Source organism: Cryptomeria japonica, chromosome 9 (assembly GCF_030272615.1).
Source record: "Cryptomeria japonica chromosome 9, Sugi_1.0, whole genome shotgun sequence".
Classification (NCBI taxonomy): Eukaryota; Viridiplantae; Streptophyta; class Pinopsida; order Cupressales; family Cupressaceae; genus Cryptomeria; species Cryptomeria japonica.
The window spans coordinates 67,068,777-67,140,865 of record NC_081413.1 but is presented as its reverse complement, the minus strand read 5'-3'; positions in this window follow the sequence as shown (position 1 = coordinate 67,140,865).

Genomic DNA, 72,089 nt, shown 5'->3' with positions numbered 1-72,089 from the left:
CTCTTTTTTCATTTGTGTGAGTCGAGCTAATAGTGAGTGCTCATCATCAACGCTCTTGAACTGTTTCTCAAAAGTAGTTTTCATTGTTTTCCAATCAGTTATAGATCTTGCTTGAAGATGACTAAACCAATCTACTGCTCCCTCAGTAAGAGTTTGACCAAAAAGACTAATAGCTACACCCTCATGTTGTACTGCCAGTATCACAATAGCTACATTAAAAGAATTCAAGTGTTCTTCAACCAAGAATTTTCCATCCCCATTGAACTTAGGTAAAACATCTGTTGCCCCTTTTCGAAGTGGATTATGGTCTTCGAGGGCAAGAGGTTTGACTGTGGCACCCCATGGTTGGGCCATAATGAAAATAGGGTAAATAGTTATAAAGGGAGGGGCTTGAACTCCAGTAAGCATTAGTGCTTGCTAGTGGCTAGAAGAGGAAGGTCTGCTTTTAGTGTTGCTCTTGGGAGTGAAATTTTTGGCAAATGATAACCTTTGCAATTCTTCAAAATAATTATCAATTACTCCCTCTCTCCTTTGTGATCTAGTATAAGGACAAGAATCTAGTGTTGTTGTCTCTAGGGTTTCTAAGGTCTTTGAACAACTCTTTCGACCTTTAGCAATATTCTTGAGTTATAAAAATTTGTCTTAGACAAAGCAAACCTGTTGATACTGTTGGTTATGAGTTCAATTCTAACATGCTCATAGCATGCTCATCTATTGAATGTTCTATGTCTCCCCAATAGCGTCGCCAAAAATCTATTAGTGAATGGATTTTTTCCTTTCTTCACATTAATTAAGTTCAAACTCTGTCGCCTTCTTTTAAAGACAAAAGTTCAACTAAACAGTTGGGTAAGTGTAACATATACTACTTCCCTCTGAATTTTTGATAGGCACAACTCCCTCCATTAGTTATTCAGGGAATAATCTAATTAAATTTAATTGGTATGCTTTTCACCTGAAAGCACGTAAGGCTACCTACTTCATTCTTAGATGAGAGGCCAATGATTTATACATATTTCAGAGAAAATCATTCTTCAAAATACTTCAATATTAGAAATGGAAGTCATCAAAACAAAGTTTAGAACACTAGTTTAACAGTTCATAAAAAAGATAAGAGAAAATAAAATCTCTTTTCAAGCACATATCTTTTAAAATATCACAGGAAGGAGTCCCAGAATAATAATAACATTCTGCATTGGAAAGGCGATCACTATTGTTTGATTCGATCAATATATGCAAAGATATATTCACTAGACAGATTCAAAACTCAAAGGTTTTCCTTATTCAAAAGAACAAAATGATCTTTTATATATATATATATATATATATATATATATATATATATATCTTATGTGACAAAGACACAATAATACATGTATAAATCCTTTCAATTCTAGATTGTTAAAGTCTGATGACTTCCTTCAAGAAAATAGAACTTCTAAAACCAAAAAAACTAAGTAAAAGCTAACCAAAATTCTAACCAAAATCCAACCCTTTTTCCATCTATCTTAATATAATTTATAGTCTTTAGAATAGGGGAGGTCTCCCTGAAAAATCAACCTCCTCTGAATTAGTTACGAAAACGAGTAGAGTATATTTGGGATAGATGTCTCGAAGTCATTTGCACAATCATAAAAAATACACAAAATAAAAACACGGCATTAATAACATGTTATGCTCCTCTTATATTGTCATCTTCTCTGCTTTCTTGGGTGTCATGGGTAGTTGCAAGTTCTTGGATTATAGATTGGTTCGGATTCTTCATAGCATTGATTTTTGCCTTTGCGGCTTCTTTGTTCCATCTGTGCTTCACCATTTTCTCGACATGCTTCAGTAACTGATTGTTACCAATAAATGTCATGGACTCGATCCGGGCAACTTGTGTTATATCTTCAGGGGTGAAATTGCCTTTAGCTTTAATTTTCTCCATGTATAGCCTAAAAGCCTTTATCACATCCTACATGTTCAGCCCACAAATTCCCAACCCCTAGTCATGGTCTAGATTAATCACTTTGTTGTCATTAAGTAAACTGCTTTTGAGGTCCTGAAGTTCATAAACAGAAGTCTTGGCATCGGAAATCATAGACTTGAAGGTGAGTACCTGCCACATTATGGTCTTTTTCAAAATGAAGAGTTGACATTCATCAATTACCAACTTGATTGAATGCTCTGTCAGGAATCTGGTGGCTCTGTACTCTTCTATTTTGGTGAGTGTAGGAAAGACATTTTCCCATTTATGTTTGTCTTTGTCCCATGGTGAAATCTGGTTTTGAATTTCTGCAATGAGGCTCTACATGTCATTGCTTAACTTTCGGGAGCTTGTGATATACTTTTCTCCATCTTTAATTACTCCTTCAATCCATCTCTCCACAGCCTCTACAATGCTTTTAGCTCAATGAACCTAACTCATTATCTTTTTATTCTCTGGTGAAGTAGAATCAAAGCTCTCTGTAGCATGGGATATGGGAAGTGCTCCAAAGCAACCGATGTTGTCAATGAATTGAGTGAGAATGTTTATATGATGCTTTATCTCTCTCTTCTCCTGCCCATCATTTTCTGACCTGGTGAGAATTTTCTTAGCCGATACCTAGAAGAAATGATTATTTGAATCCCTACTCATGTTCCCAAGCTCCACCTTGGTGATCTCAAAATCCTCTGCACTGACTTCCTTATCTTCATCTTTGGGTTTGTAAGAGGCAATCTCAGCAATCCACTTTCCAGTTCCTTCATCATTATCTAGTCAGGTAGTTGTTTTGAACTTCTTTGGCTTGGGGCCCTTCTCTATGTACTTAATTACCATGTCCTAAATTGGATGGTCACAGGAATGAAACTCCATTTTTTTCTTACTGAAGTGGTTAGCCACTTAGGAGTTGCACTCGAACTAGTTGTTCCTCCAATCACTTTAGAGGGTGTTGTCATGGGTAAGGTAATCACATGGGAATCCATGTTGTTGACAATGTCACCATCAAGATCTTCAACTTCAAATATCTTAGCATCAAATATTTTAGCCTTCACCCATGTATCTTTGGTTTGGTCCATTCTTTTCTGCGTAGCACTTCGTGACCTGGTATGTCGAGGAGCAGAGAATTCCAAAGCCGGATTAGGCTTGTACCTAACATGAGATGGCTTTTTATCCTTACTTGCATGAATAGGCATAAAAGTGTGATTAGAAAAACACTTTGGTGAATGCAGAGTAACCTTACTATTTCTCATAGAGTTAGACTTGGCGCCTAATCTCACTACTCTCTTCCTATCAACCCATTATGCGGTTCTCTCCAAAACCCTTTTTGTTTTTAGCTATATATCATCCTCTTCTTCCACATCCTAGTTGATGTAGGACACTTTGGTTTCAGCTTGGTCTAAGTATCCGGGTTTAAACAGCTCCAGATAATTTTCTTCAAGCCCATTTATGTCAAGCTTCACTTGTAGTGAAATTACTTTCTCCAACACCATTCCTATGTTTGCCCTCTTGAACACCTCGAGCTCATCACTGCAATCTTCCCAAAAGTCCTCTAGCTATGGAATTGGGAGGTACGGCATCAGACCAAGACTTCGTGAGAAACCTTTATTGTCAAAGCCTTTTTTTTCATGGTATAGTGGAAAATTGAAGTTCTTCAAATCCGGTCCAATGCTCAAAGCATTAGACATTGAACTACAGGATAAAATACCCAACTGAATAGGAAAATGATGCTCCCATTTATCCCTAGGTTGATCCCTCGTAATCATAGTAGCCAATTGCCTACAAATCTCTACCAAAACAAAACAATCTGAACAAAAATGAGGAAGCTTGAAGGGCTCTTCCTCAAAACTGCCTACTCTTATGTAGCAAAAGCGAGGGAACTGGATAAAAAAACTACCAAATCTCTTCACTAATGCCTGTGCATCCTCAAATATCCTCTTGCTTTTCATGTTCTTTAATTCATAACACAAATCTCCTAGGAAGGTGTTATGTACCCTCCTAAAGTCTTACAAGGTGTTATGCTTTTGTAACATAGGGTAAAAATCATATACAAAGACCTCTCCCTCAGTGAGTTGTCTAGGTATTCCCACTATCTCCTTGACACATGCCAAGCAATATATCAGATATGAGGACATGAAGAAATTTTGCTTAAACTGTTGTGAGGCCTCACCTCGACTCAGTCTGTCATTCAATGGATTTTATATTTAGACTATTATGGATACTTTATTTTGATGCATTTTGAGACTTAGAACTTATATGATTTAAGGATTTGGATAACATTGCTATGATTTGATGATTTACTTATATGCTTTATGAGATAGAACACTACATGATTGTTAGATAGGATGATATTGCAATGATGGATGTCGTTATTGAATTTGCAGGACTTTACTCTGAATATTGAACTATGATGTATGATTAAGTTTATGTGAATTGGGATGAAATTGCTTATGAGAATTTGCTTGATAAAAGATGTATTTAATCTATGCAGATGAAAATTTTATGCAAGTGATGATGTGTATTGTTATATTATTGAATTATATTATATATGGATATTTGGAAGTACTAATGTGTTAATTAAGATGCGCAGGAAATTTACCATGTGACCATGGAAAAATTACGGAGAACCAAACCTAGACTTATGTATGTTCGTAAGCTAGGGTTTGTCTATTTGGAGAGACAACACCCCGTTTGTGTTGTATTTTATTCATAACAGTATATGCTGCGTGAGTGTTAAGTGTTATTTAAATTTAATGTGTAAAAACCACAAGAGACAATTTCATGTTTTATTTTGTAAAAGTGTTTTAATTGTGTCACTTGACACATGTGTGGATTTAAATTTAAATGTTTTATTTTTGTCTCTTGGTGGGAAAGTGTTTAACTATAGTTTTTCTTAAATAATATAATGTGTTGTCATAAATACTTTGGGAACATAATCTTTGGAGTGGTCAACATATGTTTGACCCGAAAATAAACTTCAGAGGGGTTTAAAATGGGTTAAATGAACAGCTAGGGGTAGTTTAATAGGGTTTCCTAAAGCCCATAAGGTATACCTAGGGGTTAGGGGTAATTTTAGGGCAAGTTTCTACTTTTTAATGATCTTTTTAATGCTTTAAAAATTGGGTTTTTTTGAGTTGTGCGAAAATTGAAAATTGGAAGTTTTAATCTAGTTGAGATTTTTTCCTTTTGGAAGGAGAGTCTTTTTGCTGTCTGCTTTACTTTCCTTTTTGTTTTTTTTTAGAAACTTGTGAGAACTCAGAGAAGGAGCTTCTTAAGCAAGATTTTTGAGAATTGGAGGGTAATCACCCACTCTCCATTTTTGGAGACAAGAGAAACTTTGAAAAGAAAATAATAGTTTGGAATAGAAAAATTGACTAAGGGTAGAAGAAAGAAGATTCGTGGATTGGGCAACTCTTCCTCAAATTTCAAAACTACCATTGGGCAGATTAAGGTTGGTTTGATCATTCTTTAAAATGGTTATTTTCTTGCATGTGTTTGAGTGTATGATTTGGTGAAAGAAATCTGTGTTTTTTTTTTGTATGTCTTGTTTTAGAATTTCTTTTGAAAATCTTGCATTATGCTTTGTTGTGTTTTGGGAGTTTTCTCAAGACCTCTTACTCTTGGGAGAGAAGAGGATCTTGTGGGTGGTAGCAATGACAATCCTCGAGTGAGAGACTCTCGTTTGAGAGCGATCACAAGGGATCTTTGTGTGACCCTTGCTGCATGGCCTATTTGTGCAAATGGGGGTCATAAGGAGGGATATAAGGCTAGAATGCCTTTGGGGGGCATAAGGAATAAGGGGTTGAGATTTTTGATATATTTATTATACCATGAGGTGGCTACTTGTTTTTCCATACTTGCAGTTCTCCTCAGGGTATTGGTCCACTACCACCCTTGAAAAAAATGTCATCACCAAAGTGTGGTGCTGTGAAGCCAAGTTGGGAGTGTGTCTGAAAATCTGTATGTATTTTTGCTTTCTATGTGTTTGCTTGTTTGTTACCCGTCTAAGAAATTGGTTCTCCAAGCTCGGGGGTGGCTACCAGTTAGCCTAGGCTGGGAGGTGAGCACTCCGTGGTCATATTGTGTTTTATTATGTAGGAAAAGTCAGGAGAAGAGAATAGGAATAGTGATAAGATGAAGAAGATTATTGTTGAAGATACTTAGATCCATTTGCAGTTCTTTGTTTAAATTTGTTAGTAGAAATTTACCTCATTCGTTGAATGAGAGGCAAGTTGTAATTTTGAGATAGGACATATGATTTAATATTGTAGTTAAATAAAGAAACATCTTGTAATATTTGCAGAATATTGAAAGAGTTATAAAAAGCCAGATATGTTTCTATTTCTATTTTGAAAAGAAAAGGGATTACTTTGATTTGCATGCAAAAGCTTCTTTTGTAGTATAAAAAAAAAATAATCAGTTTTATTTAAATCTGAGTTCTTCTTTTTAGCTGAGAATCTATCTCCATTTTAATTGCAGAAAATCATGATTTGTATTTGTTGTTAACATGTAAATAAATTAGTTGTTTTATTAATTGAGAAATCAATGAATGAATAGAAAAGTATATTGTGTTTCTAAATAGGATTTCCTAAATTGTATTTCTACATTGTATTTCAAAATAGTGTTGATAAATAGCTTAGCAATAGATTTACTTCATTCTTTTTATCAACAATTAAAATAAATAAAAAAATAGAGCCTAAGCTTATATACCATATATATATATATAAATATATTTATATATTTTCACACTTTTAATTTTTATATTTATAAATTTATATAAATATAAATATAAATATATATATATATTTATATAAAATATATTTAAAAAAAAAATAATTTAAAAAAAAAAAAGGGCTTTTGGTTTGCACGCGGACCCACTGTGTGTGCACACAGTGTGGGCCGCGCAGCTTCCACTATGCGAACACACAGTGTGGGCTGCTTCGGCTCCCACTGTGTGGACACACAGTGTCGGCCGCGGCCGCCACTGTGTGGACACACAGTGGTGAGAGCCGCCAGCGGCTCCCACTATGTGGACACATAGTGGTGCCGCCCCGCCACTGTGCGTTCGCGGCCGCCACTGTGTGGACACACAGTGGTGAGAGCCGCCAGCGGCTCCCACTATGTGGACACATAGTGGTGCCGCCCCGCCACTGTGCGTTCACACAATGGTGCCTTCGGCCCCGTCACCCTTCAACAAAACCTGCATCAAAAAAAAATCGTGGCCGCCGCCATGGGGGTTCGGCCCTGTGGAAATTAAGTGGTAAATAAAATATAAATAGAGATTAAACCCTAGCCCGGGTAGGGCTAGGGTAAATGAAATAAAAATAATATGATAGTTTAGAGTTATTTAATATACATATAAAATAAATAAATCCCTAATTAGGGTTGGAAGGCATATCGACTATTATCTTGGAAAGATATTTTTAAATGGATTAATATATATATATATATATATATAATCTGGTTATAAATTGGAGTAAGTATTTAATAGAGATTTAAATATTTAAATACCTCCGTATGATTACTAATAGGAAGTAAAAGAAAGAGAAATATATAATTTTAAGAATGAAGCCTAGTCTTATAATTTTAAATGGATTTAATGTGATAAATACTTAATTATGCCCTAGTTAATTTTATTAGAGCATTAAAATTTTAAAATGAATGTTTAGACTATATGGTCTTATTGGAGATCGAATTAATCTTCCTCTCCTATTTCTTTAACGTGATTGATTTAATAAAATTTAAAGACTAGGTATCTCGTGGAGATAAAATTAGACCAGTTGGATTTTTGCAGATAAAATTAAACAATAATTGATGCTTGGATTGTTTCAGAATTAGCTCGAACATAGATATGGCAAATACTTTAACGCTTGTCGTGTGAGCGAATTTGTTAATTATTTAGTAAATTTTAAAAAAAAATCTTTCCGTTTTTGCCCTAAATTTTGGGCATGACAATTGTTTGACCATACTCAGCTACTCCCTCATGGAATCAGCAATCAACTCTGCCCAATCAAGGTATTGCTTTCCTTCTAATACCAGTTGTGCATAGCAATAAATCGAGTCATCGAAACTATAGGCCTCTGCCAAGCCTCTGACTCGGTGAAATAGTAACATGACATCATGAATGTGGGAAAGCATATGGTACTTGTTGGCATTCTTGGGAAACCTCGAGCCACCCCTTTGGGGAACCTTCAACCAATATTTCACTACATTATTCCGGTACCTGGTTCTATCTGCGTTGAACTCAGTAATTGATTGGGCAAGAGAAAAGTTTGAAAACTGGTAATCAAGTAGTTTGAAAATGAAGGAAATAACTTCGCAGTTAATGGCAAGGAGGGTTTCACCATTATCTCTTTTGATGGTTTCGAAAATTGGATCATACCTAGCAATACATTCTCTAACCAGTTCTGGGCAAGGGATAGCTGGGGGGAAGGTTGCTACTTCTATGAGACCTCTACTTAGAATTTCCACACCAAAGGAATCATCAATTCCCTTGAACACCCTTTCCTTTAAAACTTCAATATTTTCCCCTTTTAAGTCTGTATTACTAGCTATGGGCTCTATACATGGAAGACTATAAATGTTCCCGAAAAGGTGCAATATGGACTTCATAATTCATAAATGACAAGCCTTATTTTCTCAGCAAATCTTATTATGAGAGAGGGAAAGCAGGTAAAAATCACTAGAGAGGACAAGAAACAAACTCACCTTCATAGTTGAGAGCAATCAGAGGAATACCAACAAACAAACCTTTTATCTAGGAAAAGTAACTCCGCAGCAATGAGGAGCAAATTTTCAGAGAATTAATCCCTTCATACCTTATAGAAAAAGAAATGATACGTACTTATTATGTGCATAAATTCCAATCGTCAGTTTAAATGTGTTGAAATTTTGGATTGGACATCACACGCACACATTGAATGCATGGTGGCATTTTTGGAGTAACCGCCAGTTCCTGAAATGATTACTTGCCTTGAAAACTCAAACAATTGATGCCACTCGAGATATGGTTCAATCTTCATCATACTTGGCAATAAGTGCACCATCATGTCTTTTTGCTCATGGGACCCACTTGATTTGAACACGCATGAACAATCTGAATTGACTTCATCAGAGTTCAAGTAGTTCAAGGCGTACACCGCGCCAAGAAAATTCTCTTCTGAAAGGATTAACTATGTTAAGTGTTGTTGACCCTTTGAACCACGTTGAACATGTTGAACACCCTTGAACCGTTTGAACTAGGCTCAAAGAGTTCATTGCCTGGAGAGAGATGATATAACACACCACCGAACACGGCCATTACAAGAAACATTGCAAAACACTCTGAGTAAATGTTAGTATGAAAACCTCCTAGACACCTAAGAACCTATGGAACCTAAATGAACATTATGAACCTGCTTCAAAAATGTTCAATGAGTTCATGGTGTTCAAACTGATCATTAAAACTTGACGTTTCAGATCTAAAGACAATGTAGAAACGGATTAAGGATTGAACCGAGGAATTCCAAGAAAGATGAGGACTTCAAATAGGATTTTATAGGGTGATTTATTCATGTTATGGAGGATAAATGACGAGGTAACAAGGTGCATAATAATTATTTATTTTATTAATTATTATGTGCAAACCTAGGTTTCCCTTTTTAGGGTTTCTTGACCTATTAAAGGTTGAGTTCTTTCTTTTCATTGTAAGAAGGAGGATTATTACATTACACATTTTGTGAATATTGAGCTCTCTTTTTGAGCATATTTTCTGTGTATTTCTTTCTTCTGTGATTTGCTTCCTTGCTTATCCTTGTAATAGGTTTTTTAGCTTACAGAGATCATTTGGGCTCCTATGGTGTTATATTTTCTCAACTCCAATATGGTATCAGAGCCTACATCTGCTGCTGCTTGTTCCTGATTTTTTAGAAGAATTTTTGGAGGAGGGTTTCAAGCTATTTCAGAGCTTTTTTATTGGATTTGGGGTAGATCTTTTGTTTCTGATCATTTTGGGCTCAAACAGACCTCATCATTGAGCTTAGAATGCCCCAAAACCCCCATTTCCATATAAAATTTGTCAAATTTTGACAAATTTGGGTTTTGAAATTTTTTTTTTGGTTTTGCCTTTTTTTTTGCATGAATTTCAAGAAATTTGTCAAAAAAATCATTAAAAAAAAAAATTTAGAACAGATTGGGTAGAAAACAACCTCACCTTTGGCTTCCAAAGGGCATTTCCAGTCATTTTCATATATAATTTGACCTATTTCGGTGACAATTGCATCTAGGCCATGACTTTTTCATTGGTATGCTTTACGAGGCACAAAAATCTATATGACTATACCTGCAAATGCATCAAAAATTTTTCATCAAAAAAAAAAAAAAAATTGCTTGTTTTAATTTTTTTTTTACCCTTTTTATGCCCTAAAAGATAGGTTTTTTTTTTTTCTCTTTTGGCCATAACTTGGTCATACAGAGGCGCTTTTTCAAAAACTATATATCGTTGGAAAGCTCTTTGCAAGCTCTCTTCAGATATGGAGGTTTGATATTTCAATTTTTCTTTTTTGATGGTGTTTTTTTTTCTATCAAAGCCAAAAGTTCCTTTTTGAACTACGAGAGACATAACTTGAGGATCCGAACTCCATTTTTTGAAAACTTTATATAGTTTGAAAGCTTGTTCTGTGTACTTTCTAGCCATATGGGTTTTCTTTCCAGATTCTGCTCCAGAAATATTTTATTCAGTTTTTTTCTTTTCAGCACTCTGGTAGATATCTTGGTTGTTTCAAGTCCTAGGATCTCTTCTCTGAGTATGATGTCTCAGTTTTTGTTGTGAGTATGATGTCTCAGTTTTTGATGTTCTTTTTGTTTCCATTCTTCTTATCATTGTAGCATTGTATTTATGCAAACACATTGAGATAAAGTGCCATCATGCATTGTTTACTTGAGATCTTGCACATCTTGTACCTTATTGTACATGCACTTCTTATAAAGTGCCATGGGAGGGTTAATGTTTTCCTTGTTTGCCATCTACTATTCTCTAGTGAGTGTTCCTTCCACAACATTCGCCTCATGATGTGTATCAAGTGAGTGTTCCTTCCATGACACTATGTACTTTCTTAACACCTTTGATGTTCCTGGTTCTTCATTGTGCAGTTCTTGTTGGTCGTTATTTTTAGTTTACCTGTCCCTCTCCATTTTTAGCATTATGGGGAGGTTTGTCTTGTTGGTTCTAATGCTTCCTTGGTTCGATTGATCAGCTCTTCAGGCTTTGGTTTCTCATGCCATCTGTATCTTCGAGTTCAGTTGTTTGCCTTTATTTGCGATCTGATTCAAGTAGTATCATTTGAGGGCACTCATTCAGATTACATTCTTCTCTACCTAGTCATTTTCTATTTCAATGGAGGTTCTTCAGATCAGTAGTTAATCTTCGATAGTGTTTGCAGTTGTTTCCTGCTTCAGTGGTGTTCTTCTTTCTTTTTTGTGTCTTTTTGGAGTAGAGTTTTTTCCCATGTGGTTTTCTCTATTTCTCTGGTTCATAGAGATTTAGTTGTGATTGGGTACCTCATCAGGCCTTATTGTCGAGACCCAAATTTGCCTTCATCATGTAGTTGCATTTTTTTGCTTCATGCATTTAGTTTTTTAGCTACTCCCTAAGTTCATCTTAAGGGGGGTGTTAGAGTTATCTTATATTAGCTAGTAATTATTTATTTAATTATTAATCTATTAAACTCTAAGCTTAAGTTAAACTTAGGCATTTAATAAATATTGTAGGTATTTATCCCTTTAGGGTTTCTTTAGGGTTGCATATCTTTAGGGTTTCTATTATCCTTTTATAAGGATTGTAGTACTTGTTCATGAAAATTGATTCCCTTTCTGAATGATAATTTTTTTCTTCAGAGCATTTATGCTTTTTTGCTCCATGTGTCTCCATTCTTCTCTTGTGACAGGTATTTGCATGTAGGTGTTCTTGGGATCTCTGAAGTTGTATTTCCTCAACTTCTTCATGTCTCAGGTGTGGCCATCCCAGGCCTATCCTGGGCCCAATCCCGTGCCACTTGGTAGGTTGTGGATTCAAATTCTACTGAACGGGGGCCTATTTATAAAGTGGGGGCCTGTTCCATTTTTTTGCCTATTGGATTTAATAACAGCCCCCATTTTTGAAACGGGCCCCCTGTTATTTAAATAACGGGCCCCCTGTTATTTAAATAACGGGCCCCCATTTCTAAATAACCGTTACTGTAAAAAAAAAGACAGATTGCATCAATTTACCACACTATCATTGAAATTCGTATTGACAAAGATTTTATACATCATTTGGCTGTACTTTTTGATATTTTTTATACACAATTTTTTGAAGAACTTAGTAAAAAGGTATTATTTTTTGAATAGGAGTTTGTAAAGATGGGTTCTAAGCGACATCAAAAGAAAAAAAAGAGGACAATGACAGTGGACAAAATTCAAGCGCAAAGAGAGAAGGAGGCAAAATGCCAAAAAGATCGAAGATCACACCAGTGATAATTGAAGAACACTTCTGAAGCATCTAGTTTAGTGCCCATTGTAGATGATACCATTGAAGACATCATGATGGATGCAAGAAATGTAGAACCAAAAACGGGTATGACTGTTGATGCAAATGTTCATGTGGATACAAATTTTGGTATGTTTTTAAATCCCCATGACTATGATGCCAATCAAATTGCTGATTTAAATGAAGTTGGATATAAATTTCATACACCAGTACGAAAAGAAATAAAAATTGAAAATATTACACCACCCTCTCTAAAAGAAAATGAATGTAATTTGTTTACTATTGATAGCAATGTGCTAGATAATCTTAATGGGTTAGTTTCTTGGAGACAAATCAGAACACATGTAAACAAATTATATAAACAATTTTTCTATAATAAAAAGTTAGGATTCCAATGTCAATTAATGCTACAATTAATAAAAATGTTAAAAATGTGTAAACTCATGAAAAAAATAGGTATTTATTTAAAACCAAAAAGAAAATATGAATCATATAAGCAAGTTGTATCTACTATTGCCAGTGCCATCGATTCTATCAGAAAAACAAGTCGATCTAAAGATAACAATGCAACACGTGGTTATCTTTAGATCGACTTGTTTTTCTGATAGAATCGGTGGCACTGGCAATAGTAGATACAAGTCGATCTAAAGATAAGGTTCTACGATGTAAGTATATATTAGAGCCAAATAAATAGTAAAATCTAAGTGTTATCATCAATAACATCTCGTGGTCTCTTGTCCCTGGGACGTGGCCTAGATCCACCCATCTCATGCTGTACAAGGAAAAAATAATATTAAAATACTTGAAATTAACTATTAAAATAATAATTTATCAAATATAGTTAGAATTCATAAATTAAGTTACAAACTTACCATATGCTCATCAGTTCCTCTAGCAGTATCTTGTGCGGTATCAACACCAAATTTATATAGTATATGATGATACCATATTAACTTAAAATGATAATACAATGTCTAGATAGAAATTTATACTATACCCCATAAGGTGTGTCGAGTTGTGTTCCAGTAGATGCAATATTGACTCTAATATTAGGTGTAGTCCTTATCTACATAAACAAAATTTATTTAATGATGTATTAGATTGTATAAAAAAAAGGCATGCACTTAATTTATACCTATTTTTAATGAAGTATTTAAAGATTGACATGTACATGTATATATACGTGTACTTGGTCAAGATGATCATCTGAGCAAAGAAAATCCACATATGATGTCATCATACCATCATCTATTGCATTATGCTCAGCTAGAACTGAAGAAGATCCTGCATCAGCAGTAGGACCTACACATGTCTCATGACAACTCGAACACATATGTGGCATCCATCAAGGAGTGGATGCCATGTGAGGAGCTTTCTCACTCAGGTTACCTGTGAGGGAAGTCAAATCATCTAATGTCAAAGTGAATGATGTATTTTGGACATCTGCAAGAATCGATGGAGCAACAAGTGGAACTATGGGTGGATCTAGTAGGGGATTATTACTATGTGCCCCTAATCTATGTTGTGGCATTCCGCGAACAACACCTTGGAATGACTTAATGTCAAAATAATTTGGTTTTTGGTTCATTACAAACTCATAGTATAATTTATTAAAAAATAAAAAGGGACCTCATAATTATGATGTGGTGGATAATCAAAAACCATCCACCATCTATCCCAAAAGTGTCTAGCCATTTCTGGATGCACACACCCCCTAATTGAAATTTTTTTCTAGTTAGGTTGCATTGGTTCTCTTGCTTTTGGGTTAGTAAAATATGGACATAAATGAGCTTTGGTTATTTTCAGATCAGTTATTTGCCTATAAGTTAAACCATCAACATAAAAATCATGTAATGCTTGTGGTCGTCTATGAAATTGATCTAATTGAGAATCAATAGATCTAACTGACTCAACAACAGTTTGCATTGATTTTGCAAACTCTAGAAGATGGGGTGGTGTGATTGGCTCATTTTGGATAGCAATAATATTTTATTTAATCACTTGTAGGTTTTGATTAATTCATTCTCTTAAACGAATTTCATCCAATCTAGGGGGTGGAGGTGGAGGTGGTGATGGTGATGGTGGTGGTGGTGGAGGTGGAGGAGGAGGAGGAGGGGGATTTTCACCTAATAGTTCATCTGTGTCAAAGAAATCCACAATAACAAAGAGCTCCTACATATATAAAGATATACATGAATTATATACAGCTCTATGTCAAAGAAGAATCTATTTTAGTTTTAAAAAAACATTTATAAATAATAACATTTCTATGTTATTGAATGAGATACACATGAAATATAATATAATATCGAACTTAAAAAGATATACATGTACATGCTATTGAATCTTTAAATATTAAATTTGTGCACAAAACTTAATAAAAAATTTCAATGAAACTTCATAAATCTATTATATATTCAATTTAATGCATTCATTTCTTGTAAAATGCATCAACTATTAAAATCAACATAAAATATTTCATACATAAGATCAATAAAGAAGTGGGAAATAAGATGATCCTCCTTAGTGTAAGAATATATAAGGATTGATGATAAGGGCTTAAAATAAGATATTGAAATGTAAGATCATTACGCTCTATAAACCAAGGTATGATCATAAGATCATGCAAGATTTAATAGCAATACAAGATCATCATGTGAGGCACAATCATATGATACTAAGATGCAAAAATGCGTGATCAAATAGTGATAATCTATTATATTCTCTAAAATAATAGGCCAATATATGAACATAAGATATAATTATATATAAATGGAAGGATATACAAAAATGATCTAAAGTGATAAATTTCCCAATGTATGAACATAAGATAATACTTTAAGAAGATAGATTAAACAATATACAAACATAAGATAACATTTTAATAAGATTAAAAAAAACTATATGAACATACATGTGAAGCAAATAGTCTTGAAGATCATAAGATAGAACAAAGATTAAAGTATAAGACAAATCATTATGGGAAATTAGTAGTTACTAATAAAGATTAGATAATGTAAAAATAGGAGATAAAACATATGAAGTAAAAGTAGGATTAAAAAATCAAATCAAGTGATAAAATATTAAACATGCCCTACAAGTGGGGTAATAGAATATGAAGTAAACATAAAAGATTAAATTATGTGATATCTAGTGGTTTCTCTTTTATGTTATGTGTCACCTCAATGTGTACATTCACTTTGTTGGTGCATCATTATTTTCTTGCATTTAGCTAACTATTGTATTGCATATTTGCACCTAGAGGATAGGATAAGATTACTTGGGTAGATTACTTGAATCAAGGTCAAAAACTAGGAATGTGAGATACATGATATGGATGATGACAAGGATGGTTGAGAATAAACAGAATTTGAATGGATTATGGTATATTCCTAAGTGTAGGGTACTTTAAAAAAAAAAATTATACATGATGCAAAGGTACTTCTCCAAGGTGTCATAAGAATGGTTTTCACCCATGAATAAAAAAAATTATGCTTACTTTTCTCTCTTTTTTAATTTTTATGCAAGACCAAATCCTTTAGGTGTGGATATGTTAAATGATACACATGATATTTATAAGTTTTTAAAAATCCTATAATAGGACCAACTATGGACCTATTATGCAATGCCATGGCATAATAGGACCTATTATGCCATCATGGCATAATAGGTCCATAATTGGTCCTATCATACTAAGTAAACATGTCGAATTAGCATAGTTTCTATGTTGGAGATGAAATAGATGATGAAGTTGGCAATTTGAGAAAATAATGTCATGTTGTGGCTTAATAGGTTCTATTATGAACCTGTTATGTCATGATGGCATAATAGGTGGACTAGTATGCCATGATGGCATAATAGGTCCTATTATGCCATGACATGATATAATACGACCAACTATGGACCTATTATGCAATGTCATGGCATAACAGGACATATTATGCCATCATTGCATAATAGGTCCAAAATTGGTCCTATCATACTAAGTAAACATGTCAAATTATCATAGTTTCAGTGTTGGACATGAATTAAATGATGAAGTTGGCAATTTTCAAGAGAATCATGTCATGTTGTGGCTTAATAGGTCCTATTATGGACCTCTTATGCCATGATGCCATAATAGGTAGACTATTATGCAATGTCATGGCATAATAGGACCTATTATGCCATGACATGATATAATAGGATCAACTATGGACCCATTACGCAATGTCATGGCATAATAGGACATATTATGCCATCATGGCATAATGTGTCCTATTATACCATGACATGACATAATGTGTCCATAATTGGTCCTTTTATACCATCACATGACATAATAGGACCATAATAGGACCTTTATGCCATGACATGGCATAAACCTAAGCCTAAACTTTGATATCTAAAATTTGAAGAGTAATGTTAATTACTTTTAAGGTTATACTAATAGTGGTAACTTTTGTATTGCATAATGAGGACTAAGAATAATTTTGGTACATATGTTTGGTTTTGTTTCGATTTCGTTTTCATTTTTGTTTTTGTTTCGATTTCATTTTCGTTTTTGTTTTCATTTTTGTTTTGATTTCATTTTCGTTTTGATGTTTCCGAGATATCTAATTTGATATTTTGTTTTGTTAACTATCTAGGTTTGGTTTTGATTTGCAAATTTGTTGATTAGGGTTTAGGGTTAACTGTTGAAGAATATTTTAGATCAAAATCAAGAATTTACAAATATAAAAACTAATTTATTTATAGGCTACTTAAAAAAAATAAAAAATAATACCCAAAAAAACTAAATAATACACAAAAAATAGGAATAATATACAAGAAAATTACAAAATATGAAAATAGATGATTTAATGTGTACCTAGGATAGTGGTGGAGGCTTGAAATGGAATCCATAGTACAGGGGCCTATTTTTTATCTCCTGTTCTCAATTTACTATCATGGTGAAAATGAAAAAATTCACCCAAAAAAACTATAAAAATACAATTTCAAAATGGGGGCCCATTTTTTAAATATGGGAGCTCGTATTTTACATATGGGCTCTCGTTATTTACAAACAAAACAGGGACCCATTTTGTAAAAATGGGGCCCCATTTATTTTAGCTTCGGGGACCCATTACCTTATGGCTCGGGAGCCCAAAGCATAAACGGGCCCCCATTCCATTATGAGGAGCACATTTTCCAAAGTGTAGACTTCCGTGAATTTGTGACTCATTAGCTTGCACTTGCCAATTATGAGAAGGTTCAAGGAAAGTTTGAAGGTGATTATCAGAGCTTAACAAGTATTGAATCTAGCATTGGAGATGCTACTTTGAGCAATACATTATCATTGGATTTAATCATCTAATTGGAGTTAGTGTGACTCGTATTTTGTGATTGAGCAGTGAGCTCTAGGCCGTTGGCCTTTTTGCTGTTGGAATTGTACACTCTTATGAGAATAGTTGATGTTGTCATTGATGGGAACCAACTAGGAATCACATGGCAACCCACCGGTACTTACCGACATTGGCAATAGACTTCTACATACACCAGCAGGCACTTCACCGACAACGGCAATAATGCATACTGACACTCAAGCTGACATGGAATAAACTTTTGTTTGTTGTTTTATATTGTAATTATCTTTTGTAAAAGACAACATGGCATATTGTAAAAGACTCATATATGTATGAGATCTTATAGGTCATTTGGATATGAAAAAAATATATGATGAGAGTGAGAAAATATAGATAATATTTTGTATAAGGTGATATAGTTGACAATGAAGGTTTTGGTAACAAACTGAGCTTAAATTGGTATTGAATCTAGCATAGTTAATGTTGATCTAAAGAAGTACATTGTACTGAATTTTGATAATCCATTTTGTAAGTCAGTAAGACTTTTGTTTTATAGTTGATCAATGAGCTCTAGGCTGCTAGCCTTCCTGCATGTGCAGGCCCCTCATTGTAAGTAATATTTATTCATTGGCCAATGAGTGAATATTATGGGTTACAAATCCCACTGAGGTTTTTACCACACTAGGTTGTTGGCATTCCATTTACAATAAGAGATTGTTGGCATTTCAATTAAAATATTGAGAAGGTTGTTGATGATTATGGATATAACTGATTAAGGATGTTTACTGTCTTAATATTATTATTTTGTCATTGATGTCAAGAAATTGATTTTCTAATTCAGTATGATGTTGTCATATTTTAAGAATAATGATTTGGTAAGTATAAAGATGTCAGTAAAAGACACAGAAAGAATGTAACAAATAAGGGAACGAATAAGTTATTCAATGGGTGACTATTACCGAGTTAGACAATGATGAGATCATGATGTTTAGATTGTTTTGATATACTACATATGTTGTTGATTATAAGGTTAATACTATACTATGTTACCGAGAAAAGAACCTAGTTGGTAAACCTTAAGGAACCTAGTTGGTAAACCCTAAGGTTATCACTATGAGTTAATGAAGGCAGGATGTCTACTGAGTGAAGTTTAGTATTTACCAAGTTGCAACCGAGTAATAATAGAATGCATTGAATGAATAAAGCATTATTTAATGAAGGAAGCTGATGAGCAGGTTATGATTAAATGATTGTTACAACATGTATAAAGGTTGTTAAGGATCTATGGCAATGAAAGATCAACAGGAATATCTATAGCTCAGATTGAATTGCAATACCCTAGCACAAGTTCCAATAAATGTATGCAAGTTCCAAGGCCGGGTAAAACATTTTCAGATTGAAGGATACATTGAACCTGGTCAAGTTTGAAAATCTGATGGCTATGATTGATCATGGGATATGTGATAAAGGAGATTAAGCAGTTGGCAAATTATTTATAAATAAGGAACTATTGATAAACAATGGATGCGGGCAAGTGTAAGCACAGGTATGCTACATAGTGGTTACCAAGCATAGAAGCTTGAAAACTTGTTTGAATAACAAAGTATAGAGCCCAATAGATGGACAAGATAAGTCCTATGACTAGATTGTATTCAACAAACAAGAATCTACTTTAGCATTTTAGATGTGAAGTTGCAGATAGATTTTTATTACCGTTATTTTGTAAAGTAACAGAAAATCTCTTAACCTAGTGGACTTAATAGTCTTATTTGTAAAACCCTCTAGCAAGGTGACATTCTGATTGAGTGTTTGAAATCCTTTAACAAGGTGACTTCTAACAAGGTGAAGATCCTAACAGATCTAAGGGAAATCCCTTAACCGGGTCACATCTAGCAATGTGTTTGTAATCTTTAACAAGATTTGCTTTTAACCGAGCATACTCTAGAAGAGTATATTTCTTAGTGGGTCTGAAATCCCACAGTGGTTTTTCCCTACTTAGGTTTCCACGTTAAATCTAGTGTTATATGTTTTGTGATCTTATCTATTTATGAGTTTGCATGCTTTACAATTTTTCTAATAAGGTTACCGAGGTTGAATCTGTTGATTTTATGAAGATTAAGCTTATATGATTCACCCCCCCTCTCATCTTATTAGCTTGACATCTATACTAAACATTAAGTATCGGAACTATCAATTGGTATTAGTGCTTTGGACTCCGGATGAAAAAGTTTAAAGGTACTTGAGGCAAAGATCCAAAGATGTACAAGAGGGATGCATCGAAGCTGAACAAGTCAAGTTTCTCTACATGGCAGAAAAGGATGAAGCTGCACCTATTAGGAGGTGGACTATATGTTGTATATTATCTGGAGAATGATTTCATTACACCTAGCACCTATCCATTGACAATGTAGGAGATAAACGCAAAGCAAGAACATATCCAAGCAATGATTGAAATAACATCTGCATTGACCGACTCAGAGATTAATGATCTAGAAGGCTGCAATGATGCAAAGGCAATGTGGGACAAGCTCATATCTATGTATGGTAGTGATGAACATGTTCAAAGAGAAAAAGTGGATAGTCTAAGAGGACAACTTGAATCTATGAGGATGAATGAAGGTGAGAACATAACCCAGTACAATACAAGATTAAAGGAGATTGTCAATCAAATCAAAGGAGCAGGTGGAACTATTGAAAAAAAGGATATAACAAGTAAGTTGTTAAGAACCCTTCTACCAGCTTATGCAATCTGAGTCTCTGCAATCAATGAATTGAGGTATGTACCCAATATGCATTTGAATTAAGTAATTTTGATAACAGTGGGTCTCCGATAAATAAAGTTGAATCTGCATTTAGTTCTTTTCATCTTGATGAATCTGATGATTACAATGATAGAAAGTATAAGTATTCTGAAGGGAATCATAGTGGAGCAAGTAAAAGATTTTGTAAGAACATGGAAGAAGCACACAAACTGTATGAGGAAATTAGAAAGCAAGAAGAGTTTGAAGTACTATTAGCCAAAAGGTTACTGAGAGGCAAAGACAAGTATAAAGGAAAACTACCTTTGAAATGTTTCAATTGTGATAAGATAGGACATATGGCTTCTAACTGTCTTGACAAAGATTCTACTAAAAAGAGAGATTACCAAGATGACAGACATAAAAATAATCAATACAGGGGACACCAAGACTTCAGAAGAAGAGATAGAAAGTCATGCTTAATAGCCGGTGATGAATCCAATGATGATAAATCAGATGAAACTAATACAGAGGAAGTAGTTTATGTGGCTATCAAAGATGGATCAAATGAAGAAAGGTATGAAGAAAAAGCCCTAATGTCTCACATAAATACTAATGATTCATGGATCATAGATAGTGGATGCTCACATCACATGACAAGTGATAAACACATGTTTATTATATTAGAAGATTATGATGGAGGCTATGTAAGATTTGGTAATGATGCACCCTGTCCAGTAAGAGGTAAAGGATCTATAACACTTCTTGACAATGCAAAATGCAATGATGTTTATTGGGTTGAAGGTTTGAAATACAATTTGTTGAGTGTAGCATAGCTAAACAACACATGTTACTGAATAGAATTTCAGAAAGGAATTGTCAAAGCTCATGACAAGCATGGAAAGTTAGCTGCTACCGGGACACAAACAAAAGGTAACACATTTCACCTTGACTCAACTAAGAATAAGTGTCTATATGCAAAGATAGATGATACTTGGTTATGGCATAAAAGGTTTTGTCATGTAAATTTTGATAATCTGATCAAAATAAGGAAGAAGCACCGAGTAAGAGGTCTATTGAGTATTGAAAAACCTAAGAATGCTATGTACCGAGGATGCTAGATGGGTAAGATGACATGATCAATCTTTACAAGTAATTCCTACACTTCTAAGGGAATTTTAGATCTTGTGCATACTAATCTTTGTGGTCCTATGAAAGTTCAGAGTTATTATGGTGATAAATATTTCATATTATTTGTGGATGATTACTCAAGGATGATGTCAGTAATGTTTTTAAAAGAAAAATTAGATGAGTTCACATTTGATGAGTTCCACGTATTCTGCAATGATCATGGTATAAAAAGACAAGTCTCTGCACCGAGAACTCCACAACAAAATGGAATTGCTGAGAGAAGAAACAGATCTATTGTGGATTGTGCCAGAACCCTGATGATTGAAAAGAAAGTGTCACAAACTTTTTGGAGAGAAGAAATAAGCACAATAGTTTACACCTTGAACTGAGTACAATTGAAGAAAGGAACTTTGAAGACACCATATGAAATCTAGTATGACAAGAAACCTAATGTAAGTTACTTCAAAATTTTTGGAAGTAGATGCTATGTTCACAAAGATGATAGAAATGACAAGTTTGATCAGAAAAGTGAAGAAGGAACATTTCTAGGTTATTCTTCTAGAAGCAAAGCATTTAAATGTCTGATCAAATCATCTAACAAAATAGTAGAAAGTGCAAATGTGAAAATTGATGAATTTACAGAAAGAAATGATGAAGGAAATTCCAAGGAACCAAAAGATTATGATGAATTTGTCTATGTTCAACCAACAAGTCCTACTGAGAGAGTTACTGAAGAAAATGAAGAGAATATCCAGTTACCGAGTGATGAAGAAGATCATACAGAGCCTATCAATCCTGTATTAGCTAAGTATGTCAGAAGAAATCATGCATCAAGTCAGATTATAGGAGATAAGAATGATCTAGTGATGACAAGGAACAAACTGAGATAGAACACATGTCTGATATCTGAATTTTAATTGAGGATAGTGAAAGAGGCATTTAACAGTGAAGATTGGATAAATTCTATGATAGAAGAGATTGATAAAATAAGGAAGAATGTCACATGGACACTGGTCCCAAGCCCGAAGGACAAAAATATAATTGGTACAAAGTGGATTTTTAGAAACAAGCTGAATGAAAAAGGTGAGGTCATTAGAAATAAAGGAAGACTAGTTTGCAAAGGTTATGCCCAGGAAGAAGGAATTGATTATGATGAGACTTTTGCACCTATGGCAAGACTTGAAGGAGTAAGAACATTGTTGGCATATGTTTCTTACAATAATTTCAAGGTATATCAAATGGATGTCAAATCTGCATTTCTGAATGGTATATTAGAAGAAGAAGTTTTTATTGAAGAACCTAAAGGATTTGTTGAAGACAAGAATAAAGATCAAGTATGTAAATTGAACAAATCTTTATATGGTTTGAAACAAGCACCTAGAGCATGGTATGAGAGATTGCACTCTTATTTGATCAAAATTGGTTTTATAAGAACTAGTGAAAACAGTAACATGTACATGAAGAATGATGAAAATGGAATACTGATCTCAGCCATATTTGTTGATGATATTATCTTTTGTAGAAATGACTCTTTATGCAAGAACTTTGGAAATGAAATGAGCAAAGAATTTGAGATGTCATTAATCAGTGAGATAAAGTATTTTATAGGTTTATAGATTCTGCAAATGAAAGATGCGATTTTCATTACTCAATCCAAGTACATAAAGGAAATCTTGAAGAAATTTGGAATGGAGGATTCAAAACCAGTGAGTACTCCTATGACTACCAACTGTAAACTATCAAAGAATGATGAATCTGCATCTGTTGATGACACACTTTACCAATCCATGATTGGAAAGCTGCAATATGTTGTTCACAATAGGCCAGATATTGCACATGCAATAGGTATAGTTGCAAGATTCTCTGCAGATCCTAAGGAAACACACATGACAACAATCAAGAGAATTTTTAGATACCTAAAAGGCACTGAAGATTATGGCTTAGTATATCAAAAAGGAAATGTTTTTGATTTAAAAGTTTATACTGATGCTGATTGGCCAACCAACATTGATGATAGGAAAAGCACAAGTGGAGGAGCTTTCTTTTTAGGAGAAAGACTAGTAAGTTGTCTTAGCAAGAAACAAGGATGTGTTTCACAGTCAACAATAGAAGCTGAATATGTTGCCGCAACATTGAATTGTACCAATATAGCATGGATTAAACAACTATTGGAAGGCATAAATGAGCAAGTTATCGAGCCAGTAACTATATTCTGTGACAATACTAGTGCCATAAACATTTCAAAGAATCTTGTTATGCACTCTAAGACAAATCACATCTCTATCAAGTATCATTATCTTAGAGAAGAAGTTCAAGAGAAGAAAGTAGTGCTGGAGTATGTTACCACAAAGGAACAATAGAAGATATCTTCACCAAGCCACTACCAAGGGACACTTTTGAGTATCTCAGAATTTAGTTAGGGGTCCTACCCCTATCTTCCATTTACTGACCGAGTTCGGTGAAAGCATCAATTCGATGACTCTACAAAATATCTTTTAGGAGTTGATGCTGATTTACACACTTTAGGAGGATTTCTAAAGGTGTGCAGGAAACAATAACAGGGAATAGGAATAGACAACATAATGCTCTGACCGAGACTAAGTTGACACATAACAGTAAGGAATTCACTTCTCAGCTGAAAAATTATGTTTTAGTTTTCTTTTTGGCATTGTTGTCAAAGGGGGAGAAGACTAATGTATGGGGGAGAAGTCTGATGATAGGGGGAGAGCATTTCAAAATCTCACAACAATCCAAATCACTTAGGTCAAATCAATTGGTTTTGCCATCAATGCGAAAGGGGGAGATTGTTGGCATTATAACAGACAAAGGGATATTGTTGGCATTCCAATTATAATAAGAGATTGTTGGCATTTTAATTAGGATATTGAGAAGGTTGTTGATGATTATAGATATAACTGATTAAGGATGTTTACTGTCTTAATATTATTATTTTGTCATTGATGTCAAGAAATTGATTTTCTAATTTAGTATGATGCTGCCATATCTTAAGAAGTATGATTTGGTAAGTATAAAGATGTCAGTAAAAGACAAAAAAATAATGTGATGAATAAGGGGAGGAATAAGTTATTCAATGGGAAACTGTTACCGAGTTAAACAATGATGAGATCATGATATTTAGATTGTTTTGATATCCTACATATGTTGTTGATTGTAAGGTTAATACTATACTATGTTACTGAGCAAAGAACCTAGTCGGTAAACACTAAGGAACCTAGTCAGTAAACCCTAAGGTTCTTGCTATCGGTTAATGAAGGTAGAATGTCTACCGAGTGAAGTTTAGTATTTACCGAGTTGCAACTGAGTAATAATAGAATGCATTGAATGAATAAAAGCATTATTTAAAGAAGGAAGCTAATGAGCTGGTTATGATTAAATGATTGTTACAATTTGTATAAAGGTTGTTAAGGATCTATGGCAATGAAAGATCGGCAGGAAGATCTATAGCTCAGATTGAACCACGATACCCTAGCACAAGTTCCAAGAAATGTATGCAAGTTCCAAGGCAGGGTAAAATGTTTTCAGATTGAAGGATACATTGAATCTGGTCAAGTTTGAAGATCTGATGGCTATGACTGATCATCGGATATGTGATCAAGGAGATTAAGCGATTGGCAAATTATTTATAAATAAGGAACTATTGATAAACAATGGATGCGGGCAAGTGTAAGCACGAGGATGCTACATAGTGCTTACCAAGCATAGAAGCTTGAAAACCTATTTGAATAATAGAGTATAGAGCCCAACAGATGGACAAGATAAGTCCTATGACTAGATTGTATTGAGAAAATAAGAATTTGCTTTAGCATTTTAGATGTGAAGTTGCAGATAGATTTTTATTACTGTTATTTTGTAAAGTGACAGAAAATCTCTTAACTGAGTGGACTTAACAGTCTTATTTGTAAAACCCTCTAGCAAGGTGACATTTTGATTGAGTGTTTGAAATCCTTTAACAAGGTGAAGATCCGAAGAGATCTAAGGGAAATCCCTTAACTGGGTCACATCTAGTAATGTATTTGTAATCTTTAACAGGATTTGCTTTTAACCGAGCATACTCTAGAAGAGTATATTTCTTAGTTGGGTCCGAAATCCCACAGTGGTTTTTCCCTATTTGGGTTTCCACGTTAAATTTGGTGTTATATGTTTTGTGATCTTATCTATTTATGAGTTTGCATGCTTTACAGTTTTTCTGATAAGGTTATCGAGGTTGAATCTATTGATTTTATGAAGATTAAGTTTATATGATTCACCCCCCCTCTCATCTTATTAGCTTGACATATGTACTAAACATTTAGTATCAGAACTATCATGGGTTTCCTCATTAAATATATTGTGTTACGGTGTGTTCTCTATGATGTCTCTATTTTTCTTATTTGTTGCATCAATTCTTATTTACCGGTACACTCTTTTGGGATACAAAGTTCTTAATAAGTGTAAATATTCTGCTAACTGGTTAGACACTGATTCACCCCCCCTCTCAATGTATTTGGTGTTGCTATTATGGATTTATTGTATTGGTTTTGTCATTGATGTCAACACTTGTCAAACACTTGAGAACACTTAGAGATTTTTGGTTATGTTTACTAGCATGTTCAGTGACTTATTCACAATTACCGGTATCTGGTTCACTGGTAGGTTATATTGTTCACCGGCACTGAGGATGATCTGTTATCATCCGAAGATTGCTTGGTTATGTAGAAGACATTGCTTGGACACTTGGTTTTGGTGATTTGGTCATTGATCTAATCGGGTTTGCATATTTGTTGTTACCAACAACCATTGTCTATTCCAGATCAGCACGACATGTTATGGAGATGATTTGTTATTGTCGTAAATGCATTGATCCAACATCACGCATCGCATATTGATTCATTTGTAGTTGATTTTATTGTAATATCTTAGTGAGTCGACCTACACATTTGGTCTTAGGTTTTGGTATATATGTAAGAACTCATTTATGAGATTAAGTAGTAGAGGTGTGTGAAAAAGGATTGTAATAAGGTATATGTGAATATAAGCAGAACTATACACACAGACATCATTTGAAGATTCAAGGAGGATTTTAAAGAATACAATCAGAGTTTATCCAATACTGAATCCAACATATCAAGATGCTATTTTGAGCACTACATTATCATTGGATTTAACCATCCAATTGTAGTCAGTGTGACTCCCATTTTGTGATTGAGCAGTGAGCTCTAGGCAGTTTGTCTTTCTGCATGTGCAGACCCCATTTGTACACACATACTATCTATAGTAGTATCATCTGATTATGGGTAAGGTTTCCCACAATGGTTTTTCCCCTTACAGGGTTTCCATGTACAAATAATTATGTTATGTGTTATTTGTTTTTTTGTTTCATGCATTAAGCTTTACCGGTACTGTTATTAACTGCTAAATTGTCTACCAACATTAAAGTTGTGTTTATTGGTATTATGCACTAAGTCTGGTTAAGTTATTTTTGGTGTGAAATTAATAGACAACTTACTCACTCACCCCCCTCTTAGTTTCCTCCGAGACCTAATAATTGGTATCAGAGCTTAGTCCTCTTTTTGCAAAAGTTTAACAACTTGAGGAGATCCTATGTCTACTAACTATTTCAGGAAGGATAGTCCAAAGCTTGATGGAACCAACTATGGTATATTGAAGATCATAATGGAGATGCATCTGAATTGCATTGGAAAGGACATATGGGATGTTACAAAGAATGGCTATATTTCTCCTACTCAAGGTCAACCTAATCCACCAACCTTGGCTAAAGATGAGGAAAATGATTGCAAAGCAAGAGAAGCACTTTTGAGCGCATTGTGAGATCAACAAATCATGGGATTATCAGATTGATCTACTACTAAAGCTATTTGGGATAAATTGGAGACATTGAATGAAGTTGATACCACTGTCAAAATGGCAAAACTGGAATGCTTCTGGGTGAGGTATGAAAATATGAAAATGGAAGAAGATGAAAGGAGTTCTACTTTTATGCAAACAGAATGAATTTTTTTTGGATATATAGTGTTGTGGAGGATCCTTAAGTGAAGATGAAATTGTTTCTAAAGGTTTAAGAGCTTATCCACTAGCATATAATAATGAAAGTAACTACTATTAATGAATTGAGAACAATGCCTAATGCATCAGTATCTAGAGATACTTTGGTTGGAAAACTTTCAGCTTTTGAACTTGAGGAATTTGGTCCTATTGCTACAATTAAGAGAGAGTTGGCTTTCAAAGCTTCACCATCTGCATCATCATCATCATCATCATCATCTAAAGAATCTAATTGGAAAGCACTCTATGCTAGAGAACTTGAAGAAATCAGAAGAGAGAATGAAGAACTTGAAGAGCTTGAAGCACTATTTGCAAGGAAAATGCCTAAAGGTCTAGTTGGAAGTAAGTATGAAGGTAAAGCACCATTTAAATGTTTTAACTACAATAAAACTAGTCATATGGCATCTAGGTGTCTTGATAGACATGCAAGATTGAAAGAAGAAGCTAAAAGAACATACAAGCCTAACCCTGAATATCAAAGGTACAAATTTAAGAAGAATAGAGAAAAATCATGTTACTATGCTGATGAAGGAGTTATTGATTATACAGATGATGAACCAATAGGAAATGTATGGGCTTTTGTTACTATAACAGAATATCAACCGACACCTATTATTCAACCGGTAGAGCTAGCCCTGGCAGCTAAAATTGAAGAAAAGGATGAATGGCTCATTGATTCTGGATGTTTACATCATATGACTGGTGATAAGAGTAAATTCTTAACCTTTCAGGAATACAATGGAGGTCTAGTAAGATTTGGAGATGACAAAGCTTGTTTGATCAAAGGAAAAGGCACTATATATTTTAATAGTAAGCACAATACTGATAATGTTTACTATGTTAAAGGTTTGAAGCATAATCTTTTGAGTGTTGGTCAATTAGTTGAAAAATGATTTCAATTACAATTCAAGAATGGTAAATGCAAAATCTTGAATAGAACTAGTTTGGAAATTGCAACCGGTAATCTGACTAGAGGTAATATCTTTCATTTGAGTAACAATGAGAAGACATGCTTGATTGCACATATTGATGAAAGTTGATTATGGAATAAGAGACTTTGTCATGTAAATTTTGATTGCATTGTGAAAATCAGTACAACTAAGGTAGTAAGAGATTTACCTAAGATTGTTAAACCTCACAATCCAGTATGTAAGGAATGTCAATTTGGAAAGCAAGTTAGAGCAACTTTTAAGAGTATTCCAAAAAAATCCAATAATGTTCTTGACTTAATTCATATTGATTTATGTGGTCTAGCAAGAACTAGAAGTTTACAAGGAGATAGATATTTTATGCTAATCATTGATGACTATTCTAGAATGTGTTGGGTTACTTTTCTCAGGGAGAAACAAGAAGCCTTTGGGAAATTCAAACTATTCAAGGTAATGGTACAGAATGAAACTGGTAAGAAAATCAAATGCTTGAGATCAGATCAAGGAGGTGAATTCACATCTAAAGAATTTAATACATTCTATGAAGTGAATGGAGTCGTCAGACAATTATTAGCACCTCAGACACCCCAAAAAAATGGAGTTGTGGAAAGGAAGAACAAAAATATTTTGGATGTAGCTAGAAGCATGATATTAGAGGCAAACTACCTCATGTGTATTGGAGAGAAGCAATCAATACAACTGTTTATACATTCAATAGAGATCACATCAAAGGTGAAATCGGTAAGACCCCTCATGAACTATGGTTTGGTAATACTCCCACTCTTAAATATTTTAGAATATTTGGAAGCAAATGTTATATTAGGAGAGATGATTATATTGGCAAATTTGATCGTAGAAGTGATGAAGCAATATTTCTTGATTATTCATCTAAGAGAAAGGCATATAGATGTTTTAATAAGAGATTGCATAAAATCATTGAAAGTACAAATGTGAAGATTGATGAACAGTTTAGAAGGTCTATAGACTCTAAACTGACAGTTAAGATAATCACAAATGAATCTACTATGAGTGCACTGGTATAGGATGTTGATCCAGTCACACCGGCATCATCTGAAAATTATATAGTGACTAAAGAATAACAACAAGTGAACACACCCAGGTATGTAAGATTGAATCACTGTGAAAGTTAGGTAATTGGGAATAAGTATCAAGGCATTATAACTAGAGGAACACTGGCAAATGAAGAGGTATGTCTAATTTATCAAATTGAACCAGCAACTATTAAAGAGGCATGTGAAGATAAACATTAGATTAAGGCTATGGAAGATGAATTGGAACAAATTAAAAAGAATAACACATGGACATTGGTTCCCTGACCTAAAAACAAAAATGTGATTGGAACTAAATAGGCATTCAGAAATAAACTTAGTGAAGATGGTAAGGTAATTAGAAATAAAGAAAGATTATTGTGTAAAGGATATTCACAGAAAGAAGGAATTGATTATAATGAAACCTTTGCATCGGTAGCTAGAATTGAGGCAGTCAGATTATTCTTGGCTTTTACAACACACAAGCACTATAAAGTATATCAAATGGATGTTAAATGTGCATTTCTGAATGGTGATCTTGAAGAGGAAGTTTACAATGAACAACCAGATGGATTTTCTTTGACAAATGACAAAAATATGGTTTGCAGGTTAAGGAAGGCTTTATATCGATTGAACCAAGCTCCTAGAGCTTAGTAAACTAGATTGGACAAATATTTTTTGAAACTTGGTTACACTAAAGGGATTGTTGACAGAAACTTATATTACAAAGTGACTAATGATGACATCTTGGTTATTGAAGTTTTTGTTGATGATATAAATTTTAGAGAAGAAGATGGATTGTATAAAGACTTTTCTAATAAGATGCAGGAAGAATTTGAAATGCCTATGATTGGGGAGATAAATTTCTTTTTAGGATTGTAGTTTCACAGACTGATAAAGGTATATTTATAAATCAATCAAAGTACTAGAAGGAATTACTAAAGAAACTTGGCATGGAAAACTCTAAACTGGTAAGTACACCTATGACTACAACTGATAAACTATCATTGAAGGATGAATCAGCACCTATTAATCCAACAAGATACCAATCTATGATAGGAGGTTTACTATATTTGACATAAACAATACCTGATATTATGAATTCAGTATGTATTGTTTCAAGAATTCAGAGTAATCAAAAGGAAAATCATGAATTAGCAGTAAAAAGGATTTTCTGGTATCTCCAAGGCACAACAAATCTTGGTTTATGGTATCCTAAAGATAAAATTTTTGATTTATGTACATACACAGATGAAAATTGGGTAGGAGATGTAGATGATAGAAAAAGCACCACTGACGGAGCATTTTTTCTTGGCAGGAGACCAATTTCATGGTTGAGCAAGAAACAAAGTTGTACATCATTATCAACAGTAGAATCAGGATATGTTGTAGCAGCAACTAATTGTACACAAGTATTATGGATTAAGCAAATGTTGAAAGACATAAAGGTAAAATGCAAAGAACCTATAATCATTTACCATGATAATATGATAGCAATTGATATATCAAATAATCTGGTATTTCACTCAAAAACTAAACATTTTTCTATCGAATTCAATTTTTTGAAAGAGAATGTTGAAGCAAAAGAACTGAAATTGTTTTATGTGAATACTAAAGAGTAGATTGCAGATATCTTTACTAAGCCTTTGCCTAAAGAAACTTTTGAATATCTAAGAGAGTAGCTTGGAGTTATACCCTCACCGGTAGAAACTTAGATAGTTGGAGCATGGCATCAAACCAACAAAGTTAATAGAGAAATATTTTTTCTGGCTTTAATGAAGGAGAGCTACTTCTCAGGGGGAGTAGATTGAATAAATGTGGTTATAACAATTGGTATTTGTAACAAGTTCTATGAACTGATTGTATTTGGTTTTGTATTGCTTTGGCATTTGATGTCAAAGGGGGAGAGATATCTATGGAAAAACACATTATCTTTTAGGGAGAGATTATTCATTGGGGAGATATTGTTACTCTCTATATCTGTATTTTAATGATCTCTTTAGGAGATTGTTGGTTTTTGGTTTTTGGCATTTCTACTTTGGCACTTAGATGGTTTTTCCATCTTGTGTTGCCATCAATGCCAAAGGGGGAGGTTGCTAGTATTATGGATGTGTTGCATTAGTTTTGTCATTGATGTCACACTTGTCAAACACTTGAGAACACTTGGAGATCTTTGGTTATGTTCACTGACATGTTTAGTGACTTATGCACAGTCACCGGTATTTGGCTCACCGGTAGGTTATATTGTTCACGGACACTGAGATGATCTATTATCATTTGGAGAATACTTGGTTATGTCAACACTTGGTTCTGGTGATTTGGTCATTGATCTAATCGGATTTGCATATTTGCTGTTACCAGCAAATAGGTCTAGGTTATGGACCGACAAGCATTATCTATTATAGACCAACATGACACGTTATGGAGATGATTTGTTATTGTTGTAAATGCATTGAGATGACATCATGCATCACTTATTGATTCATTTATAATTGATTTTATTGTAATATCTTAGTGAGCCGACCTACACATTTGGTCTTAGGTTCTGGTATATATGTAAGATCTCATTTATGAGATTAAGTAGTAGAGGAGTGTGAAAAAGGATTGTAATAAGGTATATGTGAATATAAGTAGAGCTATACATGCATAAATCATTTGAAGATTCAAGGAGGCTTTTGAACAAGACAATCAAAGCTTAACCAGTACTAAATCTGACATATGAAGATGCTAGTTTGAGCAGTACATTATCATTGGATTTAACCATCCAATTGTAGTCAGTGTGACTCCCATTTTGTGATTGAGCAGTGAGCTCTAGGCAGTTTGTCTTTCTGCATGTGTAGACCCCATTTGTACACACATACTATCTACAGTAGTATCATCTGATTATGGGTAAGGTTTCCCACCTTGGTTTTTCCCCTTACAGGGTTTCCACATACAAATAACTGTGTTATGTGTTATTTTTCATTCTGTTTCATGCATTAAAATTTACCGGTAATGTTATTAACTGCTAAACTGTCCACCGACATTAAACTTTGGTTTACCAATATTATACACTAAGTTTGGTTAAGTTAGTTTTGGTTTGAAATTAACAAACAACTTATTCACCCCCCCTCTCAGTTGTCTCTAGGACCTAATAATTGGGTCAGTCATTGATTCTAATAATTGGTATCAGAGCTTGGTACTCTATTTTCAAAATCCTAGTAGCTTGAGGAAGATTTTGATACTAGTACATATGGAGAACTTAAGAAAATAATTGGAAGGAGCTCTTGTAGATTATGATGCAGAGAAATTGAAGAATATCAAACTTGAAGATGATCTAAGGACTGCATAAGAATTCATTAAATGACTTTAGGAGAAACTTTCTATAGCACAAAATAAAATAAAAGAACTTCATGAGAAGATGCAGAAAGATGATGAGGAAAAAGAAACTCTTAATGAACTTGCAAACAAATTGAGATAGGAAAATAGTAATATGAAGAATGAAATGCAAGATATGACTACGAGGTTATGTAAAGACATTGAAAAAAGGAAGAATAATGAAGAAGACTTGACTAGAGGACTCAATGATGCTAGAAATGAAAATATAAGACTTGGTCATGAAAATGATATGTTAAAGATAGATTTGATTCACATGCAACATGATAAAACTGAGATTATGAGACAAAAGGAAATTCTAGAAAATGAGTTGGCTACTGCAAATCAGCACAAAGAGAAATTCAAGAGAAGTTCAGAGGAGCTTGATGACATGCTCAAAAGTCAAAAACCTAATGGAGATACTAATGGACTTGGATTTGAAGTTGAAGAAAATTTCGATACTGCAAACAATCTAGATCAGAACAAACCAGTAAGACAACCTAATGCTTATAAGTTTAATGGAAAATGTTTCAATTACAACAAATATGGTCATAGAGAAAATCAGTGTAGATTTAGAACCAATCAGAATATTAATACACCCATCGGTCAATGTTCCAAGTGCAACAAAGTTGGTCATAATTCAGAAAACTATAGAATGAATGTGAAATACTATATTTATGAAAGATATGGACACTTATCTAATCAATGCAGAACGCAAACCATCGTAGGATATGTAAAGGCTATTCAAAGAAATAATGTGACTTGTTATGCTTGCAATAAAATTGGACATATTGCTAAATTTTGTAGAGGCAAGACTTCACCGGTAAACAATAAAGGATCCAATTTGAAAGGCAAAGAAAAGGTAGATGAGGTAAAGAAAGAATTTTCAAAACAATGGATAATGAAGAGAGATTAGAATGTTGATGAAACTATCTCTATGCTGGTAGAACAGAGTAATCCTTCACCGGTAGGAGATTCTTCATCCAACTGAGAAATAACCCTTTGGGGGTATTGTAGTAAGTTGAAAATCATGCAGATTACCCTCGGTCGATTGTGAGAAGATAGATTTATTTTTTATCGGTAGATGTATTAAGTTTTCACTTAACCAACAAGCATTTAATGTAGTTGGTGAGAGAAATGTCATTATAAAGAAGCCAACTTACCTCATTTTTGACTCACCGAGAATTCAAATTAGAAGAGAGCGCGAAACAGAGCAAAGGCATTCAAGGAAAAGGTGCGGAGTGATTTCTTCAGGCATTCAAAATATTTTCAGGCAGCTAAAGGTATTTTTCAATGGCTTCTTCTTCTGCTCCTGAGTTTATTTTGAACCCTACTATTGTGGAAAATGTGAAAGGCCCTAGGCCTGTATTTAAAATAATTCCCAAAGTTACTAAGCAAGATGACTCTATAGGGGCATTTTCAAAAATTCCTAAAGGTGTAGCATTTGCAAAAGACCCTAGGATTTATAATCATTGCAATATAGAAGAACTAGGTTCCGAAGAATTGATGAAAATGTTTACTAACATGATTTAGGATGAAAATGGTGTTGTCAAACCCAAACACAAAATCATTGAAACTCTAGGTTTTGTGGAGATACTGAACATTCCCCAATTTCCAGAGGAAGTAGCAAGAATTGTTTTGAGTAGAGAACATGGAGAATTCTTATGGTTGGATCCTGTCTACAAAATAACTTGGCAAGAAATTAGGGCAGTGTCTGGTTTACCCTCAACCATTAGCAGACTTTATAAGACTAAAGTGATGACCCTAATCGGAGCAACATCTAACAATAGAGAATTGAAAGTGAATGATATCAAAGGCATCAATGTAAGATTTGTAAGTATGGTGCTAGGTTACAAGACTACACATGCTAACAAGCTAAATTCAGTTTCTAGTCTCTATATAAACAATGCTTATGAGATGATTAATAACAATGCAATGATAGATGTGTGTAAACGGATAAAAGATGAACTTATTGACAATTTGAAAAAGATCAAAGGAGATAAGAAAGGAACATTCCACTTTGTAAATCTTTTGGTATGTTTAATGTTGTACTTCACTAAGCAGATCCCTGGTATTGGATCTAAAGACTTTGGATATGATATACCAATAGGAAAACAACTTCGGGAAGATTTTACTAGCATGGGAACTGCTAGAGACAAAAACATAATTGAATACTTAAAAAATTTCCAAGCTAAAATGAGAACTAGAGAAAGGCTAACACATAGTGTAGTGGACAAATATAACAAAAAAATCTATTTTGTTATCAAGAGAGATGAGGCATGGATGGAGGTTGTACTCCCTAGGACTGTATGGGTGACTGAAATGGGATATGAGGTAGATCTTAACATTCTCGAGACATATGCAAAAGATTTATTGGATGCACCGAGAGAACCATCAGAACAAGTTTTTGGTAGTGCTGAGACTATTGAAAGTGGTGTAAACACATTGAAGCAAAGAAAGAAAACCAAAAAATATATTAGATATGCTTCTAAGAAAGTTAAGGAAATCAAGGAAAATGTAATGAACATTAGTGGCATATCAGCTAGTGAGCTTGAAGGACTTCAACCAGAGGCACATATTTCACCAGTTGACACATCTTTTGGAACTGATAGTGAGAAACCAATTGAGTTTAGAAGAGTTGAAAGGAGGAAGAGAAAACCTTCACCGTTACTCTCTCCTTCACCTAAGAGAGTAAGGACTTTGAGGAATTAACAATAGGCAGTAAGGGGACCATCAAAGAAACTAACACCAAAGAAGAAACAACAACCTATTACCCCTTCTTTAAATGATTTACTAAATGAGATAACTGATGATGGAAATTTGGCCAATGTACATAAACTATATAACACATTTAATGATTCTGACAGGGAAAGGATTGAGAACAATATACTTTTACATCTTGACATATATAAAAAGGTTTTAATTTAAGTTGTGGATGACTTACCCAATGATCTGTATAAGAGAGTGGAAGCAAAAAGGATTGCAATAATGGAAATATATAAGAAATTCAAGGTTGAAAAAATTCTAGCTGTACATCCTATAGATTCAAAAGAGTAAATTTGATGAATTATTTTTGTGGCTAACCGATCTGTTTTTGCTAGTGGACACCGGCAAGTAAGTTTAATGGTAGGAAAAGAGTAAAAGAGATTGCAGATGAAACTGCTGATAATTGGGATATATTTTTTGTGGAGAAGGAAAAACAAGAGGAAATGAACCGACCAAAGAAGACATTTAAAGTATATCAGAAGGATAAGGAAAAGGGCAAAAGAAAAATTGGTGGTATTCCAAACATCAGGATCACTAAAAATTTACCGCCACCTTTGGATACTGCACCGGTACATATAGATAATCCACTAATTATTAACACTAAAGGCATTACACATGATGATAAAAATCCTGAATCTGAGATACTCTTCACCATGAATGTGGATACTCAAGAAGTGAATATTGTTGTAGACAAGGATAGTTCAAAGGCTAAGGAAGATAATGTTGATAGTGGCAACTTGGTAGAGAAACCGGTAGAGACTGTTGAAGTTGAGATCCCAACTCAACCTGAGGAACCATTAGAAGTAAAGAAACCTATTGAAGGAATAGATGTTGGTACAGGGCCACCAAAGACTGAGATATAGTCAATTGAACTTACTAAGAAACCTACTCAGGTAGTGAAACCAACATTCACTGAGACATTAAAGCAGTCTAAGAAACCCTTGCAAGTTGAGATGCAAACCTAGACTGATCCACCGGAGGTAAGCACAAATAAAATGGTTACAATTGATAAAAGAATACAGGTAATAAAGGCAATCGATCAGACATCCAACACATCAACAGGTGAATTCAGACCTACCAATATTATAGAGGTACTTTTGGATTGAATAAAAAAGATAACGGATTGCAATGCATTGGCCTGCAAGGAAATTGATAAGACTGTACCAATTCTTAAATTGATTGCACCAAATTGTAACATATATCATATTAAGGATTCTTTAGGCAAATTGGACACATTGTCTAAATTTATTGCTGACAATGTAATAATGATTGATAAAGTGAATGAAGATACAATAAAGGAGAGAGTTGAAAAATAGAAGAACAAATTCTTTGATGACACCATAAAGAAGTGTACAGAACACCTGAATACATTATTACTGGCATTGAATCACTTGGAAACCCACTGATAGTTACCGGCACCGACAATAGACTTCTACATACAACAATAGACACTTCACTTGCAACGGCAATAATGCATACCGACACTCAAGACGATATGGAATAAACTTTTGTTTATTATTTTATATTGTAATTATCTATTGTAAAAGCCGACATGGCATATTCTAAAAGACTCATATATGTATGAGCTCTTAGGTCATTTGGATATGAAAAAAATATATGATGAGAGTGAGAAAATATAGATAATATTTTGTATAAGGTGAAATAGTTGACAATGAAGGTTTTTGTAATAGACTGAGCTTAAACTAGTACTAAATCTGGCATAGTTGATGTTGATGTGAAGCAGTACATTGTATTGGATTTTGATAATCCATTTTGTAAGTCAGCTAGACTTTTGTTTTGTAGTTGACTAGTGAGCTCTAGGTAGCTGCTAGCCTTCTTGCATGTGCAAGCCCCTCATTGTAAGTAATATTTATTCATTGGCCAGTGAGTGAGTATTATGGGTCACAAATCCCACTGAGGTTTTTCCCACACTGGGTTTCCTTGTTAAATATTTTGTGTTATGGTGTGTTCTCTATGTTGTCTCTATTATTCTTATTTGCTACATTAATTCTTATTTACCAATACACTATTTTGGGATACAAAGTTCTTAATAAGTGTAAATATTTTGCTAACCGGTTAGAAACTAATTCATCCCCCTCCTCTCAGTGTCTTTGGGACTATTATTGATTCTAACATCTACATGTTCAGACCCCATTTGTATACACATACTATCTACAGTAGTATCATCTAATTGTGGCTAAGGTTTCCCATTGTGGTTTTTCCCCTTATAGGGTTTCCACGTACAAATCTTTATGTTATGTGTTGTGGATGTTGTTTCTCTTTCTGTTATATACATTGAGTTTCACCGGTATTAATATTAACTGCTAGTCTATCTATCAACATTAAGTTTGGTTTATTGGTATTAAGTATCAAGTTTCATTATGTTATATTTGGGTTAAAATTAATAGACAACTGATTCACCCCCCCCCCCTCCCCTCTCAGTTGCCTTTGGGTCCTAACAATCCCAACTTTGTCCATGTTGCTTGGTAATACATATAAGAAGATTGCCAAGAGATCTATTAACCACCTCACTTTGGCCATTAGTCTGAGGATGGTATGCTAAAGAAAATGATAGATTAGTACCCAATTTGTTTTAGAGATTCCTCTAAAAATGACCCATAAACTTGGAGTCTCTATCATTGACAATATTGAGAGATAGACCATGTATTCTTACTTCTTTGAAGAAGAGACCTGAAATATGAGATGCATCATTTGTGCATTAACATGGCACAAAATGAGTCATCTTGATGAACCTATCAACAATTACAAAGGCACTATCAAACCCCCTGGAAATTTTGGGCAAACTAAGTACAAAATCCATACTAAGGCTTTCCCAAGGCCTAGTAGGAACCGGTAAAGGTTGATACAACCCATCATTAGTAGAAACTCCTATTGCCCTTTGAAAAATGGGACAATTCTCCACAAATATTCTTACCTTTTCTTGCATCTTAGGACAAAAGTAAAACCTTGACACCTTCTCCAAATTTTTATCCAAACCAAAATGACCGCCAAGGCTGTCATTGTGCTTTTCCCTAATGATATTCTCCCTCATAGAGCATTGAGGAATACATAGTTGATGCCCCTTAAAGAGAAATCCATCCCGCAACATTAAATCAGAGAACTCAACATGAAAGGAATCATAAAACTTAGTACATACAACATAAGCATCCTTAAAATCTTCATCCTCCTTATACATGAGTTTAAGAGAATAAACACCAACACATTAACATTGGATTTCTTGGATAGCGAGTACTCTCATACTCAAGGAATTTGCAACCTTATTAGACACACCCTTCTTCTATTTGATAGTAAAAGTGTAAGGCTGGATTTGTTCAACCCACTTGAGATGCCTTTGATTCAACTTCTCTTGCCCATTAAGAAAACTTAATGCATGGTTATCAATATAAACAATGAACTCTTGTGGAAGAAGGTAATGAAGCCACTTTTTCAATGCTTGTACCATATAATAGAGCTACAAATGATAGGTTGAATACCTTTTCTTAGCCTCATTCAACTTCTCTGAAATGAATGCCACAGGAGGCCCTTCTTGACTAAGAACTGCACCTATTGCCTAATTGCTTGCATCACATTCAATTGTAAAAATTTGATCAAAGTTAGGGAGCCTCAAGGTAGGAATCTCTTCAACTTTCCTCTTCAAAATATCAAAGCTTTGGGATGCCCTCTATGTCCATTCAAACCTACATTTGATTCCTCCTTTTATAGCGTTAATAATTGGAGAACAAATATGAGTAAAACCCCTGATGACTAAAACCCCTGATGAATTTTCTCCACGTTCCTTCATTTTTTAGTGCCAACATAGTAGGCACAAAACATGGGCTTAAACTCTTCCTAATAAATCCCTTGTCCAATAGTTCTTGTACTGGTCTTGATATCTCCTCATTTTGTTTGGGAGTCATCGTGTAGGCAACTTTTTTGGGTAAGGTTACACCAGGGATCAAATCAATTTGATGACTGATTTCTCTGATTGGGGGCATGTTATGAGGCATGTCTTTGGCTACAAATCCTTCATATTTATCCAACATGGCTTGTACTTCACTAGGAACCCATTTCTTTGCACCATTCTCTTGTTGAGGTTTATCCTTTGGGTGTAAGACTAAAGCATAGCCTTGGGTCTCCTCTTTCTTAAGGATATCTGAAAACTCTTTCCCAATAATCATCATGACACTTGGACTAACAATCTTCTCTTCCCCTTGATCAGGTAAAGGTTCCTTCCTAAAGTGCTTACCATTCTTGGAGATGACACACATTCTTTTCCCCAACATGTTGGGCTTTGACATCGTACTGCGAAGGGCGGCCTAATAAAAAGTGCCAACCATTCATAGGAAGGATATCACACAAGATCCTATTATAGTCTCCTAGTTCAAAATCCACCCAATTTTGTTCATCTACCACTACATGTTGCCCCTTATTAAGCCAAGACAGCTTACAAGGACTCACATGTGGTAACCTTTTCAATTTTAACTTCTCTATCATTTCCAAACCAACAATATTCTCAGTGGATCCAGAATCTACAATCACCTTACAAACCTTACTGTGAGACTTACAAGTAGTCTTGAAGAGTGACTTTCTTTGTGGTGTCTCCTTGCATTGGGGTACCTTCAATAACCTCCTTCTTAGCATGAGGCTTTCTCCATCCAAGGTGGGACCTGCATTTCCCATGGGTGAATTAACACTTTGTCCATCATCCTCTTGCACAAGTTGATTCCTTCTTTCTGGTCCATGTGAACTAGAAGCTTTCTACGGGAATCTACTCATGGTATGACCCACTTAGTTGCAATTGTAACACTTTCCAGTGAAAACACTAGGACCTCTACCTTGAATTCCCTTCCTACCTCTACCAAAAGGTCTCCTTCCGCTTCTAAAGCCTCCATTCTTATTGTTGAACTCTTTGTTGGACTCTTGCTGGTTAGAGTCACCATTTTAAAAAGGAGTATTTCTCCCTCCATAGCCACCTCTACCTCTGAAATTCCTACCCTTCCTTCCTTAATTTTTTTTCTCTCCTCTTCTCCTTATGATATATTCCACTCTTAATTTCAATTTGAAACATTTATGCATAGTGTTCAGAGCCATGATGTTGATCTCCTCTTGAATGTTTTTCCTTAATCCATTCAGGTATCTAGCCACCTTCTCTACCTTTTCTTCATGCTTCTTTGACCTAAGACTTAGTTTGTGAAATTCTTCAGTATATGCATTCACATCCAACTCCCAATGTCTAAGATTTTGCATCTTCTTGTACATCTAAACCTCATAGTCTATTGGTAGGAATTGATCTTTGATTTTGCTCTTCATACTCTCCCAAGATGATATCTTCTTCTTCCCTATATTCATCCTTTCTTCATGCAACACTGCCCACCACAACAAGGCAGATCCCTTGAGTCTATACTTTGCCAAACTCTCTCTTTTCTCCTTAGGAACTTCTTTGTAGTTAAAGTGGTTGTTGAGTGCTTCTATACATCCAAGCACCTCTTCTCCATTCAAGCTACCACTATAAATAGGTAAATTTTTCACATTGTCTCTGTTTACTGATTTCAAAGCATCCAAGAACATCTTTTGATCAGGTGCCATATTCTGAGGAATGGCCTCCTTCTCTTCATTCTCCTCCTTTGATTCATCATCACAAGTTTTGTCCTTTCCCTTGGTCTGTTCGGTCTCTTGGAGTTTCTCTTCGAGAAACTCCTCTACCATCTTCTTGATGGCCTCTGGGTTCATGTTCTTAGGAAGCATTGTATCAACCTCTCCTCCAAATTTTGAATTTGACATACACTATTCCACCCTCAATATAGCTCTGATACCACTATGATGTAGAGGGTTTGGTGTTAATGAGCAATTTCCTTGGCTTCTTTTGTGGTTTAGTACTTGGCACCATCCGATGGTCCAATACCTCCAACCTTCCAAAGGTTCTTAATCTTGTCCTTGATCCTTCCCATGGATCAATCCACTTAGGATAACTTGATTTCACAAGGAGACTCCTACTCATATGTACTCAACCCCTAAACCAAGACACCTCACAACCCCAAGCCCCTTGCCAATAGGACCTTTCAATCAAATGGTGTAATCTGTCATGTGTGGGTGTTTGAACATGTTTGAAAAGGTATTTTCATTGACTTAGACCTCTTTGGTCTATTTTTACAAGCCTTTTGTGCCTTTTGTTCTTAGTGACCTAAGAAATAGGGCTACAAGCAATTATGCCTCTATTTGGGATTTTTCCTCTTTATCTACCAATCTCTCCAAATAACCCCCTGAAAAAATTTTAAATTCAATTACCCTTTTATAGCCTCTAAATGATTTCAAACTTCTGCATCTAGGTTTTGAGTGCAAGTGTTCAAACCCTACTGTGCATCTTTTAGCCTAGTTAGTGGGTATAGGGTTTTTAGGTCTCAAAAACTTTACCAGTCAAATGGGAATGAATTTAGAAATTTTGGAGAGAGTCTTCACATGTCCAAGGTTCCCCTCCATGCAATTTTTGACCACTTATTTGTCCACTTCTCCAAGTATACAACCAATCCTTCGTTGCACAGAATTGCCACATGGGTAATGTCAAGTCTAGGGCATGACTCCAAAAATGGAAGGTGAGATATTTTGCTTCCCAAAACAATCAAATAATATAGTAGAGAAGATAATCCAACATTCCCAAGGGTTTCATATCATTCCCATTGAGGAATGTTGAATGGCAACTCATTTTGCATCCAAACCCTGATTTTTTTAGGTTTCTACCAGGTAGCAAGGAAGAAAATTCAATTACTCCTCAACCATAGAGTTTCAAGACCGCAAACCTACATCAAATGAAATTTTATTCTCTACTACAACTGATTCAAGACATTATCCCTTCTATAAGTCTGTACAAATTTGTACCAAAGCCAAGAACACAAGAAAATGCAGTAAAAATGACAGTTTCAGAATGATAGGAAGCATAAATTTCATTCAAAGTCTCAATCTAACCTTTGGGAATCATTCCTCAAACTTAAATAAGGCCAAGGAATCCTTCCAACTATCTCCCAATGTACAAGTGCAACCAACTAGCCGTTGGGCAACCATAACTCAAATATTTGCAAAATTGCCTATAACAACACAACAACTTTTGACAAATTATTACATCACACACTTGCCTTCATACAAAAGGTTACAAAGTGGACACATAACATCTATAGGACCCTTAGACACCAAAAACATGAATAAAATCCCCATACAAGTATTTTTGACCAAGTACACACCATGGAGCCTTAGGGCTTATTACATAGCATTGGTAGCATTGGACCTACCACATCCATTTAGGACCTACACAAGAAACCTTCAAGGCAACACATTATGTTGCATTCAAACATGTGTTGAAAAGATTCTAGGACACTTTTGAGTGCCCCTTCACCTATTCCATAGCCCTAGTAGTTTAAGAGATAAAAAAGGTCATGAATTATTTTATAGAAGTAAACCCAAAACTAAAAACAATAAGACATGTATTAGGTATATTTTAGCCACAACCACTGAAGTGGGTCCAAAGTGAGAGTGAAATTGTAAAGGGATAAAAATTTAATACACTATATTAAGCCCTTATTATAGTAGGAGTATGAAATTATTCTCATACTCTTGGAAAAGTATAGAGAAGTTAAAGATACATTCATCAAGACATCAATGAGGCAAGACAACACAATCTTGGAAAGACAATAGTCAACAAGACTTAAGATCTTATCAATATATAATTCTAGGATAAAGAGAAATTACAAAGTGGGGAGCATGATCAACATTTGTAATAGACATGGAGAATACCAAAACATAAGGATATTCAATCCAGTGCTAATGAGATGCATATAATTGTTGGTATTATGGATGTGTTGCATTAGTTTTGTCATTGATGTCAACACTTATCCTTTTGGAGATCTTTGGTTGTGTTTAACCGACACATTGTGTTCATCGACATGTTTAGTGCCTTATGCACAGTCTCTGGTATATTGTTCACCAATAGGTTATATTGTTCACTAGAACTAAGGATGACTTCGTATCATTTGGAGATCACTTGGTTATGTCGAACACATGGTTTGGATACTTGGTTTTGGTATTTTGGTTAATGGTCTAATCGGGTTGACATATTTGTTGTTATTGGAAATTGGTCTAGGTTATGGACCGGTATGCATTATCTAATCCAGATCAGCACAACACATTATGGAGATGATTTATTGATTTGATATTGTTGTAAATGTATTAAGCCAACATGATGCATCACATCTTGACTTGTTTGTAATTGATTTTATTGTAATATTCTTAGTGAGCCAACCTACACATTTGGTCTTAGGTTTTGGTATATATGTAAGATCTCATTTGTGAGAATATATGAGAGATGATATATTGTATGTAAGGTTATGGTATTGTAACATGGTATGTGCTAATATTGAAGATCACATGACTAGACCATAGAGAAGGTTCAAAGAAGGTTTGAAGGTGATTATCAAAGCTTAACCGGTACTGAATCCAACATTAGAGATGCTACTTTGAGAACTACATTATCATTGTATTTAAGCATCCAATTATAGTCAGTGTGACTCCCATTTGTGATTGAGCAGTGAGCTCTAGGTGGTTGGCCTTTCTGCATGTGAAGGCCCCATTTGTATACACATACTATATGCAGTAGTATCATCTGATTGTGGCTAAGGTTTCCCACTGTGGCTTTTCTCCTTATAGGAAATCCACGTACAAATATTTGTGTTATGTGTTGTGGATGTTGTTTCTCTTTTCTATTTTATGCGTTAAGTTTCACTGGTATTAATATTAACTACTAATCTGTGAACTGACATTAAGTTTGGTGTACTAGTATTAAGTACCAAGTTTGATTAAGTCATATTTGGTTTGAAATTAATAGAAAACTGATTCATCCCCCCCCCCTCTCAGTTGTCTCCCAGGTCCTAACAATTGGTATTAGAGCCTAGTTCACTTTTTGCAGAAGCCTAATAGCTTGAGAAGATCCTATGGCAACTAACATTTTCAGGAAGGACAGTCTGAAACTTGATGTAACCAACTATGGTATATGGAAGATCAGAATGGAGACACATCTTAATTGCATTGGAAGAGACATATGGGATGCTACAAAGAATGGCTATGTTGGTCCTACACCGAATCAACCTAATCCACCAACATTGGGTAAAGATCAAAAGAATGATTGCAAAGCAAGAGAAGCACATTTGAGTGCATTATCAGATCAACAAATCATGGGATTATCAAACCAATCTATTGGTAAAGCTATTTGGATAAATTGGAGACATTGAATGAAGGAGATACCACTGTTAAAATTCCAAAATTGGAATGCTTCCGAGTCAGGTATGAAATTTTGAAAATGGAAGAAGATGAAAAAATTTCTGCTTTTATGGAAAGAGTTAATAAAATTGTTTTGAGAATACAATATTGTGGAGGATCCTTAAGTGAAGATGAAATTTTATCTAAATTTTTCAGAGCATTGCCACCAGCATACAAAATGAAAGTAAGTTCTATTAATGAGTTGAGAACAATGCCTAATACATCAGTATCTAGAGATACCTTGGTTGGAAAACTTTCAGCGTTTGAGCTTGAGGAATTTGGTCTTGTTGCTACAATTAAGATAGATTTAGCCTTCACAGCATCATCATCTACAACATCATCATCATCATCATTTGAAAAATCTGATTGGAAAGAACTTTATGCAAGAGAACTCGAAGATATCAGAGGGGAAAATGAAGAACTTGAAGCACGATTTGCAAGGAAAATGCCTAAAGGTCCAGTTGGAAGTAAGTATGAAGGTAAAGCACCATTTAAATGTTTTAACTGCAATAAAGTTGGTCATACGGCATCTAGATGTCATGATAGGCATGCAAGATTGAGAGAAGAAGCTAAAATAACATATAAGCCTAACCCTGAATATCAGAGATAAAGATTTAAGAAGAATAGACACAAATCATGTTACTATGTTGATGAAGGAGTTACTGATGATTCTGACGAAGAACCAATAGAAAATGGATGGAATTTTGTTGCAATAAAATATGATCAACTGGCACCTACTATTCCACCGATAGATTAGGCCCTCGAAGCTAAAATTGAAGGAAAATATGAATGGATTATAGATTCTGGATGTTCACATCATATGAATGGTGATAAAAGTAAATTCTTATCTTTTGAGGAATATAATGGAGGTCTAGTAAGATTTGGGTATGATAAAGCTTGTTTGATCAAAGGAAAAGGCACTCTAACTTTGTATGGTAAGCACAATACTGACAATGTTTATTATGTTGAAGGTTTGAAGCATAATCCTTTGAGTGTTGGTCAATTATTTGAAAAGGGTTTTCAGTTACAGTTCAAGAATGGTAAATGCAAAATCGTGAACAAAACTAGTTTGGAGATTGCAACTGGTAATCAGACTAAAGGTAATATCTTTCATATTGATGAAAGATGCTTATGGCATAAGAGACTTTGTTATGTAAATTTTGATTGCATTGTAAAGATTAGTTCAACTAAGGCAGTAAGGGATTTACCTAAGATTGTGAAACCTCATAATTCAGTATGTAAGGATTGTCAAATGGGAAAACAAGTTAGAACAACTTTTAAAAGTATTTCTGAGAAATCCAATAATTTTCTTGATTTAATCCATACTGACTTGTGTGGTCCAGAAAGAACAAGAAGTCTATAGGGAGATAGATACTTTATGCTAATCATTGATGATTATTCTAGAATGTGTTGGGTTACTTTTCTCAGGGAGAAATCAAAAGCTTTTGGAAGTTTCAAACTATTTAAGGCAGTGGTAGAGAATGAAACTGGTAAGAAAATCAAATGTTTGAGATCAGATCAAGGAGGAGAATTTACATCTAAGGAGTTTAATACATTTTGTGAAGTGAATGGAATCAGAAGACAACTATCAGCACCCTAGACACCTTAGCAAAATGGAATTGTGGAAAGGAAGAACAAAACTATTTTGGATGCAGCTAGAAGCATGACATTGGAAGCAAATCTACCTCACGTGTATTGGATAGAAGTAGTGGAGGCCCCTTATGAACTATGGTTTGGTAATACTCCTACTGTTAAATATTTCAAAATATTTGGAAGTAAATGTTATATTAGGAGAGATGAGTATATTGGTAAATTTGATCCTAGAAGTGATGAAGGAATATTTCTTGGTTATTAATCAAAGATCAAGGAATATAGATATTTTAATAAAAGATTGCAAAAAGTTATTGAGAGTGCTAATGTGAAGATAGATGAACAATTTAGACAAAATTCAAGGTCTATATATTCTGAACCGGTAGTTGAGATAATCATAAATGAACCAATACAGAGTGCACCAGTACAGTGTGTGGATCCAGTCACACCAACATCATTAGAGAATTCCAGAGTGATTGAAGAACATCATGTGAATAAACCCAGGTATATGAGACTGAATCACTCAGAAAATCAGATAATTGGGAATAAGTATGGAGGAGTTATGAGAAGAGGAAGACTAGGAAATGAAGAGGTTTGTTTAATTTCTCAAATTGAACTGGCATCTATTATTGAAGCTTGTCAAGATGAACATTGGATTAAAGAAATGGAAGATGAATTATTACAAATTGAAAAGAATAATACATGGACAATAGTTGGCCGACCTAAAGACAAATATGTAATTGGAACTAAATGGGTATTTAGAAATTAACTTAATGAAGATGGTAAGGTGATCAAAAACAAAGTAAGATTAGTGTTTAAGGGATATTCACAAAAAAAGGGAATTGATTATAATGAAACCTTTGCACCGGTAGCTAGAATTGAGGAAATTAGATTGTTTCTTGCATTTGCAGCTCACAAGAACTATAAAGTATATCAGATGGATGTAAATGTGCATTTCTCTATGGTGATTTTGAAGAAGAAGTTTACATTGAACAACCTATTGGATTTTCATTGACAAATAATGAAGATATGGTTTGCAGATTAAGGAAATCTTTGTATGGATTGAAGCAAGCTCCTAGAACTTGGTATGCTAGATTAGACAAATATATTTTGAAGTTTGGTTAGACTAAAGGTAATGCTGACAACAACTTATATTTCAAAGTGACTAATGATGACATCTTGGTTATTGAAGTTTTTGTTGATGATATCATTTTTGGAGGAGAAGATGGATTGTGTAAAGACTTTGCTAATAAGATGCAGAAAGAATTTGAAATATCTATGATTGGGGAGATAAAATTATTTTTAGGATTGTAGATTTCACAGACTGATAAAGGTATATTCATATGACAAATAAAAATACTTGAAGGAACTATTGAAGAAATTTGGTATGGAAAATTCCAAACTGGTAAGTACTCCTATGACTACGACAGACAAGTGACATTGAAGGATCATTCAGCTCCTGTTAATCCGACAAGATACAAATCTATGATTGGAGGTTTATTGTATTTAACATAAACAAGACCTGATATAATGAATGTAGTATGTATTGTTTTAAGATTTTAGAGTAATCCTAAAGAAAATCATGAATCAACAGTAAAAAGGATTTTCTGGTATGTACAAGGCACTACAAATCTTGCTTTATGGTATCCTAAAGATGAAAATTTTGATCTATGTGCATACACCGATGCAAATAGGGTAGGAGATGTAGATGACAAAAAGAGAACCACTAGCGCATTATTTCTTGGTAGCAGATTGATTTCATGGTTGAGCAAGAATCATAGTTGTACATCATTATCAACAACAAAATTAGAATATGTTGCAGCAGCAACTAATTGTACTCGGGTATTATGGATTAAGAAAATGTTGAAGGACATCAAGGTAAAATGCAAAGAACCTATAATCATTTATTGTGATAATTCAACATCAATTGATATATCAAAGAATCTGGTATTCCACTCTTAGACTAAACATGTTTCTATCAAATATAATTTTCTAAAAGAGAATGTTGAAGCAAAAGAAGTAAGATTGGTTTATGTGAATACTAAAGAGCAAATTGCAGATATCTTTACTAAACCTTTGCCTGAGGAAACTTTTGAATATCTTAGAGAGTAGCTTGGGGTAATACCCTCACCGGTAGAAACTTAGACAGTTGAAGATTGGCATCAAACTGACACAAATAATAGGGAAACCTTTTTCTGACTTTGATGGAGGAGAGCTACTTCTTAGGGGGAGTAGTTGGTTATAGAAATTGGTTATTGTAATTAGTTATTGTAATTGGTTATATGAATTGGTTGTATGTTGTTGTATTTATATTGCTTTGGCATTTGATGTCAAAGGAGGAGAGATATCTATGGAAAAACTGTATGTAAGAAACATTATCCTAGGGGGAATTATCCTAGGGGGAGTGATTTTGATTTTGATTTTTGGTATTGATCTATTCTGGAGATTGTTGGTTTTTGGTTTTTGGCATTCTGTTTTGGCACTTGATGTTTTTCTATCTTGTGTTGCCATCAATTGCAAAGGGGGAGATTGTTGGTATTATGGATGTGTTGCATTAGTTTTTTCATTGATGTCAACACTTATCCTTCTGGAGATCTTGGTTGTGTTGAACTGACACATTGTGGTCACCGACATGTTCAGTGACTTTTGCACAATCACCGATATATTGTTCATTGCTAGGTTATATTGTTCACCAACACTGAGGATGGCTTTTTACCATCTAGTGATCACTTGGTTGTGTCAAAGACCTGGTTTGGATACTTGGTTATGGACCGGTATGCATTATCTATTCTAGATCAGCACGACACATTATGGAGATTATTTATTGACTGGATATTGTTGTAAATGTATTGAGCCAACATGATGCATCGCATCTTGACTTGTTTGTAATTGATTTTACTGTAATATTCTTATTGAGCCAACCTACACATTTGGTCTTAGGTATTGGTATATATGTAAGATCTCATTTGTGAGATGATATGAGAGAGGATATATTGTATTTAAGGTTATGGTATTGTAACATGGTATGTGCGAATATTGAAGATCATATGAGCAGACCATATAGAAGGTTCAAGGAAGGTTTGAAGGTGATTATCAGAGCTTAACCAGTACTAAATCCAACATTAGAGATGCTACTTTGAGAAGTACATTATCATTGGATTTAACCATCCAATTGTAATCAGTGTGACTCCGATTTTGTGATTAAGCAGTCAACTTTAGGCAGTTGGCCTTTCCTCAGGTACAAACCCCATTTGTATACACATACTATCTATAGTAGTATCAGCTAATTGTGGGTAAGGTTCCCCATCGTGGTTTTTCCCTTAAAGGGTTTCCACATAGAAATATTTGTGTTATGTGTTGTGTATGTTGTTTCTGTTTTCTATTTTATGCATTAAGTTTCACTGGTATTAATATTAGCTACTAGTCTGTCTACCGACATTAAGTTTGGTTTACTGGTATTAAGTATCAATTTTGATTAAGTTATATTTGTTATATTATTCGATTCTTTATCTCTTTTACACTTAAGCTAACTTTAGGTGCATAATAATTAATTTTTTTATTAATTATTATGTGCAAGCCTAGATTTTCCTTTGTAGGGTTTCTTGACCTCTTAGAGGCTACTATTTTCTTTCTAATGTATGGATTATCACATTACACATTTTGTGAATATCGACCTCTCATCTTTTTGAGCATATTTTCTATGTATTGGTTTCTTTGTTATTTGCTTCCTTGCTTCTCCTTGTAACAGGTTATTCAGCTTGCAGAGATCATTTGGGCTCCTATGGTGTTGTATTTCTCAATTCTCACATGACATTAGAGCTTCAGATTTGCAACTATCTATTCTGGTTTTGAGAATTCTTGCATTGGAAGCAGATTTGGGGTTTCAAGAAGTTTTTTTATACACCTAGGGATAGGCCTTTTTTCTAAGAAGTTTGGGCCTAAACAAACCTCACCATCATGCTAAGAAGGCCCAAAAACCCCTATGGTCATATAAAACTTGACCATTTTTGGCTCCTAAGCCTCTGGGAGTTTTTTTTCTCTAGTACCAGGCCGTACGGCCCTGACAGGTAGTTTGAGAAAAAAAATTCAAAAGGAAATTGTCTTTTTATAGCATGTAGGCCAAATTTTTTATTTTTTTTAAAAATTCAATAAAAAATCAAATAAACTAAAAAGGCAAAGTGTTTTTTACGAAAAATCAAAAAATCTTTTTTTGGGGCTCCCCATGGTACTATGGGGCCCCCTGACATATTGCAGGCTGCCGTAGGTCTACTAGAGTGGGCCCTCCATACCTGCCTTTGTGGCCCCCACCGACCCCTATGCTCACCACCGCCAGCCCCCGTTGGCCGTCTCCCTGTCGGCACCATGTCTCCCCGTCGGCCCCCGCTGGCACCCTGCTCTCCTATCGCCACCGACCTTCTCCCCACCGGTCCCTGCCACCACTGAAAATAGCCCCATATAGCCAGAAACAACCCCACCTCTTCGACCACCACTATGCCACCTTCCCGCCACCACAGTGCTGCCCACGAGCCACCTCCGCCCGAGCCTACCTCCAAACCTCCTCCCTCTTGCCTTTTTTTTTTGGTGGGGTTGGTTTTTTTGCCATAACTTGGGCAAACAAAGTCATATTTTTGAAAATGAATAGGCATCAAAAAGTTGGTTCGAAGCCGGACCTCATGGCGTCATAATTGTTTTCCAATTTCTCTGTTTGACTATGTTTTTTTTCTAGTCAAAGTGGGGTCTCCTTTTTGCACTCTAGGAGCCATAAAATGACCATCCGGCCTCTGTTTTTCAAAAACTTTATATTTATTGAAATCTTGTTCGATGTACTTTCCAACCATATGGGTTTTCTTTCCATATTCTTCTCCAGGCATATTTTATTAAGTTTTTTTCTTTTCAGCACTCTAGTAGATATCTTGGTTGTTTCAAGTCCTGGGATCTCTTCTCTGAGTAAGATGTCTCGTTTTTAGTTCTTCTTTTTGTTTCCAGTCTTATTATCTTTGTATCCTTTCATTTATTCAAATGCACTGAGACAAAGTGTCGTTATGCATTGTTTACTTGGGATCTTGCACATCATGCCTGATTGTACATGCACTACTTATAAAGTGCTATGAGGGGGTTGATGTTTGCCTTTTGTTTGACATCTACCTTTGTCCAGTGAGTGTTCCTTCCATGAAATTTTCCTCATCTTGTGTGTCAAGTGAGTGTTCCTTCTACGACACTATGTACTTTCTCTACGCCTTCAATGTTCCTGGTTCTTCGTCGTGTAGTTCTTGTTGGCCATTATTTTTAGTGTACCCATCCCTCTCCCTCTTCCATATTATGGGGAGGTTTGTCTTGTTCATTCTAATGCTTTATTGGTTTGATTGATCAGCTCTTCAGGCTTTGGTTTCTCATGCCATCCGTATCTTTGAGTTCCATTGTTTTCCTTTGTTTGCCTTCTGATTTGAGTAGTGTCATTTGAAGGCACTCATATAGATTACAGTCTTCTCTACCTGGTCATGTTCTATTTTAGTGGAGGTTCTTCAAATGAACAGTTATTCTTCGACAGTATTTACAGGTTCTTCATGCTTCAGTGATTCTTTTGATCTTCTCTTGTTCCTATCTTTTGGAACATTCTTGTTTGGAGGATTTTTCAGTCCTTCTTCTTGCCTTTTCCATCTTTTTTTGGAGTAGTGTTTTTTTCCCACGTGGTTTTCTCTATTTTTCCAGTTCATAGAGATTTGGTTGTATTTGGGTACCTAATCAGGCCCTATTGCCAGGACCCATCTTTCTTGCTTTCAGTAGTTGTTCTAGGTTTTAACTTCTCCCTAAGTCTAGCTTAAGGGGGGCGGTGTTAGAGTATTTGGGTCTTTACTTGATTAATTAAATAATATTTGTTTAATTATTTAAGTTCCCTTTATCTCTTTTACACTTAAGTTAACTTTAGGTGCATAATAATTAATTATTTTATAAATTATTATGTGCAAGCCTAGGTTTCCCTTTTTAGGGTTTCTTGACCTATTAGAGGTTACTCTTTTCATTGTATTTTAAGGATTATCACATTACATATTTTGTGAATATCAAGCTCTCATCTTTTTTAGCATATTTTTTGTGTATTGGTTTTTCTGTTATTTGCTTCCTTGCTTCTCTTTGTAATAGGTTATTCAGCTTGCAAAGATCATTTGGGTTCCTGTGGTGTTGTATATCTCAACTCTCACAATATCTAGGTTGAAATTAATAGACAAATGATTCAACCTCCCCCTCTCAGTTGCCTCCCAGGTCCTAACAAGAATCTTACAGGGAGTCACATCAAAATAGAAGGAATGACATCTAGGACTAGCAATAATCTTCAAATACTAAGTAGTAGTGATTTTATAAACACAAAGAATGCTCTACATGATTATAAATATCATAAAATTAGTAGGGACCATTTTAGGAGTCATAAGACTAGCAAGTTGTGTTGTGCAAGCTAAGCCTCATGTTGATAGAACTTACATAGCCGAGGTAAAAGTTTCTATTTCATAGGTAATCTTTATTGAATAATATAGAATTGTGTTCTAGTGAAACAAAAAAAATCATGTTGTATTGCCAAAGTACAAAACAATTTCATGGCATGTGCAAGAAGTGAAACACATAATAGAGTGTATGCTCCCACCTTAAATTGATTGTTTATGCCAACGGGAGAAATTGATTTAAGGTAGTATACATTAAAAGATCAATGTATCATTTTCAATGATCCCTTACCATCTCAATGCCAAGATATCTTAATTCCCCATCTTCATAATCCCATTCCATTTCAAAACCTAATTACCTCTTCCATATCACCAGAAAACCAAAGTATCCATTTTGCTTGCCTTCATTTTCCCTTTCAAATTCAAGATCAAAGTGTTTCTCCATCTCTAAGTCAATATCCCAACATCCCTCATAACCCCCCTTACAATCCTAATTTTGCATAAAATCCAACCATACTTATCCAAGAAATATATATCAAATTAGATACTAAACTAGCATCCAGTCTTGTTCATCCAAAATCTACATCTACTCCTAAGTCCTTAAAACCTCCATGGCATATATCCATTTCACCTTTCATTCTTTTGATCTTGATAATCATATCCATATCTTCCATCATATCTTCCTTATGCTATCTAGTTATTCTTCTTCTTCCATATTTCATCTTCATTATCCTATCCATGTCTTCTATTATATATCCCTCATCCTAATCAATTTCTCCTTTCCCAACCTTGACATTCATACAAACTAGTGGTGAATTATCCTTGCAAAGATTTAAGAATACAAAAGGCACTTCTTCTACCATTTATACATATCATGCACCATCCTTCTTTATCAAGAAAACTTGGAGATCCCTCCTAAACTCAGTATATCCAACCTACCCACCTATCATGGCCTGATTATTAGTATCTATCTTCTACCTTTCCACCTATTATAATATAAATATAGTCTATCCATCCCATCCCACCTTACTTAATACCTATTTTGGGGTATTCTTGTTGACCTATTTTATGTGTTGGATCTTTGATTGTCATTTTCTTAAGAAAATAAATATCGCTTACATAGACTTGACACTCAAATAAATAAATAAAACTACACATAAGAAATATAAATTGAGATTTCAAGAAAGTAATGAGCAAGAAACTGATGTTGAACTAAGTTGATTGCCCCCATATCTTATTGCCTAATATATCTTTTATCTATCTCTATCTAGAGTATATTTTCCTTGACAAATGTATCTTTCCTATATTAGGAACTATCTATTTATCTTTATGTCTTAATAGATGTATATTTTCTATATTAGGCACAATCTATCCTCATTGAGCTCACTTTTTCGAAATCAATATGTTGGTTGTTGACTCTTTTACTATTTAGTCTTTTTCTTATCGATTTACCCTTTGATCTAGATTTCTTGGATATATCTTTGACCTTTTGATCTTCTACACTTATCTTTTAAGCTTGGTCATTTTGATTTATCTTAAGATCTTGTTTATGTTTTTGTTACATTTCTCATCCTTCCTTGAGACCACCAATATCTTCCATAACTTGGCATGTTTAAAGTGGAATATAATGGAGCATGGTCCTTACTATTGTATGTCACATTTTGGGAACATTCTTGTAGCACAATGCAGTTTGCTACTTTCTTTATATGTGGAGGAATAGTTTATAGCATGGACATTCATCCTTTTTAGATGAAGTCACTCGATATCTTTTGGGTACTAGTACAATCATGTTCTAATTCTACCTTCCTCATATATTCTAACAAGGCTTTTTGGTGCTTGGTATGAATAAAAACAATCATTTTGTTTGCATAGTCATAGTGAATGCAAGGGACACATACTCATCCTAGTTCATTTTACCTTAGTGATTAATATCTATTTGTATTATCAAAATAGGATTGCGCTTTATATATTTAGCATAAACAAAGACAATTTATCTTCCCATTCTCATATCACTTCATAACTCAACACGTCACATGTTTGTATCCATTTCATTATTCATTTATAGTCTTTCCCTGATATTTAATAAATAATTTAACTTGCTCTCTACATTTTGGTTAATTCTTTCTAACATGCTAACTACCTTGTTTTTCCTCCACTTGATTTGTTCTCTCTCTATATCCTTTCAAACCTAGTTTGTTCTTCCTATTGTGAGATTTATCTAAAATTCATTTTTTTTGCTAGTCTCTCAAGGAGGCACTTATAATTCCTCTATCCTATCACTTTGGCATATCACCAGTATCATGTTTCATTGAAAAAATATCATAAAAAAACATTAACTCAAAGAGGAGCAAAATGTAGACATCTCAAAATGACTAATACATTTCCATTTTTTCATTTCATCATGATCTCAACAATTCTTCTATTCATATTAACTAATTTTTAACTATTTAATTAACCTAATATTTTATTTTAAGATCTATAATAATTAAATAATTTTTAATTATTTAATCATCACAATTTATTTTGATATGAATTAATTTATTTTTTAATAATTTAAAAGATTATAAAAACACACTTTCTCATTGTTCGCACGGTTAAAATGATTTTAGGAGAAAACTTTATTTTAGTAGACCACAAATATAGAGTTAATATGGAGATTCCAACAATATTTATTGCTATTCTTCTTCATGTGGGACTACCAAAAGATAAAACAAAAAAGCTCCATAGGAAGGTTTACAAGGAAGGTTGTTGTTGAGTGATTTCAAAAAGATTCTTAGAAACATTTATGCAAATCAATTCATCCCACTCCCTAAAAATTATATGGTGACAATAAGGAATGGTAAACCCCTCTTCATTTCCCTATTTTGTTTCATCAAAATATAAATATAAAATCATTATTAAATCACTAAATTCACCAAATAAAACAAATTCATAGACTAAATCTATGTACTTAAGACACCCACCCAAGCAACATAAAACAAGTTTCATCTCTACAATCGTTTTAGCTTTATTGATATTACTCCTTGCTTTAATATGGCCAAGTCAAATCAGAGATAATAATTGGAAAAGGTAAATCACTAAAATATCTATCGAATTAGAATTAGTATTTATATCCAAGCTTCCCAAAGCATGCTCTGCATAATGCGCGAGATGATAAGTTCTTGAATTAAATATATAGATATGACCTTTTATAATTGAATAAATAAGTATGATGATGATGCTTTCCATTACCTTCAATGGACAATATAGGTAATTCATCACTATTTTCTCTATGTACATAAAAAATAGAATATTAGAAAATGGGAATGTGCGTAAAATGTTTATATTAATCTATTCATAATTTCAATTTTTTTAATAATTCAAACAAAATTAATGCATAATAACGTGAAATTGACGTATGAGACACTTAGAAACAGGAAAAATGACATAAGCGAAAAGGTTTTAATACAAGCAAGAGGCATTTGGCTTTTAGTGGAGACACCATGGATTAAATTATAACAGTACTTATGCATTTAGATTAGTTTGGATTGGTTGTATCATAATGCAGCATTATTGACCATAAATTTAAGACATCTGTAGGCCCATATATTATTGCCATGAATTCAGAGCACCATAGAACTAATCCCATTAATTAATTTTTTCAGATTATGGTTTCAGTGTGCATACCAGACTCTGGAATTGCTTGCCCAGCTGCAGTTTAGGAAAGCTTGAATCTACACAAAATGTATAAGTACAACAGTGTTCTCAATAACACTAGTAACCTTACAATACATACTCCAGCATGGCAAATATCAGTTCCATATATGTTGGGAGGAATATGTATTATCTTGTTTCTAGTAACGGTGGCTCTCATATTTCTTGCATGCACATCCTTCTGCAACAAATCAGCTCATACCCATGTCCAAGAAATTAATCATGCTGAAGCTGACCAGGAAAATGAAATGGTGAACACCATAGTTTCAGTTTCACAGGATAATAATATAGAAGAGAAGTTTTTTGTGATAATGGCCGGTGATGATAACCCCACTTATGTGGCTACACCATCAATGTTTCAAAAGCCTTCTGGTAAAGCACTTCCTATATCAGGTGATGGATCATACTAAATATCACAGTATATATTTGAATCTTTGTGTTTTCTTTCAAAGAAGGAAAAAAAGACGCATTGCTCGTTGCGTTTTACATGGAACTTGGATGAATTATTCATAAATATTTCTTCTCTTTGTCTGCAATTAAGGAAGTTTATTGAAATTTTCTACAATACCCATCAGTAATCATGCAAGAATATTATATATGCTTACATCTAAGATAGTTGGGTTAAAGATTTGAAATCATTTCAGTCATGGTTAATGTTGAGTAGACTCTTTTTATTGGGATTATGCTATGTTTAACAATATTAGAGATATTCATGAGATGGGTATAGCAGAGAAACAATTTCATTGTTAGTGGTATATGTAAGCAACAGATTCAATACAAAAATTTCTCTATCGAATTCTAAACACATGATAACACTATTAGCTATGCAATATGAATCAATCTAGAATTACAAAATGCGTTGAAAGCATGAAGGTCTATAGATGGTAAATTATTACATGTAGCAATTTGTTACATAGTAGTATAAGTTAATACACTGGTTGTCCTGCAAACATGATTCACATTGAAGCTGGGTGAATCCAGTCAAACCTTAATCTCGTATGTCTGTATGCAAAGTTTACTGCGCTAGTTATGTAACCCTAGAAATGAAGTGGTGATCCCAAGTATGGCCATCGTTGTCAATGGTTCTGAATGGATCGCCTTTTGGTAATCATAATCTGTTGTTTCCTACTTACTCCAGGTTCCCAATGGCGCTGGCTTTTAGCAATGATAACCTGATGCATTTTAGTCAGTGGGAATGATGGTAATAGGAAGTCATTCTCTATAGAGGTATATTTTAAACATTGAATGATAAGATTTTATGCTTTTGTTTATATATAAAATTAAAATGTTATATCTTGTGTGGAACGATATGCGTAGAAAATGTTAAAATATTAGAGGTTATCTTGGCTTACATGATAAGTATTATGTAATGACCAGTACTTTTAAGCTATTGTAATAATATTATCTATTTTGCAGTCAATGGGATATGATAAAGTAATTATAAAGTTGGATAAACAATATTTTGAATTCAATATCATAAGGTAGTCTAAAGTCAGATTTTTGCGAGTCAAGGACTGGTTAAGATTATACTTGTTAGGGCTGAACTTCACTACAAATTTAATTCATACTAAGCATAATTTCAACCAGCATAGTTGAAGTGTGATGTGTTCTTTGAAATAAGAACTTGTTAAACAATTACTTTGTGACATGGGCTAAAATAGAATTGGTACTAATCAACTGAAGAATTAGGAAATATTGTTGTTGTGACATCCAAAATGGAGTTGACAAGAACAATATAATGATCAATTTCAGTTCTATAGGTCACATGATTATTAATTTGTAGAGACAAAAATTATTGAAGAAAAATGAATAGTAAATTGTGAAATTTCTATAGATGATATCATATGTTAAGTAAAATATGTTAGAGTTAAAGTTATGAAAATTTGTATTCTTTAATTCAATTTTGACTATTTTCATAATTCTTATTGATCAATAAAGAAATCCTAGGAAATTCAAAAAACTACTAAACTGAAGTAGTCACTAGTGAGGGGGACCTCAAAGAGATCAATCTCGACCGGTCAGCAAGACTAAACACAACAAAAACACAAAGATTTGATGGAGGCAATGCATAACAGATTGATTTATTGCATGAAATTTGATTACATCCAACTGGTAACAACCGGGTTACAACATACTAACTCACAGGCCTGGTAGAATAGGTCACAACCGAGACCTTGAATCTTATAATCTATCTTCTAAGAACAGTCTAGCTACCTGATTCTCTTATTGAATCTCATTGATTGGTTACATTCTAATGCATTATTACAAATATATATATATATATATGGATCCAAAGGATCCAGTCAGCCCAAAAGGGATCAAAACCCGAAGAACAAGACCTCACGTGCAAAATAAACAAGGTCAGCGTTCACCAAGAGATTCCTCTGGAAAATCCAAAGGATGAAACATAGAATGTGGGAAAAGGTCAGCCACACGAAAATGAACATCGTAATCAATGCCCAAGGCTCCGCAAGCTTCGAAATAGGTTTTGGGAGATCACTAGAATACATCTCAAGCAACCGGTAACATGAAACTATCATGAAAACTGGTAGTGATATCTTGCCAAAAAATGATCCAAATGTGTTGCAGTCTGGAAGCAAGAAAGATGATCAAGTCTTCAAGTATAATCCAACTCCATAGGATCTGATGAACTAAAACAAGGACACTCAGAAAGTAAAACTGAAACTGCAAACAAAAAACAAACAAAAAGCAAAATGTTTTTTAATGCAAGATTGATATGAATCGAGGATGCTCCTACATTAGACATCCAAGGTTATTGAAAAAGTGAGCCTCTCACTTTGTCGAGGTCAGAGGAAAACCAAGTCGGTCCACCTCTATCGAAGAAATCCAAGATGAATCTTCAACTGGTTTATCCTTCCACTCCACAAGATATTCCTTATGTTGTGTGCTCTGTGTTGTCTTCAAAATCTGATTCTCTGTAATGCCCCGCCAGGAAACCCCTAAAAGGGTTTAAGTTAAAAACACTCGGTTAGAGTGTAAATATTTTTTTTTTAAATAATAATTAAGAGTGTTCATAATTAGACACAATATTAAGATACATTGGAGTTATCTTACAACTTAGATATCACAGCGGAAGGCTAAATGATCCTAAGAGGTTTCCCAACACGATTACATAACCTTACACCTAACTCAACTTGCGTCATTAGATCCGTTAAACTGGATATCTTAATTACGAGATAATGCATAGATCTTGATTTTATATGTGTTCAATGGTTTGACATCTTATAACTTTAGGAAGCGTTCAATTATTTTGGTTGGTGAGGAGGCCATCGAGAGGTTAATTACTCAATGCACTTTAATTCATAATTTCATTAGGAGGCCTCCCAATAGGTTCAAGCATTTTAAATATAACAAAGTTCATTCATTAGGGTTTTAAGATAACCATCCACACTTGACATCATCCTTTAATGCTATAAATATGCTTAACGAGATTCTTTCGTTTAGGGATAAACTACGATTAGTAAAACGAGGATTCCATCATTTGATTTTTAAAATAATCACCCACATTTGATATATATTTCTTAAATATTAAAAGGTATGGTTAATAAGAAGAATTCGTTTCTTAAGGATTAACTACAATTAATAGAGTGAGGTCCCTTCATTTGATTTCATGCATAGCCAACTGATGAATTGAAGTTCTTTTATGAAGGGTATAATGTGAGTAGCCATGGAATTCATTGAAGTTTTATTAATACTAATTAATGGACAAATTTCATTACGGAGGATATGCATTAGGACACACGAGAGCATCCTTTAAGTTAAAATATCGTTAGCTAGATGATATTCATCATTTCAAGATTTGAATAATAGTATCATAGTGGTGTTCTTCTATTAGGATTTAAAATACCATTATCTTATTGCATATTAACCTTTTTGGTTATATGAAGTTAATAGGAGGGAGATACTCTTACCTAGAATTTACGTATAAACAACTATTCAATTATTTCCCATTTTAGATCAATTTTAGCAACCATGAGGGATTCCTTTTATAAGGATTAACATGTGGGTTTCTAATTGAGTCCACCCAATTATGAAATAAATCTGGTGAGGATCATTGATTATAATTACAACATAATTTACTAAGTATATTCATCCAATATACAACATGAATACCTAGTTGAGTCCACACGATTATCAAATTACTCTAGTGAGGATTATTGGTTATGATTAAAGCGTGAATTAACTTAACAAATTCGTCCAATGTAATGAAACATAATTAACATGGCGTGATTCATTTGCTAAGGTAAAAAGTAGATATTTATATGATGTGCATCCTTTAGATTTCAATCTAGGAATGGTGACATAAATTTTAACTTTGTTTCCCTCTTACGTTCATTCCATTAACATGCTTTATAACAAATTAATTCATTGATGTAACCTAGCAAGATTTTTTCCACTATTACTACGTTTAATTAACCTTATCAAAATACTTCTTTCCACAACTTTAATTACAATGTTTTAAATTACCTTGCCATAATCATAATTTAGAATGTTTTATGAACTTAAATAACTACATTTATCCAGATGAATAATGTTATGCACTTAAATTTGAATTCATTAAATTTCCACCATACACTTATGCAAGAAAACAACCATCCATGATAATTTAAAACTTAAAACAAAGTAAGCTAAAAACATCGCACAACACAGATATGATCTCGGAGTTCACCCCTAAAGGGCTACATCTCCGGGTTTGCTCAACTGCAAGACCCCTCTGACATTTAATATAGTTAAGGTTACATATTTACATGTCTTTACAACTCTGCCTTTTAGGCAAACACATGCACTATTCAACATCTATCTCGATTGATTATTACATAGTGATCCCTTTTAAAAGCGGTCAAATTGAATTATAACCAAAAGAAAACCACAACCTAGATTCCATTGCTTGACGGTAGCCTAACTAGGGGCTTGACCGACTTATAACCAACCACTATCATAACAAGTCTTGCCATTACATAACCAAATTCTATTATAGAAATTTAAACCTACATAGGCATAATCCGATAGAGATGTTCGTATTACCATATCTGTCTGACCATTAATGTCGATCAAGTTTACAGATTTGATAATTTAACTTTTATTTAGAAAAAAAAATTTGTATTAGTCCACCATAACTATTTAGTCCGTGTTAAAAATAAGTGTTAACTTGAGTATGATGAAACCAATATGAAATTTAAAAAAAAACTTGTATTCAAGTATGGATTTACTAATGTTGATTCCCTAAAGTCCAAATATATTAATTAATAATCCAAGATTAATAGTATAAGAAACTGAATTTAAAATTAAATAATGTCAAAGAACTGAATGTAAATCCCTTATACTAATTTTAAATTCACTTAATAAGTCTGAATTCTTTTTTTTTTATACGCTACATACATATATCTCTATTTTTTTTCTTTTATTTTAAAAAGAAAAGTTATATAAAATAATAACAAATAATAATTAAAAAATTTAATAAAATAAACTTTATTTTTTTGTTTCAAAAAAAAACAAGGGAGGGTACCCACGTGGACACCCACATGGGCCCCCCCTTGGCAGCCTAAGCTACCATTGGTAGCGCTGCTACCTTTGGTAGCGCTGCTACCATTTGGTAGCAGTTCGCTACCTCTGGTAGCGCTGCTACCAGCTGGTAGCAGCTACCATGGGGCCCAAAAAAAACAGTTTTTTTTTAAAAAAAAAATTTTAATTTTATTTTGTTAAAGCAATTAAAAATATAGTCTAAAAAAAATAAAAGAAATAGCAAATTCCCAGTGCACTCACACAACCTGAGACAGAAAGAAAAGAACAATTCCAGCAACCTCTCTGTTTTTATATATATATATTTTTTTGAATATCATGAACAAAACACCCAAAATGAAAATGTAAAAAAAATAAACCCCCATTTTTACAGTCATAAAATAAATTTCCAGATTTACCCAAACACTCTATTATGGAACAAATATCCCCACATCCAGTTTGAAGCCACTAATTTCTTTAAGAACCAGAAATTCGTTTCAAGAACAACCAAATTTTTAAAAGAAACTGAAACTAATCTTCAAGAACCTTCATGGTAAAAAAAAACATTTCTTTCTTTTCTTTTCTTCATCATTTCATGGAGAACATAACAATAAACAAATAGGTAGATTGGAATCCTACCTCCAAATGCATTCCGGGAAGAGATTTCTTTGATGAAGAGCTCCACCTGCAACTCCCATGCAAATCCCCCATTTTTCCCCAAAAAAGCTCCCAAGCAAAAAGAACCCCCAAAATGCTTACCAAACTAGGTTAAAAAGAGAAACCCTAATTTTGCCCTAATTTTCAATTTCGAATTTAGGCATTTATTTTTAAAATAAAATAGATGAAAATCCAAATGGGAGTCATTCATTTCCTCCTTATTCATTTTTCTTTTAAAATTTAAAAGCTTCCATTTCTTATTCAACTCTAATTTTTAAATTTTCTTCATATCACTTTAGCCAACACTTTATATTTTGATTAATTTAATTTTCTAAAAAAAATCAAACTTTTATACTTTATCCACTTTACAAGTAAAATGGAACTAATTTTCTTTAAATAATAAAATTTACCCTTTTTCTTCCAAAATGCGAAAAATGAATAATTTATTTCTATCTCCCAAATGACTTTAAAATTTTTCCTTTCTAAAACGCATAACTCAATAAATTCGTTATTTTAAAATTAGCTATTAAATTAACTCGCTATAACATAATAAAGCGACATTTTTAAATAAATGACTAATCTAATGCAAGAGTTTTATTTATTCTAATTCCTCAACTACAAATGCGTAAATGTTACAAATGCGCAAATGAGCACACTAATCCAAGTTAAATACCTTAAGCTTGCTACATTAATAATTTAAGGCAATCTCTTAAATTAATGATTAATCATATAAAGGAAGCTACCCATTTAAATTTCTAAATTACTAATGTACTCGTCTACTCATAAATTTTGAATTTAATACTTAGGATAACAAACCTCACTTACCTCGTGCAGGGCATGCAAATCGAGGAAGTCCTCCAAATCTCTCGACATGCATCCCAATGAAAAGCAAGCCCCACGAATCCACACACGATGCTCACCTAACCATGGCTAAGGCAAGACGAGAGTTATATGACCACCAAATCCAAATTCTAAAAATGAAAGGAGGCATACTCAACCTTGCAAATCCCAAAGGAGATGAACCTTGCCCTAAGTGGTGTTGTACCTGATACCTCTTGCACCCATGAATTCATACAAGCATGCATATACATATACATATTCAATGAAGGCGTTAGCTCAAGATTTATCACGAGGGTTAGGAACAATTACATTTACACGAGAATCGATGCAAAAGCACAATAATAAGTATGCACAGTTATTTATATTATCTAAACTACACATTTCACTATGGTTAACCTACCTTTCAAGAATGCCACATAGGAAGTCAATCATGGTCAAACGGGTTTTACAAATCTAACTAGGTTATGGGAATTACATTCTCTTTAACATCCTTAATATAATATGATTGAACTCGATGCAGAAGAGGTATCAAAGATAAGGAAATTCTCAAGACAACATATGACAAGGTTTAATTAAACCTTCTACACTTCGAAAGTCTAGGTGGGTATACCTTTGTGAACTAAATTCACACTTTCAAAAATAAACCCACAGCAAACCAATCCAGAAAACTAGTGGATTTAATCACCTTGAAAACAACTGAAACAAAAGAATGCCAATTATACTCATATTTAGTATTGTGACCAACAAAACATGTAATAGACAACTTCAATCAATACCAGTGCCATATCCAAGGTCATAGAGTCATCTAAAATTCAGACAATACTCCCCAAAACAAAATATCTTCACACATCCCATTGGCTCGAATTCTATTAATCCTTATATGTGCCTAACACTTATAAGAATTTATGCATATCAAATTAAACCATGATCATCAAGATTCAAAATTCCCTACAAAGAATTCAATGGTAGAAATGATCCCCACATCTTTAATTTCCCTCCTAAAGAGAAAAGCTAGCAAACACATCTACTGAAGATTGCCTTGCAACCCCATTCAAACAAAATAACTCTGGATTATTCAGAATGAAAACAATAAACAAATTGCAAGAATACTCGAAGACAACACAAAGTTTACTCAAAAGCCGATGGTCTACATATTGATATTATTCTTCAAAGAAGTATTACAAAACTTTGGAATTTTCTCCATTATACTTAGAAAAGCTCAGCTATGAATTTCAGCAGCGTTTTCTTACAATTCTTTGCGATCCTCTTCCCTCTAGTCCTGGTATCCATTTATAAGAACATGGATGCACAAAGCTTCTGAATTTTCGAGGAGAGTTTGTTAAAATCATTTATTTCAATAAACAAAGAAGTTACAAAGCTTTTCACAAAAACAGTTACAAGTTATTTTCGGCCTCTACAGCTTCTTCAACAGGTTGTTCGGTTGTAACTTCTTCTACCTTTTCAAGTGCGCTCTCCAACTGTTCTAGATCAGGAGTGGCATATTTTGTTGTCCACTCATTATACACATCATCGGTCGGCCATGAGAAATTAATCACTTTAGCCTTAGCTTTGGTCAACCTTTTCTAGGAATTTCTCATTTTTTTGACTTCTGAATTGAGAAAACTATAATGCACCTTAATTTTCTCTATCTCCTGGATTGTTATAACAAAGAAAGAAGCATCATCTAGATCAATAATTCTTTTAATTCTTGCTGATAGTTTGGCTTCTATCTCCTTAAGCCACATTTGTTTGTCCTTCAATTGATCCGGGCTAGCAAAAACTCCTGGGAGCAACTCAAAAACTTGATCAGTATAATCCTTTTTGTACAAATTAACTTTCCTATCAACATTATCCACCCCTGCTGCTAATTGTACTAAATCTTTAGTGATGTCAGAAGTGGATCTAATGATAGGATTGGCCTTTGCTTCATCACAAGATACACACATAAACTCTAAATCTTGCTCCCTAGGCCTCCACTTGTCAAAAATAGGTGTTAGTATGGCCTTGTCTCCCCTGAGCTCATTCCATATATCCAAAATTTTACCTACATTATTGTATAGCAAGGAGGCAATCACGGTATCTGCAAAACTAGTAACAGTGGCCTTCACTCTATCCTCACATTTCTTTGCATACACGGCTTGGGCCTGTTTTAGATTCTCTAACTCTTGAGGAGTAATCTCAATCATTCGAGATCTAGAAGGTGCTAGAGATGGTGGGAACTCAATGATAGGGTTGGTAGGTGGAGGTCTGGCAGGAGAAGAGGAAATCATCAATGTTGAGGATTCACCATGATGATGTTGTCCTGCTAGTTGCTTCTACAATTTAGCAATGATGCTATCTTTGTTCCTTACCTCTTCTTGAGCATTAGTGTAGGCTTTAAAAATTGTTTCCAATTTAGCCTAGAGATCTGCCTTTTCCTTAGCTTCCAATTCTACCACTGCAACGCTAAATTTTGCAGTTTCTAATACAGTGGTGGCCGCTTCCACTACCCCAGTAGTTTGCACCCTCTTCACCATCATCCCCCCAAGGTAAGTTGACATTGAGGTGTCCCTTTTCTTCTTGTTTTCATCTCTTTTCAGAGACCACATAACTAATGCAGCATTGGCTTTATTGAAAGTGACTCCCTCCATAGGTTTAGTCTCCTTTCTTACTGCTTCCAGGACTAGAGCATCTGCTATGTCCCATTTGGGGAGGATAAGTACCCCAGCCTTCACCACCATGTCTCTTCCTTGTTGAGTAGTGATAGTCTTAAATTCTTCAACTATTTCTTGCTTTATTTCTTCCTCAACTGTAGCTGGGTCTTTATGAGGCTGCTCACCCTTCCTTTTCTCACACCTTACATTATATCTATCAATGCTTTGCTTCCACACAAATATCATGAATGCTTTTGATGTGATGAATTTGTCATCAGCCAAGAAATCTTCACCGGCTCACTTGATCTCAGGGTCCCATTCTTGGCCTTTGAATTCATTAGTGGTGATATTCATTTCAGCAGCTAAGGGCTCTTATGGCATTCCTTATTCTACTTCATCATAGGTGTAGGCAATCTCCCCTAGACTGCCTAATTGCAATAGTTGCTCAACTGCTACCTGTTCATCTCCTATATGGATAGGTGATTGTGATGGAGAATACATAGGTTCTTCAGGTTGTATCTCTTTTGCCACTCTTTGTTTCTTTGGGCTACTAGGGATGTCAATGACATCATGTATCTTCCTTTTACATTTAGAGGCAGAGGGATCGCCTGGAGCAGGAATAAGTACACTATAATTAGACTTCTTATGTAGCATATAATTACCCGGAGGGATCGTCCTAGCAGATACAGACCTATTCAAGATCAACCTTGCTTTCTCAGGGTTATTCTTGATTACAACCTCCCTTTTTTCTTTTAATGTTTGCATCAGGGTGAACTCACAATAATGGTTCCCACTTTTTTGCCACTTTTGACACTGAGATGTACATTTTTAAAATAATCTTCAACTTCCGAGAACTATAACTTTTAAACTATTAAAAATTTGAAGATGATGTAAATTAGTGATTTCTAGCATTTTGTTTGTAGATTCTATATACATTTTTTTCAAATTTTTTTGAAATATTTTTTTAAAAATTTTCCATCTCCCTCGAAAAGTAGTTTTTTACAACAAACTACATTTTTTAAGAGTGATGTGCCTTCCGTAACGCATAACGTTTTTTCTATAAATGATAAAAACTCAATTCTTTCAAATTTTGGTTTGTAACATCAATATCCAGGGCATGCATTTGGTTTTATAGTGATATGTTCAATATTTTTCATTTTATAAAGTTTTGAAGTCCGACTAGTCATAATTAAAACATAGGTTTACGTTTGAACACATAACTTGTTCTATATAAATCGAAATTCAATTTTTTTTTTTTGTTAGAAAGAAGACATCAATACCAAGGGCATAGATATTTTTCAAAAAAATTTTGAATTAGTTTCTTATTTTTCCCAATGCGTTGAACAGAGAAGTTCATGTTCGGTTAAAAACCAACTTTTAATAAAATTAAAAAATCAAGAACATAATAAATTCAAAATATAACAAAATTATATCCATTGGAAAGCTTGTTTCGAGTACTACCATCTAATATTTTTGGGTTATGAAGATTATTTCATTCGTGTACTGAACCAGAGCTCCGAAGTCATTAATTCTTCAGAACTCTGAAATTTTTTGGGAGAAACTTCCAATTTTGGGGTTTCGATCGAACACATGTTCGATCGGATTGGGTTCGCTCGAACCAAAGTGGGTTCGAGCGAACCCCCATTCGCTCGAACCCACGAGCTAAATTTCGGCACGCATTTTTTGGTAACTGCCATGTTCAAGCAAACCCAACAATTTTTAACTGTCGGCTTTCGTTCGAACACAGGCCGACGCATTTTTTGTTTTTTTTTTCATTTGTGGAATCGTATAAATATCTATAATTTTTTTTCGCTTATTTGAAAATTATTTTGAAAGCGAATAATTTGAAGGTTTTTTGTAAAAGCATGGGGAACAAGAAGAGAAGGCAAAATAAGACTGCAAGGAATTATTCTCCCGAAACGGAAGAAAGATATCAAGAACAAAGAAGACAAAGATATCATGATGCAAGTATGTATTTTTAATTTTATTTCTATTTAATTTAATATGTATTACGTATCAATTAATTAGAATTCAATATTTTTTATCTAATATTTTTAATAGGATTAAAAATAATTTTCTTTTAATTGGAAAACATAATTAATTTGAGATAATACATGTGTATTTGCAAATTTCAATTTCCATCAACTTGCTTGTTGTGTAATTGCATTTTTCTCCTATATAATTAAGTTCATTTATAATAGATAAGACCTATTATGTCATAATTTTTAGGTTCTAAATTATATATATTGAATATTTAATCTACATGTACAAGTAATTTCATGTGATAGGTCCTTTAATATCACATAATATATTTGTCTTAAGGGTAGTTAAGCATATTAATTTTGTGAAATGTTTTTTCAAATGTGGTCATATTGATTTTAATAATAAGGCCTATTAGGACTATTACATTGATTATAGTTCTTAAATGTGACATAAATTTATAACAAAGAAGATATTTAATTTAATATGTATTACGTATCAATTAATTAGAATTCAATATTTTTTATCTAATATTTTTAATAGGATTAAAAATAACTTTGTTTTAATTGGAAAACATAATTAATTTGAGATAATACATGTGTATTTGCAAATTTCAATTTCCATCAACTTGCTTGTTGTGTAATTGCATTTTTCTCCTATATAATTAAGTTCATTTATAATAGATAAGACCTATTATGTCATAATTTTTAGGTTCTAAATTATATATATTGAATATTTAATCTACATGTACAAGTAATTTCATGTGATAGGTCCTTTAATATCACATAATACATTTGTCTTAAGGGTAGTTAAGTATATTAATTTTGTGAAATGTTTTTTCAAATGTGGTCATATTGATTTTAATAATAAGGCCTATTAGGACTATTACATTGATTATAGTTCTTAAATGTGACATAAATTTATAACAAAGAAGATATTTAATTTAATATGTATTACGTATCAATTAATTAGAATTCAATATTTTTTATCTAATATTTTTAATAGGATTAAAAATAATTTTGTTTTAATTGGAAAACATAATTAATTTGAGATAATACATGTGTATTTGCAAATTTCAATTTCCATCAACTTGCTTGTTGTGTAATTGCATTTTTCTCCTATTAAACATGTTGAATAATTTAGGTGAACTATTTATATTCAACTTCACGTACATGCAAAAACATTTCAGATTAGGAGGTCTATTATGCAATAATAGGTCTTAAATATACTCACATGTGACAAATTATAGTCCACTTACATTATGGTCCATAACAAATTAATATGAGGTCACCTAAGTTATCGTATGCATGCATCAAAATATTTGTACTTTTAATTTTCAAAATTGGAATTTCTAATTTATCAAAATTTTATTTTATGTGTTAAATTAGTGCTCAAAATTAGAGATTGAACTTTAATCCTAACCTGAGAACAAATTGAACTTTAAACCTAAACAAGTAATTTAATTAGAGTTATAACAATAAGGTCTTAAAAAAGTATTTAAATTTAATAAACCAAATTGAATGGGCTTTAATTTTAACATGTAAAGCTTTAAGCCAAATTCACCCCTATTCTTAATCCTAATTGAATAATCTCTGATTAATTCAAGAACCTTACACAAACTCTTAAATTATGTGCAGAACGGGCAAATGAACCTATTGAAGAACACAATATAGTTGATGAACATAGGGAGGAGATTGTCCAAGTTGAACCAATGGAGACCTTTGAAGGAGAGGGGTCAGGCTCCTTACCTCCTACCACTGATATGGATGAGCATATTGTGGATCTAGCTAAACAGGTGAAGAGAAATATTTCTTATAAAAATTTAGATCATTTACTTGAAATGGATGTGGATGAGTTGAAACGTCTCAGTAAAGAACCTAGACATACTAAAAGGAGGTCAATGAATAAAAGTGCAAAAGAAATAATGTCGCATTTCAACAATCTTGATACTACACTAGAAAAAGCTCAATTGTTATCAATTGTACTTACTCATAAAGACTTAATAGATCCAATGAAATTGTTGGGTATAGATACAACAAATCAAAAGAGGAAATATTCTCAGCTACAAAAATCTATTGTTGATAATGTTAAGAAAGGTTTGGTGAACATTGGTAAAAAATCTCGAAAACTAGATAAGACCATTTCAAGAAGAGTGATGTTGACATCTTTAGTAAATGAAAGATTGCCTCAAAAAAGACAAATCTCTTCACTGTCATCTGAGTTTGGTTTTAGTAGAAGGACAATATCTAAATATGTTAAAAGGAGAAAGATTTTGGATGATACTACCTCAGAAGGGAATTGGGCAATTATGTGTAGATCTCCTCGTTCTGATAGAATTGAAGATGTTGTTAGGAACTTTGTGACAAGTTTTTGGAATGATAATACTCGCCCTTCATCAAATAGTAGAGATGTTATCAAGCAAAGGATTGGTCCTGATCGTTATGATCTCCATGTAAAACATTGGCTAGACACAACAAAACATGAATTGTATGTATTGTTTACTAAAACAAACCCTCATATAAAGATTGGACAAACCATGTTTGAACGGTTAAGGCCATATTATGTGAAGTTAAACAAAGTTTTCGAAACTTGTTGTTGTCGTTATCACATCGAATTTGACTTGTACTATCAGGTGTTTTGAAAGATTAGAGAAGATAATGATGGTTATGAAAATGCTCCTCCTAAACGAACAAGTCAATTCATAGCATCCATCTTATGTGATAAATCAGATGATAATGCAACCGGTCAAATAAATTGCATAAGAGGAATTTGTGGAACATGCGGGGACTTGGCTAAATTGCCTTTGAGAGATGAAGATACTGACATGAGGAAGATGGTAAATTGCAAGAGTTATAAGTACAAAAAAATTCAAACAAAATTTGGAAAGGAATCTACAAGACTAGATTATGTAGAAGAAGAAATACCTATTGGAACATTTATGGAAAATTTTCGTAAGTTGATAAAACCATACATATGCCATGGTTTTTTTGCCAAGTGGCAAGCAGAACAATTTAAAAGATTAAGAGACACTTTCCCACTTGGAACTATTTTATCTGTAGTTGACTTCGCAGAGAATTACTCTTTTGTGCATCAAAAAGAGATTCAATCAGAGTATTATTTTTCAAAGCAAATCACTATTTTCGTGCATGTGTGTTATCGACATGCACAGATGGATTTAGATGGTGTTGATAGTACATTTGAAAATCATGTCATTAAGAAAGAGTACCACTTCTATATCAGTGATGATAAGGAGCATGACACACTTTTTGTACAACATTGCTTTAAGAAGTTTTTTGAATATTTGAAAGATAGAGGCATAACAATAGTTAAACATTTTGTTTGGTCTGATGGATGTGCGGCACAATTCAAATCTTCGAGGCCATTTTATGCACTATGTAGATATCATCGAAATGACAAAATACCACATGTTTGGAGTTTTTTTGAGAGTGGTCATGGAAAGGGTGAACATGATGGTGCAGGAGCTTGTATCAAACGTGCTATAAGAAAGCATCAAATAAAGTACACAGGAGAACGTATAGAAAATGCACATGATGTTGTTGAATGGTGTAAGAAACACTTTGAACAACCTAATTATCCTGGGGAATCATCATCAAGAACATATAAGCCCAT